Source organism: Megachile rotundata, chromosome 12 (assembly GCF_050947335.1).
Source record: "Megachile rotundata isolate GNS110a chromosome 12, iyMegRotu1, whole genome shotgun sequence".
NCBI classification, from domain to species: Eukaryota; Metazoa; Arthropoda; class Insecta; order Hymenoptera; family Megachilidae; genus Megachile; species Megachile rotundata.
In genome coordinates, this window is record NC_134994.1 from 6810 (window position 1) to 78898 (window position 72089).

General features: G+C 33.3%; 1 protein-coding gene across 1 annotated transcript; it reads right to left on the minus strand.

Moving 5' to 3' along the window:
* Positions 1-16745: 16745 nt before the first annotated feature.
* LOC143265515 (uncharacterized) lies at positions 16746-22127 on the minus strand (the record flags this gene model as incomplete). Its single annotated transcript, XM_076538155.1, has 2 exons — positions 20756-22127; positions 16746-20020 (listed from the first exon to the last, which is right to left on the minus strand). Coding segments are annotated over exons 1-2 (4647 nt in total), but the record flags the coding sequence as incomplete, so codon positions are not given.
* Between the last annotated feature and the right edge of the window lie 49962 nt (positions 22128-72089).

The window sequence follows — 72089 nt, forward strand, 5'->3', positions numbered from 1 at the left end:
CAATCACAATCACACACACACACAATCACTATCATACAATTACAATCATACAATCACAATCATACAATCACAATCATAAAATCACAATCATACAATCACAATCATACAATTAAAATCACACAATCACAATCATACAATCACAATCATACAATCACAATCATACAACCACAATCTTACAATCTTAATCATACAATCACAATCATACACCCACAATCATATAATCGCAATCTGACAATCGCAATCATACAATTAGAACCATGCAAACACAATCGCATAAGCACAATCTTACAATCACAATCTTACAACTACAATCATACAATCATAATCACACAACTGCAATCATACAACCACAATCTTATAATCACAATCATACGGTCACAATCATACAATCACAATTATGCAATCACAATCACACAATCACAATCATAAAATCGCAATCATACAATCACAATCATACATTCGACAATCATAGAACCACAATCCTGCAATTACTATCACGCAAATAGAATCCTACAATCACAATCATACAATAAGGGTCATAGAAACACAATCATATAACCACCATCTTACATTCACAAGCAGTCAATCACAATCATAGAATCACAATTGTACATTCACAATCCTGCAATCACAATCATACAACCACAATCATACAATCACAATCCTACAATCACAATTATACAATCACAAATATACAATCAGAATCACACTATCACAATCATACAATCACAATTATAAAATCACAATCATAGAATCACAATCATACACTCACAATCATACAATCACAATCATACAATCACAATCCTACAATCACAATCATACAATCACAATCATACAATCACAATCATACAATCACAATCATACAGTCACAATCCTACAATCACAATCATACAATCACAATCATACAATCACAATCATACAATCACAATCATACAATCACAATCATGCAATCACAATCACAGTCAAACAATCACTATGATACAGTTACAATCATACAATCACTATCATACAATCACAATCACACAATCACTATTATACAATCACAATTATACAATCACAATCATACTATCACATTCATATAATAACAATCCCAATCACACAATCACAATCATACAATTGACAATCATAAAATCACAATACTGCCATTACTATCACGCAAATAGAATCCTACAATCACAATCATACAATTAGAGTCATAGAAGCACAATCGCATAATCACAATCTTACAATCACAATGTTACAATTACAATCATACAATCACAATCATACAATCACAGTCATACAATCATAATTATACAATCACAATCGTACAATCACAATCATTCAATCACAATCATACAATCACAATCATACAATCACAATCATACAATCACAATCATACAATCACAATCATACAATTACAATCATATACTCACAATCATACAATCACAATCATACAATCACAATCATACAATCACAATCATGGAATCACAAACACACAATCACTAACATACAGTCACAATCATACAATCACAATCATACAATCACAATCATACACCCACAATCATAGAATCACAATCATACAATCACAATCATAGAATCACAATCATACAATCACAATCACACAATCACTACCATACAATCACAATTATGCAATCACAATCATACAATCACCATAATACAATCACAAATATACAATCAGAATCACACTATCACAATCATACAATCACAATCATACAATCACAATCATACAATCACTATCATAGAATCACAATCATAGAATCACAATCATACAATCCCAATCTGACAATCACAATCATACATTCACGATCACAAAATCACAATCACACAATCACAATCGTACAATCGCCACAATACAATCACAAATATACAATCAGAAACACACTATCACAATCATACAATCACAATCATACAACCACAATCATACAATCCCAATCTGACAATCGCAATCATACAATTAGAATCATACAAAAACAATCGCATAATCACAATCTTACAATCACAATGTTACAATTACAATCATACAATCACAATCATACAATCACAGTCATACAGTCATAATTATACAATCACAATCGTACAATCACAATCATTCAATCACAACCATACAATCACAATCATACAATCACAATCATACAATCACAATCATACAATCACAATCATACAATTACAATCATATACTCACAATCATACAATCACAATCATACAATCACAATCATACAATCACAATCATGGAATCACAAACACACAATCACTAACATACAGTCACAATCATACAATCACAATCATACAATCACAATCATACACCCACAATCATAGAATCACAATCATACAATCACAATCATACAATCACAATCATACAATCACAATCACACAATCACTACCATACAATCACAATTATGCAATCACAATCATACAATCACCATAATACAATCACAAATATACAATCAGAATCACACTATCACAATCATACAATCACAATCATACAATCACAATCATACAATCACTATCATAGAATCACAATCATAGAATCACAATCATACAATCCCAATCTGACAATCACAATCATACATTCACGATCACAAAATCACAATCACACAATCACAATCGTACAATCACCACAATACAATCACAAATATACAATCAGAAACACACTATCACAATCATACAATCACAATTATACAATCACAATCATACAATCACAATCATACACCCACAATCATAGAATCAAAATCATACAATCACAATCATACAATCACAATCATACAATCACAATCACACAATCACTACCATACAATCACAATTATGCAATCACAATCATACAATCACCATAATACAATCACAAATATACAATCAGAATCACACTATCACAATCATACAATCACAATCATACAATCACAATCATACAATCACTATCATAGAATCACAATCATAGAATCACAATCATACACTCACAATCATACAATCACAATCATACAATCACAATCATACAATCACAATCATACAATCACAATCATACAATCACAATCATACATTCACAATCACACAATCACAATCACACAATCACAATCGTACAATCACCACAATACAATCACAAATATACAATCAGAATCACACTATCACAATCATACAATCACAATCATACAACCACAATCATACAATCCCAATCTGACAATCGCAATCATACAATTAGAATCATACAAAAACAATCGCATAATCACAATCTTACAATCACAATGTTACAATTACAATCATACAATCACAATCATACAATCAGAATCATACAATGACAATCATACAATCACAATTATACAATCACAATCATACAATCACAATCATACACCCACAATCATAGAATCACAATCATACAATCACAATCATGGAATCACAAACACACAATCACTAACATACAGTCACAATCATACAATCACAATCATACAATCAGAATCATTCAATCACAATCATACAATCACAATTATACAATCACAATCATAGAATCACAATCATACACTCACAATCATACAATCACAATCATACAATCACAATCATACAATCACAACCGTACAATCACAATCATACAACCATAATCATACAATCACAATCATACAATCAAAATCATACAATCACAATCATTCAATCACAATCATACAATCACAATCATACAATCACAATCATACAATCACAATCATGGAATCACAAACACACAATCACTGACATACAGTCACAATCATACAATCACAATCATACAATCAGAATCGTACAATCAGAATCGTACAATAACTATCATACAATCGCAATCATAGAATCACAATCATACAATCACAATCATACAATCAAAATCATACAAACACAATCATACAATCACAATCATATAATCACAATCATACAATCACAACCATACAATCACAATCATGCAATCACAGTCACAACCAAACAATCACTATGACACAGTTACAATCATACAATCACTATCATACAATCACAATCATACAATCACAATCATACAATCACAATCATACAATCACAATCACACACTCAGAATCATACAATCACAATCATAAAATCACAATCGTACAATCACAATCATACAATCACCATAATGCAATCACAAATGTACAATCAGAATCACATTATCACAATCATACAATCACAATCATACAATCACAATCATACCATCACAATCATACAATCACAATCATACAATCACAATCATACAATCACAATCATACAATCACAATCGTACAATCACAATCATACAATCATACTCATAGAATCACAATCATACAATCACAATCGTACAATCACAATCGTACAAGAAAAATCGTACAATCACAGTCATACAATCATAGTCATGCAATCACAATCATACAATCACAATCATAAAATCACAATCATACAATCACAATCATACAGCCACAATCATACAACCACAATCATGCAATCACAATCACAATCAAACATTCACTATGATACAGTTACAATCATACAATCGCTATCATACAATCGCAATCACACAATCAATATTATACAATCACAATTATACAATCACAATCATACTATCACATTCATGCAATCACAATCACATTCACACAATCACAATCATATAATTACCATCACACAATCACAATCATACAATCACAATCATACAATTGACAATCATAAAGTCACAAACTTGCAATCATAATCACGCAAATAGAATCCTACAATCAAAATCATACAATCACAATCATACAATCACAATCATACAATCACAATCATACAATCACAATCATGCAATCACAATCATACAATTGACAATCAGAAAATCACAATCACACAATCACAATCACAATTATACAATCACAATCATGCAATCACAATCATACAATCACAATCATACAATCAAAATCATACAAACACAATCATACAATCACAATCATATAATCACAATCATACAATCACAACCATACAATCACAATCATGCAATCACAATCACAACCAAACAATCACTATGACACAGTTACAATCATACAATCACTATCATACAATCACAATCACACAATCACTATTATACAATTACAATTATAAAATAACAATCATACTATCACATTCATACAATCACAATCACACACACACACAATCACTATCATACAATTACAATCATACAATCACAATCATACAATCACAATCATAAAATCACAATCATACAATCACAATCATACAATTAAAATCACACAATCACAATCATACAATCACAATCATACAATCACAATCATACAACCACAATCTTACAATCTTAATCATACAATCACAATCATACACCCACAATCATATAATCGCAATCTGACAATCGCAATCATACAATTAGAACCATGCAAACACAATCGCATAAGCACAATCTTACAATCACAATCTTACAACTACAATCATACAATCATAATCACACAACTGCAATCATACAACCACAATCTTATAATCACAATCATACGGTCACAATCATACAATCACAATTATGCAATCACAATCACACAATCACAATCATAAAATCGCAATCATACAATCACAATCATACATTCGACAATCATAGAACCACAATCCTGCAATTACTATCACGCAAATAGAATCCTACAATCACAATCATACAATAAGGGTCATAGAAACACAATCATATAACCACCATCTTACATTCACAAGCAGTCAATCACAATCATAGAATCACAATTGTACATTCACAATCCTGCAATCACAATCATACAACCACAATCATACAATCACAATCCTACAATCACAATTATACAATCACAAATATACAATCAGAATCACACTATCACAATCATACAATCACAATTATAAAATCACAATCATAGAATCACAATCATACACTCACAATCATACAATCACAATCATACAATCACAATCCTACAATCACAATCATACAATCACAATCATACAATCACAATCATACAATCACAATCATACAGTCACAATCCTACAATCACAATCATACAATCACAATCATGCAATCACAATCACAGTCAAACAATCACTATGATACAGTTACAATCATACAATCACTATCATACAATCACAATCACACAATCACTATTATACAATCACAATTATACAATCACAATCATACTATCACATTCATATAATAACAATCCCAATCACACAATCACAATCATACAATTGACAATCATAAAATCACAATACTGCCATTACTATCACGCAAATAGAATCCTACAATCACAATCATACAATTAGAGTCATAGAAGCACAATCGCATAATCACAATCTTACAATCACAATGTTACAATTACAATCATACAATCACAATCATACAATCACAGTCATACAATCATAATTATACAATCACAATCGTACAATCACAATCATTCAATCACAATCATACAATCACAATCATACAATCACAATCATACAATCACAATCATACAATCACAATCACACAATCACTACCATACAATCACAATTATGCAATCACAATCATACAATCACCATAATACAATCACAAATATACAATCAGAATCACACTATCACAATCATACAATCACAATCATACAATCACAATCATACAATCACTATCATAGAATCACAATCATAGAATCACAATCATACACTCACAATCATACAATCACAATCATACAATCACAATCATACAATCACAATCATACAATCACAATCATACAATCACAATCATACATTCACAATCACACAATCACAATCACACAATCACAATCGTACAATCACCACAATACAATCACAGATATACAATCAGAATCACACAATCACAATCATACAATCACAATCATACAACCACAATCATACAATCCCAATCTGACAATCGCAATCATACAATTAGAATCATACAAAAACAATCGCATAATCACAATCTTACAATCACAATGTTACAATTGCAATCTTACAATCACAATCATACAATCAGAATCATACAATGACAATCATACAATTACAATTATACAATCACAATCATACAATCACAATCATACACCCACAATCATAGAATCACAATCATACAATCACAATCATGGAATCACAAACACACAATCACTAACATACAGTCACAATCATACAATCACAATCATACAATCAGAATCATTCAATCACAATCATACAATCACAATTATACAATCACAATCATAGAATCACAATCATACACTCACAATCATACAATCACAATCATACAATCACAACCGTACAATCACAATCATACAACCATAATCATACAATCACAATCATACAATCAAAATCATACAATCACAATCATTCAATCACAATCATACAATCACAATCATACAATCACAATCATACAATCACAATCATACAATCACAATCACACACTCAGAATCATACAATCACAATCATAAAATCGCAATCGTACAATCACAATCATACAATCATAATCATACAATCACAATCATACAATCACAATCATACAATCACAATCATACAAACACAATCATACAATCACAATCATATAATCACAATCATACAATCACAACCATACAATCACAATCATGCAATCACAATCACAGTCAAACAATCACTATGATACAGTTACAATCATACAATCACAATCATACAATCACAATCATACAATCAATATCATACAATCACAACCATGCAATCACAATCATACAATTCCAAACATACAATCACAATCATACAATCACAATCATACAATCACAATCACACAATCACTACCATACAATCACAATTATGCAATCACAATCATACAATCACCATAATACAATCACAAATATACAATCAGAATCACACTATCACAATCATACAATCACAATCATACAATCACAATCATACAATCACTATCATAGAATCACAATCATAGAATCAGAATCATACAATCACAATCGTACAATCACAATCATACAATCATAATCATACAATCACAATCATACAATCACAATCATACCATCACAATCATACAATCACAATCATGCAATCACAATCATACAATCACAATCATACAATCACCATAATACAATCACAAATATACAATCAGAATCACACTATCCCAATCATACAATCACAATTATACAATCACAATTATACAATCACAATCATAGAATCACAATCATACACTCACAATCATACAATCACAATCATACAATCACAACCGTACAATCACAATCATACAACCATAATCATACAATCACAATCATACAATCAAAATCATACAATCACAATCATTCAATCACAATCATACAATCCCAATCATACAATCACAATCATACAATCACAATCATACAATCACAATCATGCAATCACAATCATACAATCACAATCATACAATCACAATCATACAATCACAATCATACAATCACAATCATGGAATCACAAATATACAATCAGAATCACACTATCGCAATCATACAATCACAATTATACAATCACAATCATAGAATCACAATCATACACTCACAATCATACAATCACAATCATACAATCACAATCATACAATCACAATCATACAATCACAATCATACAATCACAATCATACAATCACAATCATACATTCACAATCACACAATCACAATCACACAATCACAATCACACAATCACAATCACACAATCACAATCGTACAATCACCGCAATACAATCACAAATATACAATCAGAATCACACTATCACAATCATACAATCACAATCATACAATCACAATCATACAATCACAATCATACAATCACAATCATACAACCACAATCTTACAATCTTAATCATACAATCACAATCATACAACCACAATCATACAATCCCAATCTGACAATCGCAATCATACAATTAGAATCATACAAAAACAATCGCATAATCAGAACCTTACAATCACAATGTTACAATTACAATCATACAATCACAATCATACAATCAGAATCATACAATGACAATCATACAATCACAATTATACAATCACAATCATACAATCACAATCATACACCCACAATCATAGAATCACAATCATACAATCACAATCATACAATCACAATCACACAATCACTACCATACAATCACAATTATGCAATCACAATCATACAATCACCATAATACAATCACAAATATACAATCATAATCACACTATCACAATCATACAATCACAATCATACAATCACAATCACACAATCACAATCACACAATCACAATCGTACAATCACCACAATACAATCACAAATATACAATCAGAATCACACTATCACAATCATACAATCACAATCATACAATCACAATCATACAATCACAATCATACAACCACAATCTTACAATCTTAATCATACAATCACAATCATACAACCGCAATCATACAATCCCAATCTGACAATCGCAATCATACAATTAGAATCATACAAAAACAATCGCATAATCACAATCTTACAATCACAATGTTACAATTACAATCATACAATCACAATCATACAATCAGAATCATACAATGACAATCATACAATCACAATTATACAATCACAATCATACAATCACAATCATACACCCACAATCATAGAATCACAATCATACAATCACAATCATACAATCACAATCACACAATCACTACCATACAATCGCAATTATGCAATCACAATCATACAATCACCATAATACAATCACAAATATACAATCAGAATCACACTATCACAATCATACAATCACAATCATACAATCACAATCATACAATCACAATCATACAATCACTATCATGGAATCACAATCATAGAATCACAATCATACAATCACAATCGTACAATCACAATCATACAATCATAATCATACAATCACAATCATACAATCACAATCATACCATCACAATCATACAATCACAATCACGCAATCACAATCATACAATCACAATCATACAATCACCATAATACAATCACAAATATACAATCAGAATCACACTATCACAATCATACAATCACAATTATACAATCACAATTATACAATCACAATCATAGAATCACAATCATACACTCACAACCATACAATCACAATCATACAATCACAATCATGCAATCACAATCACACAATCACAATCACGGAATCACAAACACACAATCACTGACATACAGTCACAATCATACAATCACAATCATACAATCAGAATCGTACAATCAGAATCGTACAATAAGTATTATACAATCGCAATCATTCAATAGCGATCATGCAGTCACAGTCATACAATCACAATGCTGCAACACAATCATACAATCACAATCACACGATCACAATCATACAATCACAATCTTGCGATCACAATCGTACAATCACCATAATACAGTCACAAATATACAATCAGAATCACACTATCACAATCATACAATCACAATCATACAATCACAATCATACAATCACTATCATAGAATCACAATCATAGAATCACAATCATACAATCACAATCGTACAATCACAATCATACAATCATAATCATACAATCACAATCATACAATCACAATCATACCATCACAATCATACAATCACAATCATGCAATCACAATCATACAATCACAATCATACAATCACCATAATACAATCACAAATATACAATCAGAATCACACTATCACAATCATACAATCACAATTATACAATCACAATTATACAATCACAATCATAGAATCACAATCATACACTCACAATCATACAATCACAATCATACAATCACAACCGTACAATCACAATCATACAACCATAATCATACAATCACAATCATACAATCAAAATCATACAATCACAATCATTCAATCACAATCATACAATCCCAATCATACAATCACAATCATACAATCACAATCATACAATCACAATCATACAATCACAATCATACAATCACAATCATACAATCACAATCATACAATCACAATCATACAATCACAATCATACAATCACAATCATGGAATCACAAATATACAATCAGAATCACACTATCGCAATCATACAATCACAATTATACAATCACAATCATAGAATCACAATCATACACTCACAATCATACAATCACAATCATACAATCACAATCATACAATCACAATCATACAATCACAATCATACAATCACAATCATACAATCACAATCATACAATCACTATCATAGAATCACAATCATACAATCACAATCACACAATCACAATCACACAATCACAATCACACAATCACAATCGTACAATCACCACAATACAATCACAAATATACAATCAGAATCACACTATCACAATCACACAATCACAATCATACAATCACAGTCATACAATCACAATCATACAATCACAATCATACAACCACAATCTTACAATCTTAATCATACAATCACAATCATACAACCACAATCATACAATCCCAATCTGACAATCGCAATCATACAATCACAATCATACAATCACAATCATACAATCACAATCATACAATCACAGTCATACAATCACAATCATGGAATCACAAACACACAATCACTGACATACAGTCACAATCATACAATCACAATCATACAATCACAATCATACAATCAGAATCGTACAATCAGAATCGTACAATAACTATCATACAATCGCAATCATTCAATAGCGATCATGCAGTCACAGTCATACAATCACAATGCTGCAACACAATCATACTATCACAATCACACGATCACAATCATACAATCACAATCACACGATCACAACCATACAATCACAATCTTGCGATCACAATCGTACAATCACAATCATACAATCAGAATAATGCAATCACAAATGTACAATCAGAATCACATTATCACAATCATACAATCACAATCATACAATCACAATCATACAATCACTATCATAGAATCACAATCATAGAATCACAATCATACAATCACAATCATACAATCACAATCATACAATCACAGTCATACAATCACAATCATGGAATCACAAACACACAATCACTGACATACAGTAACAATCGTACAATCACAATCATACAATCATACTCATACAATCACAATCATACAATCACAATCGTACAATCACAATCGTACAAGAAAAATCGTACAATCACAGTCATACAATCATAATCATGCAATCACAATCATACAATCACAATCATAAAATCACAATCATACAATCACAATCATACAGCCACAATCATACAACCACAATCATGCAATCACAATCACAATCGAACATTCACTATGATACAGTTACAATCATACAATCGCTATCATACAATCGCAATCACACAATCAATATTATACAATCACAATTATACAATCACAATCATACTATCACAATCATACAATCACAATCATACAATCACAACCATACAATCACAATCATACAATCACAATCCTACAATCACAATCATACACTCACAATCATACAATCACAATCATACAATCACAATCCTACAATCACAATCATACAATCACAATCATACAATCACAATCATACAATCACAATCATACAATCACAATCATACAATCACAGTCCTACATTCACAGTCATACAATCACAATCATACAATCACAATCATACAATCACAATCCTACGAACACAATCATGCAACCACATTCATACAATCACAATCATACAACCACAATCATACAATCACAATCACACAATCACAATCATAAAATCACAATCGTGCAATCACAATCATAGAATCAAAATCAAAGAATCACAATCATACAATCACTATCATACAATCACAGTCACACAATCACTATTATACAATCACAATTATACAATCACAATCATACTATCACATTCATATAATAACAATCCCAATCACACAATCACTATCATACAATTACAATCATACAATCACAATCATAAAATCACAATCATAAAAGCACAATCACACAATCGCAATCTGACAATCGCAATCACACACTTAGAATCATACAAACACAATCATACAATCACAATCATACAATCACAATCATACAACCACAATCTTACAATCTTAATCATACAATCACAATCATACACCCACAATCATATAATAGCAATCTGACAATCGCAATCATACAATTAGAATCATGCAAACACAATCGCATAATCACAATCATACCATCACAATCATACAATCAAAATCATAGAATCACAATCATACAATCACAATCATACATTCACAGTCATACAATCACAATCATACAATCACAATCATACAATCACAATCCTACGAACACAATCATGCAACCACATTCATACAATCACAATCATACAACCACAATCATACACTCACAATCATACAATCACAATCATGCAATCACAATCGTACAATCACAATCATACAATCGTAATCATACAATCACAATCATACAATTGACAATCATAAAATCACAAACTTGCAATCACAATCACGCAAATAGAATCCTACAATCACAATCATACAATCACAATCATACAATCACAATCATACAATCACAATCATACAATCACAATCATACAATCACAATCATACAATCACAATCATACAATCACAAACATAAAATCACAATCATACAATCACAATTATACATTCACAGCCATACAATCACAATCATACAATCACAATCATACAATCACAATCCTACGGACACAATCATGCAACCACTATCATACAATCACAATCATACAATCACAATCATACACCCACAATCATAGAATCACAATCATACAATCACAATCATACAATCACAATCACACAATCACTACCATACAATCACAATTATACAATCACAATCATACAATCACCATAATACAATCACAAATATACAATCAGAATCACACTATCACAATCATACAATCACAATCATACAATCACTATCATAGAATCACAATCAAAAAATCACAATCATACAATCACAATCATACCATCACAATCATACAATCACAATCATGCAATCACAATCATACAATCACCATAATACAATCACAAATATACAATCAGAATCACAATATCACAATCATACAATCACAATTATACAATCACAATCATACAATCACAATCATACACTTACAATCATACAATCACAATCATACAATCACAATCATACAATCACAATCATACAATCACAATCATACAATCACAATCACACAATCACAATTATACAATCACATATATTCAATTGACAATCATAAAATCACAAACTTGCAATCACAATCACGCAAATAGAATTCTACAATCACAATCAGACAATCACAATCATACAATCACAATCATACGAACACAATCATTCAACCACAACCATGCAACCACATTCATACAATCACAATCATACAATCACAAACATAAAATCGTAATCATACAATCACAATCATACATTCACAGTCATACAATCACAATCATACAATCACAATCATACAATCACAATCCTACGAACACAATCATGCAACCACATTCATACAATCACAATCATACAACCACAATCATACAATCACAATCACACAATCACAATCATACAATCACAATCGTGCAATCACAATCATAGAATCAAAATCAAAGAATCACAATCATACAATCACAATCATGCAATCACAATCATACAATCACAATCATACAATCACAATCATACAATCACAATCATACAATTGACAATCATAAAATCACAATCCTGCAATTACAATCACGCAAATAGAATCCTACAATCACAATCATACAATCACAATCATACAATCACAATCAGACAATCAAAATCATACAATCACAATCATACAATCACAATCATGCAATCGCAATCATACACCCACAATCATATAATCGCAATCTGACAATCGCAATCATACAATTAGAATCATGCAAACACAATCGCATAATCACAATCTTACAATCACAATCTTACAATCACAATCTTACAATTACAATCATACAATCATAATCACACAACTGCAATCATACAACCACAATCTTACAATCACAATCATACGGTCACAATCATACAATCACAATTATGCAATCACAATCACACAATCACAATCATAAAATCGCAATCATACAATCACAATCATACATTCGACAATCATAGAATCACAATCCTGCAATTACTATCACGCAAATAGAATCCTACAATCACAATCATACAATAAGGGTCATAGAAACACAATCATATAACCACCATCTTACATTCACAATCAGTCAATCACAATCATAGAATCACAATTGTACATTCACAATCCTGCAATCACACTCATACAACCACAATCATACAATCACAATCATACAATCACAATTATACAATCACAAATATACAATCAGAATCACACTATCACAATCATACAATCACAATTATAAAATCACAATCATAGAATCACAATCATACACTCACAATCATACAATCACAATCATGGAATCACAAACACACAATCACTAACATACAGTCACAATCATACAATCACAATCATACAATCAGAATCGTACAATCAGAATCGTACAATAACTATCATACAATCGCAATCATTCAATAGCGATCATGCAGTCAGAGTCATACAATCACAGTGCTGCAACACAATCATACAATCACAATCTTACAATCTTAATCATACTGTATCAGAACAACTCAATTTTTCGACGGTGAATACGCACAGTTTATTTCAATTATTATATAACCCACGTATTATAATTTAGTCTGCGTGTGACATCAATATTACAATCAAAGCCGAAATATTTGATCCCGCAACGAAAGTCTTTGCAAAATATAAGTAAAGTCCGTAATGACAACAAGTATGTCCCGTAGTGACAAGTTATAAGTGAAGCCTCGTAAATATAAAGAATGAAACGCGTAGCAACAAATATAAGAGAATGAATCGAAGTGAAGCGCGGGCCCGGTGCCCTCGTCTATTTTATACGTTTCACTCCCCTACGACGTCTCCTAGCAACCACCCGATTTCTTCGAAATCTGCCACGTGCCCTCCGTCGACCTTGGCTTCGCGGTCATCCCTCTACGACCGATCCTTGCGATGCCGCCCGCCCTTTGCGGCCGAGCCGCCGCGCCGCCACGCCGCGCGGCGATACCGATGTCGCGCCGGCACTTGCCGGTACCCGCCGTCAAACGGAGCGGTCCGCGCCTTTGTACTCGTTTCTCGAAAATTACGTATCAGGAGACGTCGCCGAGGAGTGTCTTTCTTTTCTGCCGAAGTACGCACCTGGGTTCGCCGGCATTTCGCGGTGGATCAAATACTTATTAATTGGCATTTTTCTCGGAATTTCAGAGCATGTGCCACGTGCCACTTTTGCCACGTGCCACTTTTGCCACGTGCACCACGCACGTGTACATTTCTTAGAAAAATTAATTATCTATCGTCTTCGAGTGCGACCGATCCCGCAGACAGCTAGCCGGAGCGCAGGGCAAGCAAGCTCGCCCTCGCCCGGGTTCTCACCTCTCCCGAGCGGAGTGGCCCTCGGTGTTTTGGTGAGCACCACCACTCCCGGGCGGATTGGTTACCCCCGGTGCTACGATGGTGTTTTTCATGCCGAGACACTCATGGTGTTCGACGAATACGGCCACAGGTTTCCCCGTGCACGTAGGGCTTCGAGGCATGGAAACTCGCCATGCCTGCTGCTTTTGACCAGTCGTCCCCGAAAACCCCGCTAAATTCATTAAATCTTATGTTTATCTTTAAATTCTCATCCCATGCTCTGAAATGCCTCAATTGGCCAGTTCTATCCGTAACAATCCTCCCCCTCGTACAAAATTCATTTAATTTTGTACCTCATTTATTCCTAGTAGTTTTATTAGTTTTCGTGCCGGACGTATAAAATCACCCGTTCGTGTGCGCACCTCGGCCACTCTGACTTCTTTATCTACACCGGGAAATACTCGTGTAACGGTCCCTTTTCGCCAACTATTTCGCGGTGCTTGTAAGTCTACTATCAACACTATATCGCCTACTTCTAAGGGATTTTCCTTTTCGGTCCATTTCTTACGCGGTACGAGCGTAGGTAAATATTCGCGCAACCATCGTTTCCAAAACGCCTCCGCGAAACTCTGCGCTGTTCGCCACTGTTTTCGCAAACATACATTTTGAAGATCATATCTACCTAGCTGAACCTCACCCGAGGACGATCCTATCAGGAAATGATTTGGCGTCAGTGCCTCTTTATCGCGAGGGTCTAACGACACGTGCGTGAGCGGCCGCGAGTTTACCGAATGTTCGGCTTCGGCAAAGAGCGTAGAAAGAACTTCTTCGGAGGGTGCTTGTTCCCTTAAAATCACGTTTAACGCGGTTTTTACCGACCTAATCAATCGTTCCCACGCCCCACCCATATGCGGTGCGTCAGGGGGGTTGAAAACCCACTTCACACGTTTCGACAATGCATATTCCTTGATCTTAGCTCGGTCCATACTCGCGGTCGCGTCTTTCAGCTCCTTGTCCGCGCCCCGGAAATTCGTCCCATTGTCGCTGTAGACTACCTGCGGTGTGCCTCTCCGCGCCGCTAGTCTTTGTGATGCCATTATGGCCGAACTGGCACTTAGCGAATGCGCGATCTCTAAGTGGATGGCCCTTGTCGTGAGACACGTAAACAACACTCCCCAACGTTTCTCTCTTCGCCGCCCGATTTTTACCATCAATGGTCCGAAGTAGTCGACCCCACAGTGTGTAAAGGGTCTCTGCCGAAAAGCTACACGCCCGACCGGTAGCGCGGACATCAGCGGGTTCTGTGGCCTGCCTCGCCGTATACGACATACAATACACCTACTTATGAGCGAACGTAAAACGCGTCGAAGACCGATTATATGGTATTTTTGCCTTAATTCATTGACTACCGCGTCGCTACTCGCGTGATAGAACTTCCGATGGTATTCTGCAATTAGTAATTTGGTCGCGGGGTGTCGACCCTCGAGTATGATTGGTCGGTTGTCAAAGCCCTCAAGTCCCGTTGCCGTTACGCGCCCGTTTGCCCTCAAAATTCCCTGTTCGTCTACGTATGGATTTAAACCGGCGATTTTACTTCCCTTGTTGATATTACGGCCGTGTCTCAACGCAACTATCTCAGCTCCGAAATATTCTTCCTGGATAACGCGGTACCAATACTGTTCCCCTATCTGAACTATTTCCAACGGTTCTTTCACGGTGTTCTTCCCCTTCCAACGACCGACGATCGCGTGTACTCGTCGCGCGATGACGAGAAGACCGCGCCAACCCATCAATCTTATCGGTAGCGAAAATTCTGCTTTTACCGTCGCCGCCACGTAGACGCACGCTTTCCGCTGCTCCAAATCGTCGATTGTCGCCTTCTCTTTCGCGGTCAACGTTTTTTCTATCGGCCATTCGGATTCCGGACGTCGCAAAAATTCCGGGCCTTCAAACCATCGCGGGCTTATAAATTCGGAGCTATTTTCGAAGCGCGTCGCGTCGTCCGCGGGATTCTGACCGGTCGGAACCCATCGCCACTCCGTCGTCCGCGTGTTTTCCCCGATCTCTCCTAAACGGTTCGCTACGAATACTTGACGCGTCCGCGGCTCCGATCTGATCCACGAAATCACGGTAGTCGAATCTGACCAAAAAACTCGTCTACTAATTTTAATGTCTAGCTCCTTTTCTACGAACGTCGCGAGTCTTGTCCCCATCAGGGCCGCCTGTAACTCTAATCGCGGTATTGTCAACGGTTTTAACGGCGCGACTCTACTTTTGGCCATGATCAAGGAAACGTGCGCGGATTCAGACTCATTTTCGTTTTCGAACCGCAGATAGGCTACCGCCGCGTAAGCCGTTAAGCTCGCGTCGCAAAACACGTGGAGTTGCGCTTCTGACTCCCGCGATTCCGTTACCCCGTAACACCTCGGCATCCGGCATTCTTTTACCCTGTCTATCATGGACACCCACTTGCGCCAACGGACAAAATCTTCCTCCCGTAGTGGGTCATCCCAATTTATACCGCTTCGCCATATTTCCTGCATGATGATTTTTGACTTTAACGTGAACGGCGCGAGGATACCGAGCGGATCGAAAACCGACATGATAACGCGTAAGAACTCTCGTTTGGTGGGCTTCTTTTCGCCTAGCAGGATTTCTTTCGGTATATTCTTTAACTCGACATTGAATTTGAGTTCATCATTCTGTGTGTCCCAAAAAAGACCGAGGACCCTCTCTCCCCCTCGGTCGCCTAACCGCGTGTCGCCCTGCTCTAACCGTTGCCCGTGATCGACGGAATTTCGCAAGGCCTCCGCCTTGTTGCTCGCCCAACCATGCATGGCGAAATTCGCTCGCGCGTTTATCGCGATTACATCCCGAACGAGCTCTGCCGCTTCGCGCACGGTTCTTCGACTCGATAAGAAATCGTCCATATAGCTATCATTAATAATACTTCTAACTGCCTCCGGGTGAGCTTCATTACAGTCTTTCGCATTCTTATCCTTGACGTAGATCGCGCTACACGGGGATGATTTGGCGCCGAAGATTAACGTCGACATCTCGTAAATGTCCGGTTCTCTATTCCTATCTTTTCCTCGCCATAGGAATCTTTGCGCACCACGATCGCTTTCCCGAATTTGCACGCGTAGGAACATATCTGAAATGTCCGCCTTCACCGCGACCGCGTATTGTCTAAACCGAATTAATATTCCCGGCAATGATTTTAATAGGTCCGGACCTGACATCAGCTGGTCGTTCAAACTTATTCCTCCGGTTTTTGCCGCGGCATCGAAAACTAATCGAACTTTATTTGGCTTGTTCACGTTTCGCACTCCGAAGTGCGGTAGATACCACGTCCTAGCCCTCTCTAACGTGTTCTCAACCCTTTGAGCGTAACCCTGGTCTAGAAAGCGCTGCATTTCCTGGTAATATAAACGTGCATATTCGGGATCGCGATCTAACCTTCGTTCTAATAATTCTAACCTTTTCCGCGCAGTAGACAAACCGTTCGTGCTCGGCGCGTGATCGTCCTTCCATAAGAGGCCCGTTTCCCAGATTTTTCCCTTACGCGAACTAGTTTCCTCTAGTATCCGCAACGCGCGATCCTGCTCGCCTTTACACGCGACGCTATCCTTTATTCCGGTATATTCTAGCGCGAAATAACCCTTTACTAAGTCGTCTAAAGAAGTCAGAGCCTCCCCTGTACATTGGTATTCGCTTACATCTATTTTGTATACCGCGCGTGAGGAGCATTTTGCGGACCCATGCACGGTCCATCCAAGACGGGAGCGCGAAACCGCCAAATCTGTACCTATTATCTCGCGCAGTTCCCGTGTTACGATTAGGTCCCAATTGTCTTGACCGATTAATAATTCTACGCGTGCTCCGTGATACGGTCGGATCTCCACGTCTTTGGCGGCATCGTGTACCCGCGCAATAATGTCCCGGCTGATCGACTGTGTGGGAAACTTCAGATTTTTTACGGTTATCGCTCCGCGGATCCGGTGTGTGCCGAAGATCCCCTCTACGTCAAAATCTACTTTTTTGCTATTCTCTAATCGAATTTCTCCTTCGCCTATTCCTTTTATAGACACGTCTATTCGCGAACCCTTTACCCCTAGGTCTCGCGCCAGCCTATCGTCTATCAGGGTGACCGTGGAACCCTCGTCTAGTAACGCGAATGTATCTATTGTTCGCTTCGGCCCACCCGCGCGTACCGCTATAATTTTCAGCAATACGCTTTGCCCGTCTAGTCAACTATCTATGGAACCGCGATTTTCCCCCGACCTGTTGTCGCTCGCGACGTATGCCCTGCTCGGCGCACTCTCTCCCCCGGATATCGCCCCGCGCTGAGCCTCATTTTCCGCACTATTTGCGTCGACATATTTATGCAACAGGATGTGATGCTGCCTCTTGCAGACCTTACACATCTCACTCTTGCAATCGTTTCTTGAATGACCGGGCCTCAAGCACCCGAAGCATAGGTTGTACTTTTTCACGAGATCCCAGCGCTTACTCACGGGCTCACGGGCAAAAAAGAGGCATTTCGGCGACGGGTGATTATCCTTTTTGCAAAACGCGCATTTACGAGTTTCCGTCGCGTTTGTTTCTACACGCCTATCTCGCCGTTCTGCTACGCATACCACGGCCGTTTTCGCCGACGGCCGCCGCGATCCACCGAACGCGCCGCGATCTACCCTTTGTGTCGGTCGTTCCGTCGTGCAATCGATATCAAAAATCCCGGCTTCCGTAGCTAATTCGGCTTCCGCGTATATGAAATCCGCGAGTTTCTCGAGTTCCGATTTCTCTTCTCTAACGCTTACGGCGTACCGGTTATATGCATATCGCAATGCTATCGGTATCTTATGTCCCACGGATTTTACTAGTTCGGGGCTGTGCAGGTACCCTAATAACCTAAACGTTTTAAACGCTACCACTGCACTGCGTAACTTCGTCGCGAATTGTACGAGAGAAATTCTCCCCGAATCTATCTCCGGCAACGTTTTTAATTCCGCGACGATTTTCTCGGCAGCGGCCCGTTTATTTCCGAAATGCAATTCTAACGTCTTTATTATTGTGTCCGCGTCGCGGCTACTCGCGAGCAAAGTTTTAACCACGTCGCGCGCCTCGCCCTTTAGGGCATCGAACAATCGTGCAATGTTTTCGCGGTCCGAGTATCCGCCCGATTCGGATGACGATATATATGCCTCCTTAAAGTGTAGCCACTCTAAGGGATCACCGGAGAAGCTAGGTAACGCTTTCGCGGTTGTGAGACGATTTACTAATCGCGAACTTCCTTCCCCTGCGAGCGACGCTTCACGTACCGCCGCTAACGTACGTTCGATAGCCGCGGATAGTCGATCAGCCGGGTCAATAAAGGATTGCTCACTCACGTTTCGTTGACGCCTTACTGGTAACGCGGTGCTGTTGCTCCATGGCTGATGCGTTGCCCTGTCGTCCTCGCTGCCCTGGATTTCCTCCGCCTCGTCGGAGAAGTCCGTGTCCTCGTCGGCTGCGGATGGGATGCTCGCCTCCGTGGGTCGCTGCTGCCATCCTGCTCCGTGACCGCTGCCTCCTGGCAGCTCCTGCTGCCGCTGGTTCCCAGTGGTCCTTGTTGCCCGACGCCCCTGTCGGATGACAGGTAGGATGGGAGACGGTGCCCTGGAAGGCCCCGCAGAATCGTTGTCCTCCATGGTTGCCGGTCCTGGTCCTGGATCTGCCAATGCTCTCGCCTTCGCTGGTCTGCCCCGCTTGGCCGCTGGCTGCTTCCCTGACTGCTGGGCTGCTGCTCGTTTTCCTCGTACCATTGTCTCGGGTAAAGTCCACTTTGTGTGTCACTCGCACTTCCACACAAGTCACGATATCGCGTCAAACACCGTCTGTCCGGTCAAAGTGTCCCGGGTTTCGGCACCAAAAATTGTATCAGAACAACTCAATTTTTCGACGGTGAATACGCACAGTTTATTTCAATTATTATATAACCCACGTATTATAATTTAGTCTGCGTGTGACATCAATATTACAATCAAAGCCGAAATATTTGATCCCGCAACGAAAGTCTTTGCAAAATATAAGTAAAGTCCGTAATGACAACAAGTATGTCCCGTAGTGACAAGTTATAAGTGAAGCCTCGTAAATATAAAGAATGAAACGCGTAGCAACAAATATAAGAGAATGAATCGAAGTGAAGCGCGGGCCCGGTGCCCTCGTCTATTTTATACGTTTCACTCCCCTACGACGTCTCCTAGCAACCACCCGATTTCTTCGAAATCTGCCACGTGCCCTCCGTCGACCTTGGCTTCGCGGTCATCCCTCTACGACCGATCCTTGCGATGCCGCCCGCCCTTTGCGGCCGAGCCGCCGCGCCGCCACGCCGCGCGGCGATACCGATGTCGCGCCGGCACTTGCCGGTACCCGCCGTCAAACGGAGCGGTCCGCGCCTTTGTACTCGTTTCTCGAAAATTACGTATCAGGAGACGTCGCCGAGGAGTGTCTTTCTTTTCTGCCGAAGTACGCACCTGGGTTCGCCGGCATTTCGCGGTGGATCAAATACTTATTAATTGGCATTTTTCTCGGAATTTCAGAGCATGTGCCACGTGCCACTTTTGCCACGTGCCACTTTTGCCACGTGCACCACGCACGTGTACATTTCTTAGAAAAATTAATTATCTATCGTCTTCGAGTGCGACCGATCCCGCAGACAGCTAGCCGGAGCGCAGGGCAAGCAAGCTCGCCCTCGCCCGGGTTCTCACCTCTCCCGAGCGGAGTGGCCCTCGGTGTTTTGGTGAGCACCACCACTCCCGGGCGGATTGGTTACCCCCGGTGCTACGATGGTGTTTTTCATGCCGAGACACTCATGGTGTTCGACGAATACGGCCACAGGTTTCCCCGTGCACGTAGGGCTTCGAGGCATGGAAACTCGCCATGCCTGCTGCTTTTGACCAGTCGTCCCCGAAAACCCCGCTAAATTCATTAAATCTTATGTTTATCTTTAAATTCTCATCCCATGCTCTGAAATGCCTCAATTGGCCAGTTCTATCCGTAACACATACAATCACAATCATACAACCACAATCATACAATCCCAATCTGACAATCGCAATCATACAATTAGAATCATACAAAAACGATCGCATAATCACAATCATACAAACACAATGTTACAATTACAATCATACAATCACAATCATACAATCAGAATCATACAATGACAATCATACAATCACAATTCTACAATCACAATCATACAATCACAATCATACACCCACAATCATAGAATCACAATCATACAATCACAATCATAGAATCACAATCATACAATCACAATCACACAATCACTACCATACAATCACAATTATGCAATCACAATCATACAATCACCATAATACAATCACAAATATACAATCAGAATCACACTATCACAATCATACAATCACAATCATACAATCACAATCATACAATCACTATCATAGAATCACAATCATACATTCACAATCACAAAATCACAATCACACAATCACAATCGTACAATCACCACAATACAATCACAAATATACAATCAGAAACACACTATCACAATCATACAATCACAATCATACAACCACAATCATACAATCCCAATCTGACAATCGCAATCATACAATTAGAATCATACAAAAACAATCGCATAATCACAATCTTACAATCACAATGTTACAATTACAATCATACAATCACAATCATACAATCAGAATCATACAATGACAATCATACAATCACAATCATACAATCACAATCATACAATCACAATCACACACTCAGAATCATACAATCACAATCACAAAATCGCAATCGTACAATCACAATCATACAATCATAATCATACAATCACAATCATACAATCACAATCATACAATCACAATCATACAAACACAATCATACAATCACAATCATATAATCACAATCATACAATCACAATCACACAATCACTACCATACAATCACAATTATGCAATCACAATCATACAATCACCATAATACAATCACAAATATACAATCAGAATCACACTATCACAATCATACAATCACAATCATACAATCACAATCATACAATCACTATCATAGAATCACAATCATAGAATCACAATCATACAATCACAATCGTACAATCACAATCATACAATCATAATCATACAATCACAATCATACAATCACAATCATACCATCACAATCATACAATCACAATCATGCAATCACAATCATACAATCACAATCATACAATCACAATCATACAATCACCATAATACAATCACAAATATACAATCAGAATCACACTATCACAATCATACAATCACAATTATACAATCACAATTATACAATCACAATCATAGAATCACAATCATACACTCACAATCATACAATCACAATCATACAATCACAACCGTACAATCACAATCATACAACCATAATCATACAATCACAATCATACAATCAAAATCATACAATCACAATCATTCAATCACAATCATACAATCCCAATCATACAATCACAATCATACAATCACAATCATACAATCACAATCATACAATCACAATCATACAATCACAATCATACAATCACAATCATACAATCACAATCATGGAATCACAAATATACAATCAGAATCACACTATCGCAATCACACAATCACAATTATACAATCACAATCATAGAATCACAATCATACACTCACAATCATACAATCAGAATCATACAATCACAATCATACAATCACAATCATACAATCACAATCATACAATCACAATCATACATTCACAATCACACAATCACAATCACACAATCACAATCACACAATCACAATCGTACAATCACCACAATACAATCACAAATATACAATCAGAATCACACTATCACAATCATACAATCACAATCATACAATCACAATCATACAATCACAATCACACAATCACAATCGTACAATCACCACAATACAATCACAAATATACAATCAGAAACACACTATCACAATCATACAATCACAATCATACAATCCCAATCTGACAATCGCAATCATACAATTAGAATCATGCAAACACAATCGCATAATCACAATCTTACAATCACAATCTTACAATTACAATCATACAATCATAATCACACAACTGCAATCATACAACCACAATCTTACAATCACAATCATACGGTCACAATCATACAATCACAATTATGCAATCACAATCACACAATCACAATCATAAAATCGCAATCATACAATCACAATCATACATTCGACAATCATAGAATCACAATCCTGCAATTACTATCACGCAAATAGAATCCTACAATCACAATCATACAATAAGGGTCATAGAAACACAGCCATATAACCACCATCTTACATTCACAATCAGTCAATCACAATCATAGAATCACAATTGTACATTCACAATCCTGCAATCACACTCATACAACCACAATCATACAATCACAATCATACAATCACAATTATACAATCACAAATATACAATCAGAATCACACTATCACAATCATACAATCACAATTATAAAATCACAATCATAGAATCACAATCATACACTCACAATCATACAATCACAATCCTACAATCACAATCATACAATCACAATCATACAATCACAATCATACAATCACAATCATACAGTCACAATCCTACAATCACAATCATACAATCACAATCATACAATCACAATCATACAATCACAATCATGCAATCACAATCACAGTCAAACAATCACTATGATACAGTTACAATCATACAATCACTATCATACAATCACAATCACACAATCACTATTATACAATCACAATTATACAATCACAGTCATACTATCACATTCATATAATAACAATCCCAATCACACAATCACAATCATACAATTGACAATCATAAAATCACAATACTGCCATTACTATCACGCAAATAGAATCCTACAATCACAATCATACAATTAGAGTCATAGAAGCACAATCGCATAATCACAATCTTACAATCACAATGTTACAATTACAATCATACAATCACAATCATACAATTACAATCATATACTCACAATCATACAACCACAATCATACAATCACAATCATACAATCACAATCATGGAATCACAAACACACAATCACTAACATACAGTCACAATCATACAATCACAATCATACAATCAGAATCGTACAATCAGAATCGTACAATAACTATCATACAATCGCAATCATTCAATAGCGATCATGCAGTCACAGTCATACAATCACAATGCTGCAACACAATCATACAATCACAATCTTACAATCTTAATCATACAATCACAATCATACAACCACAATCATACAATCCCAATCTGACAATCGCAATCATACAATTAGAATCATACAAAAACGATCGCATAATCACAATCATACAAACACAATGTTACAATTACAATCATACAATCACAATCATACAATCAGAATCATACAATGACAATCATACAATCACAATTCTACAATCACAATCATACAATCACAATCATACACCCACAATCATAGAATCACAATCATACAATCACAATCATAGAATCACAATCATACAATCACAATCACACAATCACTACCATACAATCACAATTATGCAACCACAATCATACAATCACCATAATACAATCACAAATATACAATCAGAATCACACTATCACAATCATACAATCACAATCATACAATCACAATCATACAATCACTATCATAGAATCACAATCATACATTCACAATCACAAAATCACAATCACACAATCACAATCGTACAATCACCACAATACAATCACAAATATACAATCAGAAACACACTATCACAATCATACAATCACAATCATACAATCACAATCATACAATCACTATCATAGAATCACAATCATAGAATCACAATCATACACTCACAATCATACAATCACAATCATACAATCACAACCGTACAATCACAATCATACAACCATAATCATACAATCACAATCATACAATCAAAATCATACAATCACAATCATTCAATCACAATCATACAATCCCAATCATACAATCACAATCATACAATCACAATCATACAATCACAATCATACAATCACAATCATACAATCACAATCATACAATCACAATCATACAATCACAATCATACAATCACAATCATACAATCACAATCATACAATCACAATCATGGAATCACAAATATACAATCAGAATCACACTATCGCAATCACACAATCACAATTATACAATCACAATCGTAGAATCACAATCATACACTCACAATCATACAATCACAATCATACAATCACAATCATACAATCACAATCATACAATCACAATCATACAATCACAATCATACATTCACAATCACACAATCACAATCACACAATCACAATCACACAATCACAATCGTACAATCACCACAATACAATCACAAATATACAATCAGAATCACACTATCACAATCATACAATCACAATCATACAATCACAATCATACAATCACAATCATACAATCACAATCATACAATCACAATCATACAATCACAATCATACATTCACAATCACACAATCACAATCACACAATCACAATCACACAATCACAATCACACAATCACAATCGTACAATCACCACAATACAATCACAAATATACAATCAGAATCACACTATCACAATCATACAATCACAATCATACAATCACAATCATACAATCACAATCATACAATCACAATCATACAACCACAATCTTACAATCTTAATCATACAATCACAATCATACAACCACAATCATACAATCCCAATCTGACAATCGCAATCATACAATTAGAATCATACAAAAACAATCGCATAATCACAATCTTACAATCACAATGTTACAATTACAATCATACAATCACAATCATACAATCAGAATCATACAATGACAATCATACAATCACAATTATACAATCACAATCATACAATCACAATCATACACCCACAATCATAGAATCACAATCATACAATCACAATCATACAATCACAATCACACAATCACTACCATACAATCACAATTATGCAATCACAATCATACAATCACCATAATACAATCACAAATATACAATCAGAATCACACTATCACAATCATACAATCACAATCATACAATCACAATCATACAATCACTATCATAGAATCACAATCATAGAATCACAATCATACAATCACAATCGTACAATCACAATCATACAATCATAATCATACAATCACAATCATACAATCACAATCATACCATCACAATCATACAATCACAATCATGCAATCACAATCATACAATCACAATCATACAATCACCATAATACAATCACAAATATACAATCAGAATCACACTATCACAATCATACAATCACAATCATACAATCACAATCATACAATCACTATCATAGAATCACAATCATAGAATCACAATCATAGAATCACAATCATACAATCACAATCGTACAATCACAATCATACAATCACAATCATACAATCACAATCGTACAATCACAATCATACAATCACAATCATGGAATCACAAACACACAATCACTGACATACAGTCACAATCATACAATCACAATCATACAATCAGAATCGTACAATCAGAATCGTACAATCAGAATCGTACAATAACTATCATACAATCGCAATCATTCAATAGCGATCATGCAGTCACAGTCATACAATCACAATGCTGCAACACAATCATACAATCACAATCACACGATCACAATCATACAATCACAATCTTGCGATCACAATCGTACAATCACAATCATACAATCGCCATAATGCAATCACAAATGTACAATCAGAATCACATTATCACAATCATACAATCACAATCATACAATCAAAATCATACAAACACAATCATACAATCACAATCATATAATCACAATCATACAATCACAACCATACAATCACAATCACGCAATCACAATCACAACCAAACAATCACTATGACACAGTTACAATCATACAATCACTATCATACAATCACAATCATACAATCACAATCATACAATCACAATCATATAATCACAATCACACACTCAGAATCATACAATCACAATCATAAAATCGCAATCGTACAATCACAATCATACAATCATAATCATACAATCACAATCATACAATCACAATCATACAATCACAATCATACAAACACAATCATACAATCACAATCATATAATCACAATCATACAATCACAACCATACAATCACAATCATGCAAACACAATCACAGTCAAACAATCACTATGATACAGTTACAATCATACAATCACAATCATACAATCACAATCATACAATCAATATCATACAATCACAATCATACAATCACAATCATACAATCCCAAACATACAATCACAATCATACAATCACAATCATACAATCACAATCACACAATCACTACCATACAATCACAATTATGCAATCACAATCATACAATCACCATAATACAATCACAAATATACAATCAGAATCACACTATCACAATCATACAATCACAATCATACAATCACAATCATACAATCACTATCATAGAATCACAATCATAGAATCACAATCATACAATCACAATCGTACAATCACAATCATACAATCATAATCATACAATCACAATCATACAATCACAATCATACCATCACAATCATACAATCACAATCATGCAATCACAATCATACAATCACAATCATACAATAACCATAATACAATCACAAATATACAATCAGAATCACACTATCACAATCATACAATCACAATTATACAATCACAATTATACAATCACAATCATAGAATCACAATCATACACTCACAATCATACAATCACAATCATACAATCACAACCGTACAATCACAATCATACAACCATAATCATACAATCACAATCATACAATCAAAATCATACAATCACAGTCATTCAATCACAATCATACAATCCCAATCATACAATCACAATCATACAATCACAATCATACAATCAGAATCATACAATCACAATCATACAATCACAATCATACAATCACAATCATGGAATCACAAATATACAATCAGAATCACACTATCGCAATCACACAATCACAATTATACAATCACAATCATAGAATCACAATCATACACTCACAATCATACACTCACAATCATACAATCACAATCATACAATCACAATCATACAATCACAATCATACAATTACAATCATACATTCACAATCACACAATCACAATCACACAATCACAATCACACAATCACAATCGTACAATCACAAATATACAATCAGAATCACACTATCACAATCATACAATCACAATCATACAATCACAATCATACAATCACAATCATACAACCACAATCTTACAATCTTAATCATACAATCACAATCATACAACCACAATCATACAATCCCAATCTGACAATCGCAATCATACAATTAGAATCATACAAAAACAATCGCATAATCACAATCTTACAATCACAATGTTACAATTACAATCAAACAATCACAATCATACAATCAGAATCATACAATGACAATCATACAATCACAATTATACAATCACAATCATACAATCACAATCATACACCCACAATCATAGAATCACAATCATACAATCACAATCATACAATCACAATCACACAATCACTACCATACAATCACAATTATGCAATCACAATCATACAATCACCATAATACAATCACAAATATACAATCAGAATCACACTATCACAATCATACAATCACAATCATACAATCACAATCATACAATCACTATCATAGAATCACAATCATAGAATCACAATCATACAATCACAATCGTACAATCACAATCATACAATCATAATCATACAATCACAATCATACAATCACAATCATACCATCACAATCATACAATCACAATCATGCAATCACAATCATACAATCACAATCATACAATCACCATAATACAATCACAAATATACAATCAGAATCACACTATCACAATCATACAATCACAATCATACAATCACAATCATACAATCACTATCATAGAATCACAATCATAGAATCACAATCATAGAATCACAATCATACAATCACAATCGTACAATCACAATCATACAATCACAATCATACAATCACAATCGTACAATCACAATCATACAATCACAATCATGGAATCACAAACACACAATCACTGACATACAGTCACAATCATACAATCACAATCATACAATCAGAATCGTACAATCAGAATCGTACAATCAGAATCGTACAATAACTATCATACAATCGCAATCATTCAATAGCGATCATGCAGTCACAGTCATACAATCACAATGCTGCAACACAATCATACAATCACAATCACACGATCACAATCATACAATCACAATCTTGCGATCACAATCGTACAATCACAATCATACAATCGCCATAATGCAATCACAAATGTACAATCAGAATCACATTATCACAATCATACAATCACAATCATACAATCAAAATCATACAAACACAATCATACAATCACAATCATATAATCACAATCATACAATCACAACCATACAATCACAATCACGCAATCACAATCACAACCAAACAATCACTATGACACAGTTACAATCATACAATCACTATCATACAATCACAATCATACAATCACAATCATACAATCACAATCATATAATCACAATCACACACTCAGAATCATACAATCACAATCATAAAATCGCAATCGTACAATCACAATCATACAATCATAATCATACAATCACAATCATACAATCACAATCATACAATCACAATCATACAAACACAATCATACAATCACAATCATATAATCACAATCATACAATCACAACCATACAATCACAATCATGCAAACACAATCACAGTCAAACAATCACTATGATACAGTTACAATCATACAATCACAATCATACAATCACAATCATACAATCAATATCATACAATCACAATCATACAATCACAATCATACAATCCCAAACATACAATCACAATCATACAATCACAATCATACAATCACAATCACACAATCACTACCATACAATCACAATTATGCAATCACAATCATACAATCACCATAATACAATCACAAATATACAATCAGAATCACACTATCACAATCATACAATCACAATCATACAATCACAATCATACAATCACTATCATAGAATCACAATCATAGAATCACAATCATACAATCACAATCGTACAATCACAATCATACAATCATAATCATACAATCACAATCATACAATCACAATCATACCATCACAATCATACAATCACAATCATGCAATCACAATCATACAATCACAATCATACAATAACCATAATACAATCACAAATATACAATCAGAATCACACTATCACAATCATACAATCACAATTATACAATCACAATTATACAATCACAATCATAGAATCACAATCATACACTCACAATCATACAATCACAATCATACAATCACAACCGTACAATCACAATCATACAACCATAATCATACAATCACAATCATACAATCAAAATCATACAATCACAGTCATTCAATCACAATCATACAATCCCAATCATACAATCACAATCATACAATCACAATCATACAATCAGAATCATACAATCACAATCATACAATCACAATCATACAATCACAATCATGGAATCACAAATATACAATCAGAATCACACTATCGCAATCACACAATCACAATTATACAATCACAATCATAGAATCACAATCATACACTCACAATCATACACTCACAATCATACAATCACAATCATACAATCACAATCATACAATCACAATCATACAATTACAATCATACATTCACAATCACACAATCACAATCACACAATCACAATCACACAATCACAATCGTACAATCACAAATATACAATCAGAATCACACTATCACAATCATACAATCACAATCATACAATCACAATCATACAATCACAATCATACAACCACAATCTTACAATCTTAATCATACAATCACAATCATACAACCACAATCATACAATCCCAATCTGACAATCGCAATCATACAATTAGAATCATACAAAAACAATCGCATAATCACAATCTTACAATCACAATGTTACAATTACAATCAAACAATCACAATCATACAATCAGAATCATACAATGACAATCATACAATCACAATTATACAATCACAATCATACAATCACAATCATACACCCACAATCATAGAATCACAATCATACAATCACAATCATACAATCACAATCACACAATCACTACCATACAATCACAATTATGCAATCACAATCATACAATCACCATAATACAATCACAAATATACAATCAGAATCACACTATCACAATCATACAATCACAATCATACAATCACAATCATACAATCACTATCATAGAATCACAATCATAGAATCACAATCATACAATCACAATCGTACAATCACAATCATACAATCATAATCATACAATCACAATCATACAATCACAATCATACCATCACAATCATACAATCACAATCATGCAATCACAATCATACAATCACAATCATACAATCACCATAATACAATCACAAATATACAATCAGAATCACACTATCACAATCATACAATCACAATTATACAATCACAATTATACAATCACAATCATAGAATCACAATCATACAATCACAATCATACAATCACAATCATACAATCACAACCGTACAATCACAGTCATACAACCATAATCATACAATCACAATCATACAATCAAAATCATACAATCACAATCATTCAATCACAATCATACAATCCCAATCATACAATCACAATCATACAATCACAATCATACAATCACAATCATGGAATCACAAACACACAATCACTGACATACAGTCACAATCATACAATCACAATCATACAATCAGAATCGTACAATCAGAATCGTACAATAACTATCATACAATCGCAATCATTCAATAGCGATCATGCAGTCACAGTCATACAATCGCAATGCTGCAACACAATCATACAATCACAATCACACGATCACAATCGTACAATCACAATCTTGCGATCACAATCGTACAATCACAATCATACAATCACCATAATGCAATCACAAATGTACAATCAGAATCACATTATCACAATCATACAATCACAATCATACAATCACAATCATACAATCACAATCATACAATCACTATCATAGAATCACAATCATAGAATCACAATCATACAATCACAATCATACAATCACAATCAAACAATCACAATCATACAGTCACAATCATACAATCACAATCGTACAATCACAATCATACAATCATACTCATACAATCACAATCATACAATCACAATCGTACAATCACAATCGTACAAGAAAAATCGTACAATCACAGTCATACAATCATAATCATGCAATCACAATCATACAATCACAATCATAAAATCACAATCATACAATCACAATCATACAGCCACAATCATACAACCACAATCATGCAATCACAATCACAATCAAACATTCACTATGATACAGTTACAATCATACAATCGCTATCATACAATCGCAATCACACAATCAATATTATACAATCACAATTATACAATCACAATCATACTATCACAATCACACACTCAGAATCATACAATCACAATCATAAAATCACAATCGTACAATCACAATCATACAATCACCATAATGCAATCACAAATGTACAATCAGAATCACATTATCACAATCATACAATCACAATCATACAATCACAATCATACCATCACAATCATACAATCACAATCATACAATCATACTCATACAATCACAATCATACAATCACAATCGTACAATCACAATCGTACAAGAAAAATCGTACAATCACAGTCATACAATCATAATCATACAATCACAATCATACAATCACAATCATGCATTCACAATCATACAATTGACAATCAGAAAATCACAATCACACAATCACAATCACAATTATACAATCACAATCATGCAATCACAATCATACAATCACAATCATACAATCAAAATCATACAAACACAATCATACAATCACAATCATATAATCACAATCATACAATCACAACCATACAATCACAATCATGCAATCACAGTCACAACCAAACAATCACTATGACACAGTTACAATCATACAATCACTATCATACAATCACAATCACACAATCACTATTATACAATTACAATTATAAAATAACAATCATACTATCACATTCATACAATCACAATCACACTCACACAATCACTATCATACAATTACAATCATACAATCACAATCATACAATCACAATCATAAAATCACAATCATACAATCACAATCATACAATTAAAATCACACAATCACAATCATACAATCACAATCATACAATCACAATCATACAACCACAATCTTACAATCTTAATCATACAATCACAATCATACACCCACAATCATATAATCGCAATCTGACAATCGCAATCATACAATTAGAACCATGCAAACACAATCGCATAAGCACAATCTTACAATCACAATCTTACAACTACAATCATACAATCATAATCACACAACTGCAATCATACAACCACAATCTTACAATCACAATCATACGGTCACAATCATACAATCACAATTATGCAATCACAATCACACAATCACAATCATAAAATCGCAATCATACAGTCACAATCATACATTCGACAATCATAGAATCACAATCCTGCAATTACTATCACGCAAATAGAATCCTACAACCACAATCATACAATAAGGGTCATAGAGACAGAATCATATAACCACCATCTTACATTCACAAGCAGTCAATCACAATCATAGAATCACAATTGTACATTCACAATCCTGCAATCACAATCATTCAACCACAATCATACAATCACAATCCTACAATCACAATCATACAATCACAATCATACAATCACAATCATACAATCACAATCATACAATCACAATCCTACAATCACAATCATACACTCACAATCATACAATCACAATCATACAATCACAATCATACAATCACTATCATAGAATCACTATCATAGAATCACAATCATAGAATCACAATCATAAAATCACAATCGTACAATCACAATCATACAATCATAATCATACAATCACAATCATACAATCACAATCATACAATCACCATAATACAATCACAAATATACAATCAGAATCACACTGTCACAATCATACAATCACAATTATACAATCACAATTATACAATCACAATTATACAATCACAATCATAGAATCACAATCATACACTCACAATCATACAATCACAATCATGCAATCACAATCATACAATCACAATCATACAATCACCATAATACAATCACAAATATACAATCAGAATCACACTATCACAATCATACAATCACAATCATACAATCACAATCATACAATCACTATGATAGAATCACAATCATAGAATCACAATCATACAATCACAATCATACAATCCCAATCATACAATCACAATCATACAATCACAATCATACAATCACAATCATACAATCACAATCATACAATCACAATCATACAATCACAATCATACAATCACAATCATACAATCACAATCATACAATCACAATCATGGAATCACAAACACACAATCCCTGACATACAGTCACAATCATACAATCACAATCATACAATCAGAATCGTACAATCAGAATCGTACAATAACTATCATACAATCGCAATCATTCAATAGCGATCATGCAGTCACAGTCATACAATCGCAATGCTGCAACACAATCATACAATCACAATCACACGATCACAATCGTACAATCACAATCTTGCGATCACAATCGTACAATCACAATCATACAATCACCATAATGCAATCACAAATGTACAATCAGAGTCACATTATCACAATCATACAATCACAATCATACAATCACAATCATACAATCACTATCATAGAATCACAATCATAGAATCACAATCATACAATCACAATCATACAATCAAAATCATACAAACACAATCATACAATCACAATCATATAATCACAATCATACAATCACAACCATACAATCACAATCATGCAATCACAGTCACAACCAAACAATCACTATGACACAGTTACAATCATACAATCACTATCATACAATCACAATCATACAATCACAATCATACAATCACAATCATACAATCACAATCACACACTCAGAATCATACAATCACAATCATAAAATCGCAATCGTACAATCACAATCATACAATCATAATCATACAATCACAATCATACAATCACAATCATACAATCACAATCATACAAACACAATCATACAATCACAATCATATAATCACAATCATACAATCACGACCATACAATCACAATCATGCAATCACAATCACAGTCAAACAATCACTATGATACAGTTACAATCATACAATCACAATCATACAATCACAATCATACAATCAATATCATACAATCACAATCATACAATCACAATCATACAATCCCAAACATACAATCACAATCATACAATCACAATCATACAATCACAATCACACAATCACTACCATACAATCACAATTATGCAATCACAATCATACAATCACCATAATACAATCACAAATATACAATCAGAATCACACTATCACAATCATACAATCACAATCATACAATCACAATCATACAATCACTATCATAGAATCACAATCATAGAATCACAATCATACAATCACAATCGTACAATCACAATCATACAATCATAATCATACAATCACAATCATACAATCACAATCATACCATCACAATCATACAATCACAATCATGCAATCACAATCATACAATCACAATCATACAATCACCATAATACAATCACAAATATACAATCAGAATCACACTATCACAATCATACAACCACAATTATACAATCACAATTATACAATCACAATCATAGAATCACAATCATACACTCACAATCATACAATCACAATCATACAATCACAACCGTACAATCACAATCATACAACCATAATCATACAATCACAATCATACAATCAAAATCATACAATAACAATCATTCAATCACAATCATACAATCCCAATCATACAATCACAATCATACAATCACAATCATACAATCACAATCATACAATCACAATCATACAATCACAATCATACAATCAATATCATACAATCACAATCATACAATCACAATCATACAATCCCAAACATACAATCACAATCATACAATCACAATCATACAATCACAATCACACAATCACTACCATACAATCACAATTATGCAATCACAATCATACAATCACCATAATACAATCACAAATATACAATCAGAATCACACTATCACAATCATACAATCACAATCATACAATCACAATCATACAATCACTATGATAGAATCACAATCATAGAATCACAATCATACAATCACAATCATACAATCCCAATCATACAATCACAATCATACAATCACAATCATACAATCACAATCATACAATCACAATCATACAATCACAATCATACAATCACAATCATACAATCACAATCATGGAATCACAAACACACAATCCCTGACATACAGTCACAATCATACAATCACAATCATACAATCAGAATCGTACAATCAGAATCGTACAATAACTATCATACAATCGCAATCATTCAATAGCGATCATGCAGTCACAGTCATACAATCGCAATGCTGCAACACAATCATACAATCACAATCACACGATCACAATCGTACAATCACAATCTTGCGATCACAATTGTACAATCACAATCATACAATCACCATAATGCAATCACAAATGTACAATCAGAATCACATTATCACAATCATACAATCGCAATCATACAATCACAATCATACAATCACAATCATACAATCACTATCATAGAATCACAATCATAGAATCACAATCATACAATCACAATCATACAATCAAAATCATACAAACACAATCATACAATCACAATCATATAATCACAATCATACAATCACAACCATACAATCACAATCATGCAATCACAGTCACAACCAAACAATCACTATGACACAGTTACAATCATACAATCACTATCATACAATCACAATCATACAATCACAATCATACAATCACAATCATACAATCACAATCACACACTCAGAATCATACAATCACAATCATAAAATCGCAATCGTACAATCACAATCATACAATCATAATCATACAATCACAATCATACAATCACAATCATACAATCACAATCATACAAACACAATCATACAATCACAATCATATAATCACAATCATACAATCACAACCATACAATCACAATCATGCAATCACAATCACAGTCAAACAATCACTATGATACAGTTACAATCATACAATCACAATCATACAATCACAATCATACAATCAATATCATACAATCACAATCATACAATCACAATCATACAATCCCAAACATACAATCACAATCATACAATCACAATCATACAATCACAATCACACAATCACTACCATACGATCACAATTATGCAATCACAATCATACAATCACCATAATACAATCACAAATATACAATCAGAATCACACTATCACAATCATACAATCACAATCATACAATCACAATCATACAATCACTATCATAGAATCACAATCATAGAATCACAATCATACAATCACAATCGTACAATCACAATCATACAATCATAATCATACAATCACAATCATACAATCACAATCATACCATCACAATCATACAATCACAATCATGCAATCACAATCATACAATCACAATCATACAATCACCATAATACAATCACAAATATACAATCAGAATCACACTATCACAATCATACAACCACAATTATACAATCACAATTATACAATCACAATCATAGAATCACAATCATACACTCACAATCATACAATCACAATCATACAATCACAACCGTACAATCACAATCATACAACCATAATCATACAATCACAATCATACAATCAAAATCATACAATCACAATCATACAATCACAATCATACAATCACAATCATACAATCACAATCATACAATCACAATCATGGAATCACAAATATACAATCAGAATCACACTATCGCAATCACACAATCACAATTATACAATCACAATCATAGAATCACAATCATACACTCACAATCATACAATCACAATCATACAATCACAATCATACAATCACAATCATACAATCACAATCATACAATTACAATCATACATTCACAATCACACAATCACAATCACACAATCACAATCACACAATCACAATCACACAATCACAATCGTACAATCACCACAATACAATCACAAATATACAATCAGAATCACACTATCACAATCATACAATCGCAATCATACAATCACAATCATACAATCACAATCATACAACCACAATCTTACAATCTTAATCATACAATCACAATCATACAACCACAATCATACAATCCCAATCTGACAATCGCAATCATACAATTAGAATCATACAAAAACAATCGCATAATCACAATCTTACAATCACAATGTTACAATTACAATCAAACAATCACAATCATACAATCAGAATCATACAATGACAATCATACAATCACAATTATACAATCACAATCATACAATCACAATCATACACCCACAATCATAGAATCACAATCATACAATCACAATCATACAATCACAATCACACAATCACTACCATACAATCACAATTATGCAATCACAATCATACAATCACCATAATACAATCACAAATATACAATCAGAATCACACTATCACAATCATACAATCACAATCATACAATCACAATCATACAATCACTATCATAGAATCACAATCATAGAATCACAATCATACAATCACAATCGTACAATCACAATCATACAATCATAATCATACAATCACAATCATACAATCACAATCATACCATCACAATCATACAATCACAATCATGCAATCACAATCATACAATCACAATCATACAATCACCATAATACAATCACAAATATACAATCAGAATCACACTATCACAATCATACAATCACAATTATACAATCACAATTATACAATCACAATTATACAATCACAATCATAGAATCACAATCATACACTCACAATCATACAATCACAATCATACAATCACAACCGTACAATCACAATCATACAACCATAATCATACAATCACAATCATACAATCAAAATCATACAATCACAATCATTCAATCACAATCATACAATCCCAATCATACAATCACAATCATACAATCACAATCATACAATCACAATCATGGAATCACAAACACACAATCACTGACATACAGTCACAATCATACAATCACAATCATACAATCAGAATCGTACAATCAGAATCGTACAATAACTATCATACAATCGCAATCATTCAATAGCGATCATGCAGTCACAGTCATACAATCGCAATGCTGCAACACAATCATACAATCACAATCACACGATCACAATCGTACAATCACAATCTTGCGATCACAATCGTACAATCACAATCATACAATCACCATAATGCAATCACAAATGTACAATCAGAATCACATTATCACAATCATACAATCACAATCATACAATCACAATCATACAATCACAATCATACAATCACTATCATAGAATCACAATCATAGAATCACAATCATACAATCACAATCATACAATCACAATCAAACAATCACAATCATACAGTCACAATCATACAATCACAATCGTACAATCACAATCATACAATCATACTCATACAATCACAATCATACAATCACAATCGTACAATCACAATCGTACAAGAAATATCGTACAATCACAGTCATACAATCATAATCATGCAATCACAATCATACAATCACAATCATAAAATCACAATCATACAATCACAATCATACAGCCACAATCATACAACCACAATCATGCAATCACAATCACAATCAAACATTCACTATGATACAGTTACAATCATACAATCGCTATCATACAATCGCAATCACACAATCAATATTATACAATCACAATTATACAATCACAATCATACTATCACAATCACACACTCAGAATCATACAATCACAATCATAAAATCACAATCGTACAATCACAATCATACAATCACCATAATGCAATCACAAATGTACAATCAGAATCACATTATCACAATCATACAATCACAATCATACAATCACAATCATACCATCACAATCATACAATCACAATCATACAATCACAATCAAACAATCACAATCATACAGTCACAATCATACAATCACAATCGTACAATCACAATCATACAATCATACTCATACAATCACAATCATACAATCACAATCGTACAATCACAATCGTACAAGAAAAATCGTACAATCACAGTCATACAATCATAATCATGCAATCACATTCATGCAATCACAATCACATTCACACAATCACAATCATATAATTACCATCACACAATCACAATCATACAATCACAATCATACAATTGACAATCTTAAAGTCACAAACTTGCAATCATAATCACGCAAATAGAATCCTACAATCAAAATCATACAATCACAATCATACAATCACAATCATACAATCACAATCATACAATCACAATCAAACAATCACAATCATACAGTCACAATCATACAATCACAATCGTACAATCACAATCATACAATCATACTCATACAATCACAATCATACAATCACAATCGTACAATCACAATCGTACAAGAAATATCGTACAATCACAGTCATACAATCATAATCATGCAATCACAATCATACAATCACAATCATAAAATCACAATCATACAATCACAATCATACAGCCACAATCATACAACCACAATCATGCAATCACAATCACAATCAAACATTCACTATGATACAGTTACAATCATACAATCGCTATCATACAATCGCAATCACACAATCAATATTATACAATCACAATTATACAATCACAATCATACTATCACAATCACACACTCAGAATCATACAATCACAATCATAAAATCACAATCGTACAATCACAATCATACAATCACCATAATGCAATCACAAATGTACAATCAGAATCACATTATCACAATCATACAATCACAATCATACAATCACAATCATACCATCACAATCATACAATCACAATCATACAATCACAATCAAACAATCACAATCATACAGTCACAATCATACAATCACAATCGTACAATCACAATCATACAATCATACTCATACAATCACAATCATACAATCACAATCGTACAATCACAATCGTACAAGAAAAATCGTACAATCACAGTCATACAATCATAATCATGCAATCACATTCATGCAATCACAATCACATTCACACAATCACAATCATATAATTACCATCACACAATCACAATCATACAATCACAATCATACAATTGACAATCTTAAAGTCACAAACTTGCAATCATAATCACGCAAATAGAATCCTACAATCAAAATCATACAATCACAATCATACAATCACAATCATACAATCACAATCATACAATCACAATCATGCAATCACAATCATACAATTGACAATCAGAAAATCACAATCACACAATCACAATCACAATTATACAATCACAATCATGCAATCACAATCATACAATCACAATCATACAATCAAAATCATACAAACACAATCATACAATCACAATCATATAATCACAATCATACAATCACAACCATACAATCACAATCATGCAATCACAGTCACAACCAAACAATCACTATGACACAGTTACAATCATACAATCACTATCATACAATCACAATCACACAATCACTATTATACAATTACAATTATAAAATAACAATCATACTATCACATTCATACAATCACAATCACACTCACACAATCACTATCATACAATTACAATCATACAATCACAATCATACAATCACAATCATAAAATCACAATCATACAATCACAATCATACAATTAAAATCACACAATCACAATCATACAATCACAATCATACAATCACAATCATACAACCACAATCTTACAATCTTAATCATACAATCACAATCATACACCCACAATCATATAATCGCAATCTGACAATCGCAATCATACAATTAGAACCATGCAAACACAATCGCATAAGCACAATCTTACAATCACAATCTTACAACTACAATCATACAATCATAATCACACAACTGCAATCATACAACCACAATCTTACAATCACAATCATACGGTCACAATCATACAATCACAATTATGCAATCACAATCACACAATCACAATCATAAAATCGCAATCATACAGTCACAATCATACATTCGACAATCATAGAATCACAATCCTGCAATTACTATCACGCAAATAGAATCCTACAACCACAATCATACAATAAGGGTCATAGAGACAGAATCATATAACCACCATCTTACATTCACAAGCAGTCAATCACAATCATAGAATCACAATTGTACATTCACAATCCTGCAATCACAATCATTCAACCACAATCACACAATCACAATCCTACAATCACAATCATACAATCACAATCATACAATCACAATCATACAATCACAATCATACAATCACAATCCTACAATCACAATCATACACTCACAATCATACAATCACAATCATACAATCACAATCATACAATCACTATCATAGAATCACTATCATAGAATCACAATCATAGAATCACAATCATAAAATCACAATCGTACAATCACAATCATACAATCATAATCATACAATCACAATCATACAATCACAATCATACAGTCACCATAATACAATCACAAATATACAATCAGAATCACACTATCACAATCATACAATCACAATTATACAATCACAATTATACAATCACAATCATAGAATCACAATCATACACTCACAATCATACAATCACAATCATGCAATCACAATCATACAATCACAATCATACAATCACCATAATACAATCACAAATATACAATCAGAATCACACTATCACAATCATACAATCACAATCATACAATCACTATGATAGAATCACAATCATAGAATCACAATCATACAATCACAATCATACAATCCCAATCATACAATCACAATCATACAATCACAATCATACAATCACAATCATACAATCACAATCATACAATCACAATCATACAATCACAATCATACAATCACAATCATACAATCAGAATCGTACAATCAGAATCGTACAATAACTATCATACAATCGCAATCATTCAATAGCGATCATGCAGTCACAGTCATACAATCGCAATGCTGCAACACAATCATACAATCACAATCACACGATCACAATCATGCAATCACAATCTTGCGATCACAATCGTACAATCACAATCATACAATCACCATAATGCAATCACAAATGTACAATCAGAATCACATTATCACAATCATACAATCACAATCATACAATCACAATCATACAATCACTATCATAGAATCACAATCATAGAATCACAATCATACAATCACAATCATACAATCAAAATCATACAAACACAATCATACAATCACAATCATACAATCACAATCATACAATCACAATCATACAATCACAATCATGCAATCACAATCATACAATTGACAATCAGAAAATCACAATCACACAATCACAATCACAATTATACAATCACAATCATGCAATCACAATCATACAATCACAATCATACAATCAAAATCATACAAACACAATCATACAATCACAATCATATAATCACAATCATACAATCACAACCATACAATCACAATCATGCAATCACAATCACAACCAAACAATCACTATGACACAGTTACAATCATACAATCACTATCATACAATCACAATCACACAATCACTATTATACAATTACAATTATAAAATAACAATCATACTATCACATTCATACAATCACAATCACACTCACACAATCACTATCATACAATTACAATCATACAATCACAATCATACAATCACAATCATAAAATCACAATCATACAATCACAATCATACAATCACAATCATACAACCACAATCTTACAATCTTAATCATACAATCACAATCATACACCCACAATCATATAATCGCAATCTGACAATCGCAATCATACAATTAGAACCATGCAAACACAATCGCATAAGCACAATCTTACATTCACAATCTTACAACTACAATCATACAATCATAATCACACAACTGCAATCATACAACCACAATCTTACAATCACAATCATACGGTCACAATCATACAATCACAATTATGCAATCACAATCACACAATCACAATCATAAAATCGCAATCATACAGTCACATTCATACATTCGACAATCATAGAATCACAATCCTGCAATTACTATCACGCAAATAGAATCCTACAACCACAATCATACAATAAGGGTCATAGAAACAGAATCATATAACCACCATCTTACATTCACAAGCAGTCAATCACAATCATAGAATCACAATTGTACATTCAGAATCCTGCAATCACAATCATACAACCACAATCATACAATCACAATCCTACAATCACAATCATACAATCACAATCATACAATCACAGTCATACAATCACAATCATACAATCACAATCCTACAATCACAATCACACACTCAGAATCATACAATCACAATCATAAAATCACAATCGTACAATCACAATCATACAATCACCATAATGCAATCACAAATGTACAATCAGAATCACATTATCACAAGCATACAATCACAATCATACAATCACAATCATACCATCACAATCATACAATCACAATCATACAATCACAATCAAACAATCACAATCATACAATCACAATCATACAATCACAATCGTACAATCACAATCATACAATCATACTCATACAATCACAATCATACAATCACAATCGTACAATCACAATCGTACAAGAAAAATCGTACAATCACAGTCATACAATCATAATCATGCAATCACAATCATACAATCACAATCATAAAATCACAATCATACAATCACAATCATACAGCCACAATCATACAACCACAATCATGCAATCACAATCACAATCAAACATTCACTATGATACAGTTACAATCATACAATCGCTATCATACAATCGCAATCACACAATCAATATTATACAATCACAATTATACAATCACAATCATACTATCACATTCATGCAATCACAATCACATTCACACAATCACAATCATATAATTACCATCACACAATCACAATCATACAATCACAATCATACAATTGACAATCATAAAGTCACAAACTTGCAATCATAATCACGCAAATAGAATCCTACAATCAAAATCATACAATCACAATCATACAATCACAATCATACAATCACAATCATACAATCACAATCATACAATCACAATCATGCAATCACAATCATACAATTGACAATCAGAAAATCACAATCACACAATCACAATCACAATTATACAATCACAATCATGCAATCACAATCATACAATCACAATCATACAATCAAAATCATACAAACACAATCATACAATCACAATCGTATAATCACAATCATACAATCACAACCATACAATCACAATCATGCAATCACAATCACAACCAAACAATCACTATGACACAGTTACAATCATACAATCACTATCATACAATCACAACCGCACAATCACTATTATACAATTACAATTATAAAATAACAAACATTCTATCACATTCATACAATCACAATCACACTCACACAATCACTATCATACAATTACAATCATACAATCACAATCATACAATCACAATCATAAAATCACAATCATACAATCACAATCATACAATTAAAATCACACAATCACAATCATACAATCACAATCATACAACCACAATCTTACAATCTTAATCATACAATCACAATCATACACCCACAATCATATAATCGCAATCTGACAATCGCAATCATACAATTAGAACCATGCAAACAAAATCGCATAAGCACAATCTTACAATCACAATCTTACAACTACAATCATACAATCATAATCACACAACTGCAATCATACAACCACAATCTTACAATCACAATCATACGGTCACAATCATACAATCACAATTATGCAATCACAATCACACAATCACAATCATAAAATCGCAATCATACAGTCACAATCATACATTCGACAATCATAGAATCACAATCCTGCAATTACTATCACGCAAATAGAATCCTACAATCACAATCATACAATAAGGGTCATAGAAACAGAATCATATAACCACCATCTTACATTCACAAGCAGTCAATCACAATCATAGAATCACAATTGTACATTCACAATCCTGCAATCACAATCATACAACCACAATCATACAATCACAATCCTACAATCACAATCATACAATCACAATCATACAATCACAATCATACAATCACAATCCTACAATCACAATCATACACTCACAATCATACAATCACAATCATACAATCACAATCATACAATCACTATCATAGAAACACTATCATAGAATCACAATCATAGAATCACAATCATAAAATCACAATCGTACAATCACGATCATACAATCATAATCATACAATCACAATCATACAATCACAATCATACAATCACCATAATACAATCACAAATATACAATCAGAATCACACTATCACAATCATACAATCACAATTATACAATCACAATTATACAATCACAATTATACAATCACAATCATAGAATCACAATCATACACTCACAATCATACAATCACAATCATGCAATCACAATCATACAATCACAATCATACAATCACCATAATACAATCACAAATATACAATCAGAATCACACTATCACAATCATACAATCACAATCATACAATCACAATCATACAATCACTATCATAGAATCACAATCATAGAATCACAATCATACAATCACAATCATACAATTCCAATCATACAATCACAATCATACAATCACAACCATACAATCACAATCATACAATCACAATCATACAATCACAATCATACAATCACAATCATACAATCACAATCATACAATCACAATCATACAATCACAATCATGGAATCACAAACACACAATCCCTGACATACAGTCACAATCATACAATCACAATCATACAATCAGAATCGTACAATCAGAATCGTACAATAACTATCATACAATCGCAATCATTCAATAGCGATCATGCAGTCACAGTCATACAATCGCAATGCTGCAACACAATCATACAATCACAATCACACGATCACAATCATACAATCACAATCTTGCGATCACAATCGTACAATCACAATCATACAATCACCATAATGCAATCACATATGTACAATCAGAATCACATTATCACAATCATACAATCACAATCATACAATCACAATCATACAATCACTATCATAGAATCACAATCATAGAATCACAATCATACAATCACAATCATACAATCAAAATCATACAAACACAATCATACAATCACAATCATATAATCACAATCATACAATCACAACCATACAATCACAATCATGCAATCACAGTCACAACCAAACAATCACTATGACACAGTTACAATCATACAATCACTATCATACAATCACAATCATACAATCACAATCATACAATCACAATCATACAATCACAATCACGCACTCAGAATCATACAATCACAATCATAAAATCACAATCGTACAATCACAATCATACAATCACCATAATGCAATCACAAATGTACAATCAGAATCACATTATCACAATCATACAATCACAATCATACCATCACAATCATACAATCACAATCATACAATCACAATCAAACAATCACAATCATAGAATCACAATCATACAATCACAATCGTACAATCACAATCATACAATCATACTCATACAATCACAATCATACAATCACAATCGTACAATCACAATCGTACAAGAAAAATCGTACAATCACAGTCATACAATCATAATCATGCAATCACAATCATACAATCACAATCATAAAATCACAATCATACAATCACAATCATACAGCCACAATCATACAACCACAATCATGCAATCACAATCACAATCAAACATTCACTATGATACAGTTACAATCATACAATCGCTATCATACAATCGCAATCACACAATCAATATAATACAATCACAATCATACAACCACAATCATGCAATCACAATCACAATCAAACATTCACTATGATACAGTTACAATCATACAATCGCTATCATACAATCGCAATCACACAATCAATATAATACAATCACAATTATACAATCACAATCATACTATCACATTCATGCAATCACAATCACATTCACACAATCACAATCATATAATTACCATCACACAATCACAATCATACAATCACAATCATACAATTGACAATCATAAAGTCACAAACTTGCAATCATAATCACGCAAATAGAATCCTACAATCAAAGTCATACAATCACAATCATACAATCACAATCATACAATCACAATCATACAATCACAATCATGCAATCACAATCATACAATTGACAATCAGAAAATCACAATCACACAATCACAATCACAATTATACAATCACAATCATGCAATCACAATCATACAATCACAATCACACAATCACTATTATACAATTACAATTATAAAATAACAATCATACTATCACATTCATACAATCACAATCACACTCACACAATCACTATCATACAATTAAAATCACACAATCACAATCATACAATCACAATCATACAATCACAATCATACAATCACAATCATACAACCACAATCTTACAATCTTAATCATACAATCACAATCATACACCCACAATCATATAATCGCAATCTGACAATCGCAATCATACAATTAGAACCATGCAAACACAATCGCATAAGCACAATCTTACAATCACAATCTTACAACTACAATCATACAATCATAATCACACAACTGCAATCATACAACCACAATCTTACAATCACAATCATACGGTCACAATCATACAATCACAATTATGCAATCACAATCACACAATCACAATCATAAAATCGCAATCATACAGTCACAATCATACATTCGACAATCATAGAATCACAATCCTGCAATTACTATCACGCAAATAGAATCCTACAATCACAACCATACAATAAGGGTCATAGAAACACAATCATATAACCACCATCTTACATTCACAAGCAGTCAATCACAATCATAGAATCACAATTGTACATTCACAATCCTGCAATCACAATCATACAACCACAATCATACAACCACAATCATACAATCACAATCCTACAATCACAATCATACAATCACAATCATACAATCACAATCATACAATCACAATCATACAATCACAATCCTACAATCACAATCATACACTCACAATCATACAATCACAATCATACAATCACAATCCCACAATCACAATCATACCATCACAATCATACAATCACAATCATGCAATCACAATCATACAATCACAATCATACAATCACCATAATACAATCACAAATATACAATCAGAATCACACTATCACAATCATACAATCACAATCATACAATCACAATCATACAATCACTATCATAGAATCACAATCATAGAATCACAATCATACAATCACAATCGTACAATCACAATCATACAATCATAATCATACAATCACAATCATACAATCACAATCATACAATCACCATAATACAATCACAAATATACAATCAGAATCACACTATCACAATCATACAATCACAATTATACAATCACAATTATACAATCACAATTATACAATCACAATCATAGAATCACAATCATACACTCACAATCATACAATCACAACCGTACAATCACAATCATACAACCATAATCATACAATCACAATCATACAATAAAAATCATACAATCACAATCATTCAATCACAATCATACAATCCCAATCATACAATCACAACCATACAATCACAATCATACAATCACAATCATACAATCACAAACACACAATCACTAACATACAGTCACAATCATACAATCACAATCATACAATCAGAATCGTACAATCAGAATCGTACAATAACTATCATACAATCGCAATCATTCAATAGCGATCATGCAGTCACAGTCATACAATCACAATGCTGCAACACTATCATACAATCACAATCACACGATCACAATCATATAATCACAATCTTGCGATCACAATCGTATAATCACAATCATACAATCAGCATAATGCAATCACAAATGTACAATCAGAATCACATTATCACAATCATACAATCACAATCATACAATCAAAATCATACAAACACAATCATACAATCACCATAATACAATCACAAATATACAATCAGTATCACACTATCACAATCATACAATCACAATTATACAATCACAATTATACAATCACAATCATAGAATCACAATCATACACTCACAATCATACAATCACAATCATACAATCACAACCATACAATCACAATCATACAATCACAATCATATAATCACAATCATACAATCACAACCATACAATCACAATCATGCAATCACAATCACAACCAAACAATCACTATGACACAGTTACAATCATACAATCACTATCATACAATCACAATCACACAATCACTATTATACAATTACAATTATAAAATAACAATCATACTATCACATTCATACAATCACAATCACTATCATACAATTACAATCATACAATCACAATCATACAATCACAATCATAAAATCACAATCATACAATCACAATCATACAATTAAAATCACACAATCACAATCATACAATCACAATCATACAATCACAATCATACAACCACAATCTTACAATCTTAATCATACAATCACAATCATACACCCACAATCATATAATCGCAATCTGACAATCGCAATCATACAATTAGAACCATGCAAACACAATCGCATAAGCACAATCTTACAATCACAATCTTACAACTACAATCATACAATCATAATCACACAACTGCAATCATACAACCACAATCTTACAATCACAATCATACGGTCACAATCATACAATCACAATTATGCAATCACAATCACACAATCACAATCATAAAATCGCAATCATACAATCACAATCATACATTCGACAATCATAGAATCACAATCCTGCAATTACTATCACGCAAATAGAATCCTACAATCACAATCATGCAATAAGGGTCATAGAAACACAATCACATAACCACCATCTTACATTCACAAGCAGTCAATCACAATCATAGAATCACAATTGTACATTCACAATCCTGCAATCACAATCATACAACCACAATCATACAATCACAATCCTACAATCACAATCATACAACCACAATCATACAATCACAATCATACAATCACAATCATACAATCACAATCATACAATCACAATCCTACAATCACAATCATACAATCACAATCGTACAATCACAATCATACAATCATACTCATACAATCACAATCATACAATCACAATCGTACAATCACAATCGTACAAGAAAAATCGTACAATCACAGTCATACAATCATAATCATGCAATCACAATCATACAATCACAATCATAAAATCACAATCATACAATCACAATCATACAATCACAATCCTACATTCACAGTCATACAATCACAATCATACAATCACAATCATACAATCACAATCATACGAACACAATCATGCAACCACATTCATACAATCACAATCATACAACCACAATCATACAATCACAATCACACAATCACAATCATAAAATCACAATCGTGCAATCACAATCATAGAATCAAAATCAAAGAATCACAATCATACAATCACTATCATACAATCACAGTCACACAATCACTATTATACAATCACAATTATACAATCACAATCATACTATCACATTCATATAATAACAATCCCAATCACACAATCACTATCATACAATTACAATCATACAATCACAACCATAAAATCACAATCATAAAAGCACAATCACACAATCGCAATCTGACAATCGCAATCACACAATCACAATCATACAATCACAATCATACAATCACCATAACACAATCACAAATATACAATCAGAATCACACTATCACAATCATACAATCACAATCATAGAATCAAAATCAAAGAATCACAATCATACAATCACAATCGTACAATAACGATCGTACAGTCACAATCATTCAATCATACTCATAGAATCACAATCGTACAACCACAATCGTACAAGCACAATCGTACAATCACAGTCATTCAATCATAATCATACAATCACAATCATACAATCACAATCATAAAATCACAATCATACAATCACAATCATACAACCACAATCATACAACCACAATCATGCAATCACAATCACAATTAAACAATCACTATGATACAGATACAATCATACAATCGCTATCATACAATCGCAATCACACAATCACTATTATACAATCACAATTATACAATCACAATCATACTATCACAATCATACTATCACATTCATACAATCACAATCACACTCATAGAATTACTATCATACAATTACAATCATACAATCACAATCATACAATCACAAACATAAAATCACAATCATACAATCACAATTATACATTCACAGCCATACAATCACAATCATACAATCACAATCATATAATCACAATCCTACGAACACAATCATGCAACCACTATCCTACAATCACAATCATACAATCACAATCATACACCCACAATCATAGAATCACAATCATACAATCACAATCATACAATCACAATCACACAATCACTACCATACAATCACAATTATACAATCACAATCATACAATCACCATAATACAATCACAAATATACAATCAGAATCACACTATCACAATCATACAATCACAATCATACAATCACAATCACAGAATCACAAGCATACAATCACATATATTCAATTGACAATCATAAAATCACAAACTTGCAATCACAATCACGCAAATAGAATTCTACAATCACAATCAGACAATCACAATCATACAATCACAATCATACAATCACAATCATACAATCACAATCATACAATCCCAATCATACAATCACAATCATACAATCGCAATCATACAATCACAATCATACAATCACAATCATACAATCACAATCATGGAATCACAAACACACAATCACTAACATACAGTCACAATCATACAATCACAATCATACAATCAGAATCGTACAATCAGAATCGTACAATAACTATCATACAATCGCAATCATTCAATAGCGATCATGCAGTCACAGTCATACAATCACAATGCTGCAACACAATCATACAATCACAATCACACGATCACAATCATACAATCACAATCTTGCGATCACAATCGTACAATCACAATCATACAATCACCATAATGCAATCACAAATGTACAATCAGAATCACATTATCACAATCATACAATCACAATCATACAATCAAAATCATACAAACACAATCATACAATCACAATCATATAATCACAATCATACAATCACAACCATACAATCACAATCATGCAATCACAATCACAACCAAACAATCACTATGACACAGTTACAATCATACAATCACTATCATACAATCACAATCATACAATCACAATCATACAATCACAATCATACAATCACAATCACACACTCAGAATCATACAATCACAATCATAAAATCGCAATCGTACAATCACAATCATACAATCATAATCATACAATCACAATCATACAATCTCAATCATACAATCACAATCATACAAACACAATCATACAATCACAATCATATAATCACAATCATACAATCACAACCATACAATCACAATCATGCAATCACAATCACAGTCAAACAATCACTATGATACAGTTACAATCATACAATCACAATCATACAATCACAATCATACAATCAATATCATACAATCACAATCATACAATCACAATCATACAATCCCAAACATACAATCACAATCATACAATCACAATCATACAATCACAATCACACAATCACTACCATACAATCACAATTATGCAATCACAATCATACAATCACCATAATACAATCACAAATATACAATTAGAATCACACTATCACAATCATACAATCACAATCATACAATCACAATCATACAATCACTGTCATAGAATCACAATCATAGAATCACAATCATACAATCACAATCGTACAATCACAATCATACAATCATAATCATACAATCACAATCATACAATCACAATCATACCATCACAATCATACAATCACAATCATGCAATCACAATCATACAATCACAATCATACAATCACCATAATACAATCACAAATATACAATCAGAATCACACTATCACAATCATACAATCACAATTATACAATCACAATTATACAATCACAATCATAGAATCACAATCATACACTCACAATCATACAATCACAATCATACAATCACAACCGTACAATCACAATCATACAACCATAATCATACAATCACAATCATACAACCAAATCATACAATCACAATCATTCAATCACAATCATACAATCCCAATCATACAATCACAATCATACAATCACAATCATACAATCACAATCATACAATCAGAATCATACAATCACAATCATACAATCACAATCATGGAATCACAAATATACAATCAGAATCACACTATCGCAATCACACAATCACAATTATACAATCACAATCATAGAATCACAATCATACACTCACAATCATACAATCACAATCATACAATCACAACCGTACAATCACAATCATACAACCATAATCATACAATCACAATCATACAATCAAAATCATACAATCACAATCATTCAATCACAATCATACAATCCCAATCATACAATCACAATCATGCAATCACAATCATACAATCACAATCATACAATCACAATCGTACAATCACAATCATACAATCACAATCATACAATCACAATCATGGAATCACAAACACACAATCACTGACATACAGTCACAATCATACAATCACAATCATACAATCAGAATCGTATAATCAGAATCGTACAATAACTATCATACAATCGCAATCATTCAATAGCGATCATGCAGTCACAGTCATACAATCGCAATGCTGCAACACAATCATACAATCACAATCACACGATCACAATCATACAATCACAATCTTGCGATCACAATCGTACAATCACAATCATACAATCACCATAATGCAATCACAAATGTACAATCAGAATCACATTATCACAATCATACAATCACAATCATACAATCACAATCATACAATCACTATCATAGAATCACAATCATAGAATCACAGTCATACAATCACAATCATACAATCAAAATCATACAAACACAATCATACAATCACAATCATATAATCACAATCATATAATCACAACCATACAATCACAATCATGCAATCACAGTCACAACCAAACAATCACTATGACACAGTTACAATCATACAATCACTATCATACAATCACAATCATACAATCACAATCATACAATCACAATCACACACTCAGAATCATACAATCACAATCATAAAATCACAATCGTACAATCACAATCATACAATCACCATAATGCAATCACAAATGTACAATCAGAATCATATTATCACAATCATACAATCACAATCATACAATCACAATCATACCATCACAATCATACAATCACAATCATACAATCACAATCAAACAATCACAATCATACAATCACAATCATACAATCACAATCGTACAATCACAATCATACAATCATACTCATACAATCACAAACATACAATGACAATCGTACAATCACAATCGTACAAGAAAAATCGTACAATCACAGTCATACAATCATAATCATGCAATCACAATCATACAATCACAATCATAAAATCACAATCATACAATCACAATCATAGAGCCACAATCATACAACCACAATCATGCAATCACAATCACAATCAAACATTCACTATGATACAGTTACAATCATACAATCGCTATCATACAATCGCAATCACACAATCAATATTATACAATCACAATTATACAATCACAATCATACTATCACATTCATGCAATCACAATCACATTCACACAATCACAATCATATAATTACCATCACACAATCACAATCATACAATCACAATCATACAATTGACAATCATAAAGTCACAAACTTGCAATCATAATCACGCAAATAGAATCCTACAATCAAAATCATACAATCACAATCATACAATCACAATCATACAATCACAATCATACAATCACAATCATACAATCACAATCATGCAATCACAATCATACAATTGACAATCAGAAAATCACAATCACACAATCACAATCTCAATTATACAATCACAATCATACAATCACAATCATACAATCAAAATCATACAAACACAATCATACAATCACAATCATATAATCACAATCATACAATCACAACCATACAATCACAATCATGGAATCACAATCACAACCAAACAATCACTATGACACAGTTACAATCATACAATCACTATCATACAATCACAATCACACAATCACTATTATACAATTACAATTATAAAATAACAATCATACTATCACATTCATACAATCACAATCACACTCACACAATCACTATCATACAATTACAATCATACAATCACAATCATACAATCACAATCATAAAATCACAATCATACAATCACAATCATACAATTAAAATCACACAATCACAATCATACAATCACAATCATACAATCACAATCATACAACCACAATCTTACAATCTTAGTCATACAATCACAATCATACACCCACAATCATATAATCGCAATCTGACAATCGCAATCATACAATTAGAACCATGCAAACACAATCGCATAAGCACAATCTTACAATCACAATCTTACAACTACAATCATACAATCATAATCACACAACTGCAATCATACAACCACAATCTTACAATCACAATCATACGGTCACAATCATACAATCACAATTATGCAATCACAATCACACAATCACAATCATAAAATCGCAATCATACAATCACAATCATACATTCGACAATCATAGAATCACAATCCTGCAATTACTATCACGCAAATAGAATCCTACAATCACAATCATACAATAAGGGTCATAGAAACACAATCATATAACCACCATCTTAAATTCACAAGCAGTCAATCACAATCATAGAATCACAATTGTACATTCACAATCCTGCAATCACAATCATACAACCACAATCATACAATCACAATCCTACAATCACAATCATACAATCACAATCATACAATCACAATCATACAATCACAATCATACAATCACAATCATACAATCACAATCCTACAATCACAATCATACACGCACAATCATACAATCACAATCATACAATCACAATCCTACAATCACAATCATACAATCACAATCATACAATCACAATCATACAATCACAATCATACAATCACAATCATACAATCACAATCATACAATCACAATCCTACATTCACAGTCACACAACCACAATCACACAATCACAATCACACAATCACAATCACACAATCACAATCACACAATCACAATCACACGATCACGCATTCACACGATCACGCAATCACACGATCACGCAATTACACGATCACGCAATCACACGATCACGCAATCACACGATCACGCAATCACACAATCACGCAATCACACAATCACGCATTCACACAATCACGCAATCACACAATCACGCAATCACACAATCACGCAATCACGCAATCACACAATCACGCAATCACAATCACGCAATCACACAATCACAATCACACAATCACACAATCACAATCGGGACTGTCCCACTTGGACGCCAACCGATTGGACGCGTGCCGATTCGACGCGTGACGATTGGACGCGTCCCAATTCGATGTGGTTAAAATTGGTTAGGTTACATTCTATAAGCTCTGCTTAGAATTGGAACGCGTCCAACCGGCACCGCTTCGAATTGGAACGCGTCGAATCGGGACCGTCCAATCGGGACGCGTCCAATCGGTCGGCGTCCAAGTGGGCATCACTCGTGATTGTATGATTGCGATTGTGTGATTCTGATTGTATGATTGTGTTGCAGCATTGTGATTTTATGAATGTGACTGCATGACCGCGATTGAATGATTGCAATTGTATGATAGTGATTGTACGATTCTGATTGTACGATTGTGATTGTATGATTGTGAGTATATGATTGTAATTGTATGATTGTGATTGTATGATTGTGATTGTATGATTGTGATTGTATGATTGTGATTGTATGATTGTGATTGAATGATTGTGATTGTACGATTGTGATTGTATAATTATGATTGTATGACTGTGATTGTATGATTGTGATTGTATGATTGTAATTGTAACATTGTGATTGTAAGATTGTGATTATGCGATTGTGTTTCTATGACTCTAATTGTATGATTGTGATTGTAGGATTCTATTTGCGTGATAGTAATGGCAGTATTGTGATTTTATGATTGTCAATTGTATCATTGTGATTGTATGATTGTGATTGTATGATTGTGATTGTATGATTTTGATTGTATGATTGTGATTGTATGATTGTGGTTGTACGATTGTGATTGTACGATTGTGATTGTACGATTATGATTGTATGATTGTGATTTTATGTTTGTGATTGTATGATTGTGATTGTATGATTGTAATTGTATGATAGTAATTCTATGAGTGTGATTGTGATTGTATGAATGTGATAGTATGATTGTGATTGTATAATTGTGATTGTATAATAGTGATTGTGTGATTGCGATTGTATGATAGCGATTGTATGATTCTATCTGTATCATAGTGATTGTTTGATTGTGATTGTGATTGCATGATTGTGGTTGTATGATTGTGGTTGTATGATTGTGATTGTATGATTGTGATTTTATAATTGTGATTGTATGATTGTGATTGTATGATTATGATTGTATGACTGTGATTGTACGATTGTGCTTGTACGATTGTGATTGTACGATTGTGATTGTATGATTGTGATTGTATGAGTATGATTGTATGATTGTGACTGTACGATCGTAATTGTACGATTGTGATTGTATGATTGTGATTCTTTGATTTTGATTCTATGATTGTGATTGTATGATTATGATTGTATGATTGTGATTGCACGATTGTGATTGTATGATTGTGACTTTATGATTGTGATTCTATGATTGTGATTGCATGATGGTGATTGTATAATTGCGATTGTGATTGTGAGATTGTGATTTTCTGATTGTCAATTGTATGATTGTGATTATATGACTGTGATTGTATGTTTGTGATTGTATGATTGTGATTGCATGATTGTGATTGTATGATTGTGATTGTATGATTGTGATTGTATGATTGTGGTTGTATGATTGTGATTGTATGAATGTGGTTGCATGATTGTGTTCGTAGGATTGTGATTGTATGATTGTGATTGTATGATTGTGATTGTATGACTGTGAATGTATGATTGTGATTGTATGATTGTGATTCTATGATTGTGATTTTATGATTGTGATGGTATGACTGTAATTGTATGATAGTGATTGTGTGATTGGGATTGTTATTATATGAATGTGATAGTATGATTGTGATTGTATAATTGTGATTGTATAATAGTGATTGTGTGCCTGTGATTGTATGATAGTGATTGTATGATTGTAACTGTATCATAGTGATTGTTTGACTGTGATTGTGATTGCATGATTGTGATTGTATGATTGTGATTGTATGATTGTGATTGTATGATTGTGATTGTATGATTGTGATTGTAGGATTGTGATTGTATGATTGTGATTGTATGATTGTGATTGTATGATTGTGATTGTATGATTGTGATTGTAGGATTGTGATTGTATGATTGTGATTGTATGATTGTGAGTGTATGATTGTGATTCTATGATTGTGATTTTATAATTGTGATTGTATGATTGTGATAGTGTGATTCTGATTGTATATTTGTGATTGTATAATTGTCATTGTATGATTGTGGTTGTATGATTGTGGTTGTATGATTGTGATTGCAGGATTGTGAATGTACAATTGTGATTCTATGATTGTGATTGACTGCTTGTGAATGTAAGATGGTGGTTATATGATTGTGTTTCTATGACCCTTATTGTATGATTGTGATTGTAGGATTCTATTTGCGTGATAGTAATTGCAGGATTGTGATTCTATGATTGTCGAATGTATGATTGTGATTGTATGATTGCGATTTTATGATTGTGATTGTGTGATTGTGATTGCATAATTGTGATTGTATGATTGTGACCGTATGATTGTGATTGTAAGATTGTGGTTGTATGATTGCAGTTGTGTGATTATGATTGTATGATTGTAATTGTAAGATTGTGATTGTAAGATTGTGATTATGCGATTGTGTTTGCATGATTCTAATTGTATGATTGCGATTGTCAGATTGCGATTATATGATTGTGGGTGTATGATTGCGATTGTATGATTGTGATTGTATGATTGTGATTGTATGATTTTGATTGTCTGATTGTGATTGTATGATTGTGATTGTATGATTGTGATTGTAGGATTCTATTTGCGTGATTGTAATTTCAGGATTGTGATTTTATGATTGTCAATTGTATGATTGTGATTGTATGATTGTGATTGTATGATTGTGATTGTATGATTGTGATTGTATGATTGTGATTGTATGATTGTGATTGTATGATTGTGATTGTATGATTGTGATTCTTTGATTTTGATTCTATGATTGTGATTGCACGATTGTGATTGTATGATTGTGATTGTGTGATTGTGATTGTATGATTGTGGTTGTATGATTGTGATTGTATGAATGTGGTTGCATGATTGTGTTCGTAGGATTGTGATTGTATGATTGTGATTGTATGATTGTGATTGTATGACTGTGAATGTATGATTGTGATTGTATGATTACGATTTTATGTTTGCGATTGTATGATTGTGATTGTATGAATGTGGTTGCATGGTTGTGGTTGAATGATTGTGTTCGTATGATTGAGATTGTATGATTGTGATTGTCTGATTGTGATTGTAGAATTCTATTTGCGTGATTGTGATTGCAAGTTTGTGATTTTATGATTGTCAATTGAATATATGTGATTGTATGCTTGTGATTGTGTGATTGTGATTGTATGATTGTGATTGTATGATTGTGATTGTATGATTGTGATTGTATGAGTATGATTGTATGATTGTGACTGTACGATCGTAATCGTACGATTGTGATTGTATGATTGTGATTCTTTGATTTTGATTCTATGATTGTGATTGTATGATTATGATTGTATGATTGTGATTGCACGATTGTGATTGTATGATTGTGATTTTCTGATTGTGATTCTATGATTGTGATTGCATGATTGTGTTTGTATAATTGCGATTGTGATTGTGAGATTGTGATTTTCTGATTGTCAATTGTATGATTGTGATTATATGATTGTGATTGTATGATTGTGATTGTATGATTGTGATTGCATGATTGTGATTGTATGATTGTGATTGTATGATTGTGATTGTATGATTGTGGTTGTATGATTGTGATTGTATGAATGTGGTTGCATGATTGTGTTCGTAGGATTGTGATTGTAAGATTGTGATTGTATGATTGTGATTGTATGACTGTGAATGTATGATTGTGATTGTATGATTGTGATTCTATGATTGTGATTTTATGATTGTGACGGTATGATTGTAATTGTATGATAGTGATTGTGTGATTGGGATTGTTATTATATGAATGTGATAGTATGATTGTGATTGTATAATTGTGATTGTATAATAGTGATTGTGTGACTGTGATTGTATGATAGTGATTGTATGATTGTAACTGTATCATAGTGATTGTTTGACTGTGATTGTGATTGCATGATTGTGATTGTATGATTGTGATTGTATGATTGTGATTGTATGATTGTGATTGTATGATTGTGATTGTATGATTGTGATTGTAGGATTGTGATTGTATGATTGTGGTTGTATGATTGTGATTGTATGATTGTGATTGTATGATTGTGATTGTAGGATTGTGATTGTATGATTGTGATTGTATGATTGTGAGTGTATGATTGTGATTCTATGATTGTGATTTTATAATTGTGCTTGTATGATTGTGATAGTGTGATTCTGATTGTATATTTGTGATTGTATAATTGTGATTGTATGATTGTGGTTGTATGATTGTGGTTGTATGATTGTGATTGCAGGATTGTGAATGTACAATTGTGATTCTATGATTGTGATTGACTGCTTGTAAATGTAAGATGGTGGTTATATGATTGTGTTTCTATGACCCTTATTGTATGATTGTGATTGTAGGATTCTTTTTGCGTGATAGTAATTGCAGGATTGTGATTCTATGTTTGTCGAATGTATGATTGTGATTGTATGATTGCGATTTTATGATTGTGATTGTGTGATTGTGATTGCATAATTGTGATTGTATGATTGTGACTTTATGATTGTGATTCTATGATTGTGATTGCATGATGGTGATTGTATAATTGCGATTGTGATTGTGAGATTGTGATTTTCTGATTGTCAATTGTATGATTGTGATTATATGACTGTGATTGTATGTTTGTGATTGTATGATTGTGATTGCATGATTGTGATTGTATGATTGTGATTGTATGATTGTGATTGTATGATTGTGGTTGTATGATTGTGATTGTATGAATGTGGTTGCATGATTGTGTTCGCAGGATTGTGATTGTATGATTGTGATTGTATGATTGTGATTGTATGACTGTGAATGTATGATTGTGATTGTATGATTGTGATTCTATGATTGTGATTTTATGATTGTGATGGTATGACTGTAATTGTATGATAGTGATTGTGTGATTGGGATTGTTATTATATGAATGTGATAGTATGATTGTGATTGTATAATTGTGATTGTATAATAGTGATTGTGTGCCTGTGATTGTATGATAGTGATTGTATGATTGTAACTGTATCATAGTGATTGTTTGACTGTGATTGTGATTGCATGATTGTGATTGTATGATTGTGATTGTATGATTGTGATTGTATGATTGTGATTGTATGATTGTGATTGTAGGATTGTGATTGTATGATTGTGATTGTATGATTGTGATTGTATGATTGTGATTGTATGATTGTGATTGTAGGATTGTGATTGTATGATTGTGATTGTATGATTGTGAGTGTATGATTGTGATTCTATGATTGTGATTTTATAATTGTGATTGTATGATTGTGATAGTGTGATTCTGATTGTATATTTGTGATTGTATAATTGTCATTGTATGATTGTGGTTGTATGATTGTGGTTGTATGATTGTGATTGCAGGATTGTGAATGTACAATTGTGATTCTATGATTGTGATTGACTGCTTGTGAATGTAAGATGGTGGTTATATGATTGTGTTTCTATGACCCTTATTGTATGATTGTGATTGTAGGATTCTATTTGCGTGATAGTAATTGCAGGATTGTGATTCTATGATTGTCGAATGTATGATTGTGATTGTATGATTGCGATTTTATGATTGTGATTGTGTGATTGTGATTGCATAATTGTGATTGTATGATTGTGACCGTATGATTGTGATTGTAAGATTGTGGTTGTATGATTGCAGTTGTGTGATTATGATTGTATGATTGTAATTGTAAGATTGTGATTGTAAGATTGTGATTATGCGATTGTGTTTGCATGATTCTAATTGTATGATTGCGATTGTCAGATTGCGATTATATGATTGTGGGTGTATGATTGCGATTGTATGATTGTGATTGTATGATTGTGATTGTATGATTTTGATTGTCTGATTGTGATTGTATGATTGTGATTGTATGATTGTGATTGTAGGATTCTATTTGCGTGATTGTAATTTCAGGATTGTGATTTTATGATTGTCAATTGTATGATTGTGATTGTATGATTGTGATTGTATGATTGTGATTGTATGATTGTGATTGTATGATTGTGATTGTATGATTGTGATTGTATGATTGTGATTGTATGATTGTGATTCTTTGATTTTGATTCTATGATTGTGATTGCACGATTGTGATTGTATGATTGTGATTGTGTGATTGTGATTGTATGATTGTGGTTGTATGATTGTGATTGTATGAATGTGGTTGCATGATTGTGTTCGTAGGATTGTGATTGTATGATTGTGATTGTATGATTGTGATTGTATGACTGTGAATGTATGATTGTGATTGTATGATTACGATTTTATGTTTGCGATTGTATGATTGTGATTGTATGAATGTGGTTGCATGGTTGTGGTTGAATGATTGTGTTCGTATGATTGAGATTGTATGATTGTGATTGTCTGATTGTGATTGTAGAATTCTATTTGCGTGATTGTGATTGCAAGTTTGTGATTTTATGATTGTCAATTGAATATATGTGATTGTATGCTTGTGATTGTGTGATTGTGATTGTATGATTGTGATTGTATGATTGTGATTGTATGATTGTGATTGTATGATTGTGATTGTATGAGTATGATTGTATGATTGTGACTGTACGATCGTAATCGTACGATTGTGATTGTATGATTGTGATTCTTTGATTTTGATTCTATGATTGTGATTGTATGATTATGATTGTATGATTGTGATTGCACGATTGTGATTGTATGATTGTGATTTTCTGATTGTGATTCTATGATTGTGATTGCATGATTGTGTTTGTATAATTGCGATTGTGATTGTGAGATTGTGATTTTCTGATTGTCAATTGTATGATTGTGATTATATGATTGTGATTGTATGATTGTGATTGTATGATTGTGATTGCATGATTGTGATTGTATGATTGTGATTGTATGATTGTGATTGTATGATTGTGGTTGTATGATTGTGATTGTATGAATGTGGTTGCATGATTGTGTTCGTAGGATTGTGATTGTAAGATTGTGATTGTATGATTGTGATTGTATGACTGTGAATGTATGATTGTGATTGTATGATTGTGATTCTATGATTGTGATTTTATGATTGTGACGGTATGATTGTAATTGTATGATAGTGATTGTGTGATTGGGATTGTTATTATATGAATGTGATAGTATGATTGTGATTGTATAATTGTGATTGTATAATAGTGATTGTGTGACTGTGATTGTATGATAGTGATTGTATGATTGTAACTGTATCATAGTGATTGTTTGACTGTGATTGTGATTGCATGATTGTGATTGTATGATTGTGATTGTATGATTGTGATTGTATGATTGTGATTGTATGATTGTGATTGTATGGTTGTGATTGTAGGATTGTGATTGTATGATTGTGGTTGTATGATTGTGATTGTATGATTGTGATTGTATGATTGTGATTGTAGGATTGTGATTGTATGATTGTGATTGTATGATTGTGAGTGTATGATTGTGATTCTATGATTGTGATTTTATAATTGTGCTTGTATGATTGTGATAGTGTGATTCTGATTGTATATTTGTGATTGTATAATTGTGATTGTATGATTGTGGTTGTATGATTGTGGTTGTATGATTGTGATTGCAGGATTGTGAATGTACAATTGTGATTCTATGATTGTGATTGACTGCTTGTAAATGTAAGATGGTGGTTATATGATTGTGTTTCTATGACCCTTATTGTATGATTGTGATTGTAGGATTCTTTTTGCGTGATAGTAATTGCAGGATTGTGATTCTATGTTTGTCGAATGTATGATTGTGATTGTATGATTGCGATTTTATGATTGTGATTGTGTGATTGTGATTGCATAATTGTGATTGTATGATTGTGACCGTATGATTGCGATTGTAAGATTGTGGTTGTATGATTGCAGTTGTGTGATTATGATTGTATGATTGTAATTGTAAGATTGTGATTGTAAGATTGTGATTATGCGATTGTGTTTGCATGATTCTAATTGTATGATTGCGATTGTCAGATTGCGATTATATGATTGTGGGTGTATGATTGCGATTGTATGATTGTGATTGTATGATTGTGATTGTATGATTTTGATTGTCTGATTGTGATTGTATGATTGTGATTGTATGATTGTGATTGTAGGATTCTATTTGCGTGATTGTAATTGCAGGATTGTGATTTTATGATTGTCAATTGTATGATTGTGATTGTATGATTGTGATTGTATGATTGTGATTGTATGATTGTGATTGTATGATTGTGAGTGTATGATTGTGATTGTATGATTGTGATTGTATAATTGTGATTGTATGATTGTGATATTGTGATTCTGATTGTATATTTGTGATTGTATTATGGTGATTGTATGATTGTGATTGCATGATTGTGATTGTATGATTGTGATGGTATGATTGTGATTGTATGATTGTGATTGTATGATTGTGATTCTATGATAGTGATTGTATGATTGTAACTGTATCATAGTGATTGTTTGACTGTGATTGTGATTGCATGATTGTGATTGTATGATTGTGATTGTATGATTGTGATTGTATGATTGTGATTGTATGATTGTGATTGTAGGATTGTGATTGTATGATTGTGGTTGTATGATTGTGATTGTATGATTGTGATTGTATGATTGTGATTGTAGGATTGTGATTGTATGATTGTGATTGTATGATTGTGAGTGTATGATTGTGATTCTATGATTGTGATTTTATAATTGTGATTGTATGATTGTGATAGTGTGATTCTGATTGTATATTTGTGATTGTATAATTGTGATTGTATGATTGTGGTTGTATGATTGTGGTTGTATGATTGTGATTGCAGGATTGTGAATGTACAATTGTGATTCTATGATTGTGATTGACTGCTTGTAAATGTAAGATGGTGGTTATATGATTGTGTTTCTATGACCCTTATTGTATGATTGTGATTGTAGGATTCTTTTTGCGTGATAGTAATTGCAGGATTGTGATTCTATGTTTGTCGAATGTATGATTGTGATTGTATGATTGCGATTTTATGATTGTGATTGTGTGATTGTGATTGCATAATTGTGATTGTATGATTGTGACCGTATGATTGCGATTGTAAGATTGTGGTTGTATGATTGCAGTTGTGTGATTATGATTGTATGATTGTAATTGTAAGATTGTGATTGTAAGATTGTGATTATGCGATTGTGTTTGCATGATTCTAATTGTATGATTGCGATTGTCAGATTGCGATTATATGATTGTGGGTGTATGATTGCGATTGTATGATTGTGATTGTATGATTGTGATTGTATGATTTTGATTGTCTGATTGTGATTGTATGATTGTGATTGTATGATTGTGATTGTAGGATTCTATTTGCGTGATTGTAATTGCAGGATTGTGATTTTATGATTGTCAATTGTATGATTGTGATTGTATGATTGTGATTGTATGATTGTGATTGTATGATTGTGATTGTATGATTGTGAGTGTATGATTGTGATTGTATGATTGTGATTGTATAATTGTGATTGTATGATTGTGATATTGTGATTCTGATTGTATATTTGTGATTGTATTATGGTGATTGTATGATTGTGATTGCATGATTGTGATTGTATGATTGTGATGGTATGATTGTGATTGTATGATTGTGATTGTATGATTGTGATTCTATGATAGTGATTGTATGATTGTGATTGTACGATTGTGATTGTACGATTATGATTGTATGATTGTGATTTTATGTTTGTGATTGTATGATTGTGATTGTATGATTGTAATTGTATGATAGTAATTCTATGAGTGTGATTGTGATTGTATGAATGTGATTGTGTGATTGTGATTGTGTGATTGTGATTGTGTGATTGTGGTTGTGTGATTGTGATTGTGATTGTGTGATTGTGAGTGTGTGATTGTGATTGCGTGATTGTGATTGTGTGATTGTGATTGTGTGATTGTGATTGTGTGATTGTGATTGTGTGATTGTGATTGTGTGATTGTGATTGTGTGATTGTGATTGTGTGATTGTGATTGTGCGATTGTGGTTGCGTGATTGTGATTGTGTGATCGTGATTGTGTGATTGTGATTGTGATTCCGTGATTGTGATTGCGTGATTGTGATACCGTGATTGTGATTGCGTGATTGTGATTGCGTGATTGTGATTGCGTGATTGTGATTGCGTGATTGTGATTGTGATTGCGTGATTGTGATTGCGTGATTGTGATTGCGTGATTGTGATTGCGTGATTGTGTGATTGTGATTGTGTGATAGTGATTGTGTGATTGTGATTGTGTGATTGTGATTGTGTGATTGTGATTGTGTGACTGTGATTGTGTGATTGTGGTTGTGATTGTGTGATTGTGATTTGTGATTGTGATTGTGATTGTGTGATTGTGATTGCGTGATTGTGATTGCGCGATTGTGATTGCGCGATTGTGATTGCGCGATTGTGATTGCGCGATTGTGATTGCGCGATTGTGATTGCGCGATTGTGATTGCGCGATTGTGATTGCGCGATTGTGATTGCGCGATTGTGATTGCGCGATTGTGATTGCGCGATTGTGATTGCGTGATTGTGTGATTGTGATTGCGTGATTGTGATTGCGTGATTGTGATTGCGTGATTGTGATTGCGTGATTGTGATTGCGTGATTGTGATTGCACGATTGTGATTGTATGATTGTGACTTTATGATTGTGATTCTATGATTGTGATTGCATGATGGTGATTGTATAATTGCGATTGTGATTGTGAGATTGTGATTTTCTGATTGTCAATTGTATGATTGTGATTATATGACTGTGATTGTATGATTGTGATTGTATGATTGTGATTGTATGATTGTGATTGTAGGATTGTGATTGTATGATTGTGATTGTATGATTGTGATTGTATGATTGTGATTGTATGATTGTGATTGTAGGATTGTGATTGTATGATTGTGATTGTATGATTGTGAGTGTATGATTGTGATTCTATGATTGTGATTTTATAATTGTGATTGTATGATTGTGATAGTGTGATTCTGATTGTATATTTGTGATTGTATAATTGTCATTGTATGATTGTGGTTGTATGATTGTGGTTGTATGATTGTGATTGCAGGATTGTGAATGTACAATTGTGATTCTATGATTGTGATTGACAGCTTGTGAATGTAAGATGGTGGTTATATGATTGTGTTTCTATGACCCTTATTGTATGATTGTGATTGTAGGATTCTATTTGCGTGATAGTAATTGCAGGATTGTGATTCTATGATTGTGATTGTATGATTGCGATTTTATGATTGTGATTGTGTGATTGTGATTGCATAATTGTGATTGTATGATTGTGACCGTATGATTGTGATTGTAAGATTGTGGTTGTATGATTGCAGTTGTGTGATTATGATTGTATGATTGTAATTGTAAGATTGTGATTGTAAGATTGTGATTATGCGATTGTGTTTGCATGATTCTACTTGTATGATTGCGATTGTCAGGTTGCGATTATATGATTGTGGGTGTATGATTGCGATTGTATGATTGTGATTGTATGATTGTGATTGTATGATTGTGATTGTATGATTGTGATTGTATGATTGTGATTGTATGATTGTGATTGTATGATTGTGATTCTTTGATTTTGATTCTATGATTGTGATTGCACGATTGTGATTGTATGATTGTGATTGTGTGATTGTGATTGTATGATTGTGGTTGTATGATTGTGATTGTATGAATGTGGTTGCATGATTGTGTTCGTAGGATTGTGATTGTATGATTGTGATTGTATGATTGTGATTGTATGACTGTGAATGTATGATTGTGATTGTATGATTACGATTTTATGTTTGTG